Source organism: Symphalangus syndactylus, chromosome X (assembly GCF_028878055.3).
Source record: "Symphalangus syndactylus isolate Jambi chromosome X, NHGRI_mSymSyn1-v2.1_pri, whole genome shotgun sequence".
Classification (NCBI taxonomy): domain Eukaryota; kingdom Metazoa; phylum Chordata; class Mammalia; order Primates; family Hylobatidae; genus Symphalangus; species Symphalangus syndactylus.
In genome coordinates this window covers 78,973,298-79,032,396 of record NC_072447.2, presented here as the reverse complement: position 1 = coordinate 79,032,396, position 59,099 = coordinate 78,973,298, and the positions used below count along the sequence as shown (strand labels likewise).

General features: G+C 48.8%; 2 protein-coding genes and 1 long non-coding RNA gene across 8 annotated transcripts in view; 1 reads left to right on the top strand and 2 right to left on the bottom strand.

Moving 5' to 3' along the window:
* Positions 1-9,103: 9,103 nt before the first annotated feature.
* On the bottom strand, positions 9,104-28,825 carry LOC134736024 (uncharacterized). Its single transcript, XR_010119685.1, has 5 exons — positions 28,508-28,825; positions 16,757-16,983; positions 15,097-15,289; positions 11,031-11,250; positions 9,104-10,590 (listed from the first exon to the last, which is right to left on the bottom strand). It is a non-coding gene; the product is annotated as an uncharacterized lncRNA (long non-coding RNA).
* Positions 28,778-43,939, top strand: ZMYM3 (zinc finger MYM-type containing 3). Of its 6 annotated transcripts, none has more exons than XM_063634357.1 (25): positions 28,778-28,849; positions 30,241-30,926; positions 31,917-31,960; positions 32,275-32,341; positions 32,793-33,087; positions 33,316-33,493; positions 33,840-34,058; positions 34,350-34,500; positions 34,718-34,833; positions 34,995-35,081; positions 35,207-35,357; positions 35,613-35,785; positions 36,013-36,178; positions 36,832-36,893; positions 37,012-37,171; positions 37,426-37,538; positions 37,712-37,886; positions 38,071-38,217; positions 38,654-38,757; positions 39,077-39,245; positions 39,567-39,718; positions 40,462-40,576; positions 41,122-41,376; positions 42,213-42,330; positions 42,455-43,939. In XM_063634357.1, the coding sequence occupies exons 2-25, from the start codon at positions 30,260-30,262 to the stop codon at positions 42,645-42,647; spliced, it is 4,077 nt and encodes a 1,358-aa protein (XP_063490427.1). In that variant the 5' UTR covers positions 28,778-28,849; positions 30,241-30,259; the 3' UTR covers positions 42,648-43,939. The 6 variants fall into 6 exon arrangements, with proteins under 6 accessions (XP_063490427.1, XP_055124514.1, XP_055124515.1 ...); XM_055268539.2 differs by having other exon boundaries at positions 36,832-36,929; XM_055268540.1 differs by lacking the exon at positions 28,778-28,849 and adding an exon at positions 28,859-29,033 and having other exon boundaries at positions 36,832-36,929.
* A 14,504-nt stretch (positions 43,940-58,443) lies between these two features.
* The window catches only part of GJB1 (gap junction protein beta 1), a 1,994-nt gene continuing 1,338 nt past the window's right edge, over positions 58,444-59,099 (bottom strand). The window contains exon 2 of the mRNA XM_055268551.2: positions 58,444-59,099. This exon is cut by the window's right edge and continues 851 nt beyond it. Within this exon, the coding sequence (XP_055124526.1) occupies positions 59,083-59,099 (17 nt within the window). The 3' untranslated portion in view covers positions 58,444-59,082.

Below are 59,099 nucleotides of genomic sequence, written 5' to 3'. Positions count from 1 at the left end.
CCAGACTGGTCTTAAACTCCTGGGTGTAAGGAATCCTACCTCCGCTTGGCAAAGTGCCGGGATTACAGGCATGAGCCAGGGCACCCAGTGGAGGACCACTTTTTTTTTTGGCGGGGGGACGGAGTCTCGCTCTGTCGCCCAGACTGGAGTGCAGTGGTGTGATCTCGGCTCACTGCAGCCTCTGTCTCCCAGGTTCAAGCAATTCTCCTGCCTCAGCCTCCCGAGTAGCTGGGATTACAGGTGCCTGCCACCGTGCCTATGCCCAGCCAATTTTTTTTTTTTTTTGAGACAGAGTCTTGCTCTGTCGCCCAGGCTGGAGTGCAGTGGCGCGATCTCAGCTCACTGCAAGCTCCGCCTCCCGGGTTCACGCCATTCTCCTGCCTCAGCCTCCCGAGTAGCTGGGACTACAGGCACCTGCCACCACGCCCGGCTAACTTTTGTATTTTTAGTAGAGACAGGGTTTCACCATGTTGGCCAGGCTGGTCTCAAGCTCCTGACCTCAAGTGATCCGCCCACCTCGGCCTCCTAAAGTGCTAGGATTACAAGCGTGAGCCACTGTGCCTGGCCAGGACTACTTTTTAATATCAAACATTTTACAGATTGCCACATGATAGTTTTTAGTATCCGCTGAGTGAGAAAATACATAATTACAAAAAACCACTATGGATTCAATAAAATTTTAAAGAATTTCTACGTTGTTAATAAAATAAGTGGAAAGATGTTCATGTAAACCAATAATTGCAATACCTTACACAAATAAGATAATAGCATATTGGAGGTACAGTAGCAGTAAAGGGTAACATGGATCTGCTTGAGTAGATCAGGAATGGCTTCGCAGGGAAGAACACCCTTGAATTGGTTTATATATTTATTTATTTATTTTGACACAAGATCTGGCTGTCACCCAGGCTGGAGAGCAGTGGCATGAACACAATTCACTGCAGCCTTGACCTCCTGGGCTCAAGCAATCCTCCTACCTCAGCCTCCAAATGGCTGGGACTACAGACACTCACGACCACACTCAGCTAATTTGTTTGTTTATAGAAACGTGGTTTTGCCATGTTGCCCAGGCTGGTCTTAAACTCCTGAGCTCAAACCATCCTCCTGCCTCAGCCTCCCAAAGTGCTGGGATTACAGGCATGAGCCACCTTGCCTGATATGAATTGGTTCTTGACCAAGAGGATGAAGTCAAAAATGTCATTGTGCAAAGTGTCAGAGGCAGAACGATGTATGTTTTGGGTAGTTTTTCATGGCTGAAGAGAAGTGGGGAGGCTGAGTGATAGGAAATTAGGCTAGAGACATAGGCAAAGACCAAAAAATTAAGGCCCTATGCTATGCTTAGAAGTTTGTACTTTAATCTGTAAGTGATGGGGAGCCATTGAAGGGTTTTAAAAAAATAATTTATATTGCTTTTTCTAATTATAAAAGTAATATATGCTTTTTGAGGGAAAAGTTGGAAAATGCACAGAAGAATAAAATCATCATAATCCCACTGTCCAGAAATAATTTTTAACATTTTCGTATTTTTTTCTTCCAGGTATACACACACACAGATAGATACATACATACATATATAGATACATAAATACATAGATGGAATGATAGATATATAGAGACAGAGACACAGAGACAGAGAAAATCATTTTTTTCATCTGTGATAGGATTGAATTTTAGAAAATCACTGTATTAATTTCCTGAGGCTGTTGTAACAAATTACCACAAGTGTGGTGGCTTAAAACAAGAGAAATGTATTTTCTCACAGTTCTGGAGGACAGAAGTCTGAAATCATTATCACTGAGATGAAATCAAGGTGTTGGTAGGGGCATACTCCTTCTAGAGGCTCTAGGGGAGAATCTGTTTCTTATCTCTTCCAGCTTCTGGTGGCTGCTGGCATTCCTTGGCTTGTGGCCCTTTCACTCCAGTCTCTGCCTCCATCATCACATGGCCCTCTCCACGTCTCTGTGTGTCAAATTTCTCTCTCTTATCAGGACATTTGTCATTGCATTTAGGGCCCACCTGGGTAATCTCTCTATCTCAAGATCCTTAACTTAATCATATCTGCAAAGTCCTTCTTTTCTGCCATATAAATTAACACTGATAGGTTCCAGGGAAGAGGACATGGATATAACCCTGGGAACAGAGTGTAGAATAGATTGGAGGAGAGATGCTAGGAGATAGGGAGACCAATTAGGATACAGTGATGATAATTCAGGTAAGAGACCAGGAAGTACTGAACTACGGCAGTGGTTGTAGGGGTAAAGAAAAGGAAACCAAATTCAGATATTTAGAAGGTAGGATCAAGGGAACTTAATAACCAGTTAAATGTAGGGGGTAAGGAATGAAAGAAGACTAGAATGATTCCCAGGTTTCTGATTTGGGTGCCTGGAAGTCTGGTTGTGCCACTAACCAGGATAGTAAATAGAGGCAGAAGAGCAAGATTTGGTGAAAGTCAATCAGTGCAGTTTTGGTCATGTTGAGTTTAAGTGCATGCAGAATGTCCGGGTGGAGATAACATGTAATTGGCTATAAGCCAATTGAAATGTAGGTCTAAATGTCAAAATAGAGGTCTGGATTGTCGACATAAACAATGTGTGAGTTGTCAACCTAATGTTGGTAGTGGAAGCTGAGGGCATAAGGGAATGAGAAAACTAAAGTTAAAAAAAAAAAAGACAACCTAGGACAGAAGCCTGCAAAACATCTACAGTTAAGAGGCAGGTGATGGAGAGGAGCCAGCCAAAGCAACAGAGAGAGAAGGTCCAAGCAAGGCTTTGAGAGGCCATTTTTTTCTTTTCTTTAATTTTCCGCCGGAGTCAGAGTCTTGCTCTGTTGCCCGGGCTGGAGAGCAGTGGCGTAATCTCAGCTCACTGCAACCTCCACCTCCCTGCAACCTCCACCTCCCGGGTTCAAGCAGTTCTTCTGCCTCAGCCTCCCAAGTAGCTGGGATTACAGGCATGCACCACCACGCCCAGCTAATTTTTGTATTTTTAGTAGAGACAAGGTTTCACGATGTTGGCAGGCTGGTCTCGAACTCCTGACCTTGTGATCTGCCCCCTTGGCCTCCCAAAGTGCTGGGATTACAGGCGTGAGCCACTGCACCCGGTCTTTTTTTTTTTCTTCTTGAGACAGAGTCTCAAGAAACTGGCTCCGTCGCCCAGGCTGGAGTGCAATGGCACGATCTCGGCTCACTGCAACCTCCACCTCCTGGGTTGAAGCCATTCTCTTGTCTCAGCCTCCCATGTAGCTGGGATTACAGGCGTCTGCCAGCACACCTGACTAATTTTGTTTGTTTGTGTGTTTGTTTGTGTGTTTTGAGACAGAGTCTCCCTCTGTCGCACAGGCTGGAGTGCAGTGGCGTGATCTCAGCTCACTGCAACCTCCGCCTCCCGGGTTCAAGCGATTCTTCTGCCTCAGCCCCCGTAGTAGCTGGGACTACAGGCGCATGCCGTCATGCTCGGCTAATTTTTGTATTTTTAGTAGAGATGGGGTTTCACCATATTGGCCAGGCTGGTTTTGAACTCCTGACCTCGTGATCCACCCGCCTCAGCCTCCCAAAGTGCTGGGATTACAGGCATGAGCCACCACGCCCGGCCAAGAGGCCATTTTTTTCTAAGTATCATTATCAATTACATACTATTTGAATATTTTCGAGGTACTGAACATGATAATTGGGGTTTATCAATACTAAGGATTTCTGTCCTCAATAAATAATAAGTAACTAGATACATAAGAAATATAAATCAAGAAAAAGTGAATGGCCCAGTTTGCAACACTCTGCTTTAAGGACTATAAGTGAATGACACTTGTATTCAATATTGTACTTAGAGATTCTAGCCAGAGCAATTGGCAAGAAAAATAAAAGGTATCCAAAATGTAAAGGAAGTCAAACTGTATCTATTTGCAGATGACATGATGTTGTATATAGAAAATCCTAGGGAATCTACTTAAAAAAAACTTATTAGAACAAAGAAATGAATCAGCAAAGCTGCAGGATATACAAAAGTCAATATATGAAAATCAAGTATATTTCTGTACACTTGCAATGAACAATTTGAAAATGAAATTAAGGAAACACCACAGCCACAACATGTACTACAAAAAGAAAAAAAGAAAAAGAAGTAAGGAAACTATGCCATTTATAATAGCATCAGAAAGAATAAAATGCTTAGAAATAAATGTAACAGCAGAAGTACAAAACTTATACTCTGAATACTACAAAATATTGTTTTGTTTCGTTTAGTTGTTGAGACGGTCTCACTGTGTTACCCAGGCTAGAGTGCAGTGGCTTGATCTCGGCTCACTGCAACCTCCGCCTCCCAGGTTCAAGCGATTCTCCTGCCTCAGCCTCTGGAGTAGCTAGAATTATAGTCGCACGCCACCATGCCCGGCTAATTTTTTGTGTGTGTATTTTTAGTAGAGACAGGGTTGCACCATGTTGGCCAGGTTTTGCCAAGGCGGGTGGATCACCTGATGTCAGGAGTTTGAGACCAGCCTGGCCAACATGGTGAAACCCCATCTCTATTAAAAATACAAAAAATTAGCTGGGCGTGGTGGCACACACCTGTAATCCTAGCTGCTCAGGAGCCTGAGGCCGGAGAATTACTTGAACCCAGGAAATGGAGCTTGCAGTGAGTTGAGATCGCGCCATTGCACTCCAGCCTGTGTAGCAAAACTCCGTCTCAAAAAAAAAAAAAAAAAAAAAGGATCTAAATGGGAGAACACCTGATGATTGTGGATCAGAAGGCCTAATGTTGTTAAAATGACAATATTACCCAAGTTAACCAACAAATTCAATGCAATCCCTATCAGAATCCTAAGTTATTTGTAGAATTTGACAAGCTAATTCTAAAATTCATATGGAATTCCCAGGGACCCAGATTAGCCAACAACTTTGATAAAACGAGCAAAATTGGAGGACTCACACTTTCTTTTTTTTTCTCTTTCTCTCTCTCTCTCTCTTTTTTTTTTAACAAGCTCTTGTCAGGCCGAGGACTCACATTTTCTAATTTTTTTTTTTTTGAGATGGAGTCCTGAGTAGCTGGGATTACAGGCATGCACCGCAACACCCGGCTAATTTTTGTATTTTTAGTAGAGACGGGGTTTCACCATGTTGGCCAGGCTGGTCTCGAACTCTTGACCTCAAGTGATCCACCCACCTCTGCCTCCCAAAGTGCTGGGATTACAGGCATGAGCCACCGTGCCTGGACTATAAAACTATTAGAAGAAAACATAGAGATAAATCTTCATGACCTTGAATTTGGCAGTGAATTCTTAAATATAACACCCAAAGCAAAGACATCAAAAGAAAAAATAGATAACTTGGACCACATCAAAATGAAAACTTTTGAGGTGGTGTCCTAAAAAATTAAAACTTTTATGCTTCAAATTACATTATTAAGAAAATGAAAATTTCAACACTGAATGGGAAAAAATATTAGTAAATCATACATCTGATAAGGGGCTTGTATCTAGGATATACAAAGAACTCTTACAACTCAATAATAAAAAGACAAATAAGCTGGGCCTGGTGGCTCATGCCTGTAATCCCAGCACTTTGGGAGGCCGAGGCGGGCAGATCACCTGAGGTCAGGAGTTCGAGACTAGCCTGGCCAACATGGTGAAACCCCCGTCTCTACTAAAAACACAAAAATTAGCTGGGCATGGTGGCATGCACCTGTAGTCCCAGCTACTTGGGAGGCTGAGGCAGGAGAATTGCTCAAACCTGGGAGGTGGAGGTTGCAGTGAGCCGAGATTGTGCCATTGCACTCCAGCCTGGGTGACAAGAGTGAAACTCCGTCTCAAAAAAAAAAAAAAAGACAACTAGCCCAATTCGAAAATGGACAAAATTTTTTTTTTTTTTTTTTTTGAGACGGAGTCTTGCTGTCGCCCAGGCTGGAGTGCAGTGGCGCGATCTTGGCTCACTGCAAGCTCCGCCTCCCGGGTTCACGCCATTCTCCTGCCTCAGCCTCTCCGAGTAGCTGGGACTACAGGCGCCCGCCACCACGCCCGGCTAATTTTTTCTATTTTTAGTAGAGACGGGGTTTCACCGTGGTCTCGATCTCCTGACCTCGTGATCCACCCGCCTCGGCCTCCCAAAGTGCTGGGATTACAGGCGTGAGCCACTGCACCCGGCCCAAAATTTTAAATATACATTTCTCCAAGGAAGATATACAAAAGGTTCAAGGTACATGAAAAGATGCTCAACATTATTAGTCATCAGAGAAATGGAAATCAAACCTACAATGAGATACTACTTCACAACCACTAGGATGGCTAGAATCAAAGTCAGATAGTAACAAGTGTGGACGAGGATGTGAAGAAATTGAAACCTTCCTAGTGGGAATGTAAAATGGTACAGCTATTTTGGAAGACAGTCTGGCAGTTCCTCAAACAATTAAATATAGCGTGTGACCTAGCATTTCCACTCTCAGTTATCTACCCAAGAAAACTGAAAATATGTGTTCACACAAAAACTTGTACACAAATGTTTATAGCAGCATTTTTTTTTTTTTTTTTTTTTTTTTTTGAGACGGAGTCTTGCTCTGTCGCCCAGGCTGGAGTGCGGTGGCGCAATCTCGGCTCACTGCAAGCTCCGCCTCCCGGGTTCACGCCATTCTCCTGCCTCAGCCTCTCCAAGTAGCTGGGACTACAGGCGCCCGCCACCATGCCCAGCTAATTTTTTTTTTGTATTTTTAGTAGAGACGGGGTTTCACCGTGGTCTCGATCTCCTGACCTCGTGATCTGCCCGCCTCGGCCTCCCAAAGTGCTGGGATTACAAGCGTGAGCCACCGCGCCCGGCCTTGTAGCAGCATTATTAATAATAGCCAAAAGGTGGAAACAACCCAGATGTACAACTGATAAATGCATAAATAAAATATGGTCTATCCATACAATGGACTATAATTCAGCCACAAAAAGAATGAACTAGTGGTACATTCTACAATGTGGATGAACCTTGAAAATATTATAAGTGAACAAAGGCAACCACAAAAGACCACATATTATATGATTCTATTGATATGAAATGTCCCAAATAAGCAAATCTATGGAGATAGAAAGTTGCATGGTGGTTGTTTAAGGCTGGGAGGAAAATAAATAAATACATGAAATTTAAAAAATAAATAAAAATAAGTATCTGAGCCTACTCTGGTTCGAAAGACTTCCCAATTGGCAAAACAAACAAACAAACAAAAAACAAAAAAGAAAAGAAAAAGGCTGGGAGGATGGGAAATGCGGGTGATAGCTAAAGGGTACAGGGCTTCTTTCTGAGGTAATGAAAATGTAGCATTGACTGGTAATGGTTAAACATATCTGTGAATATACTAAAATCCACTGAATTGTATACACATATCTGTGAATATACTAAAATCCACTGAATTGTATACGTTATTATTTTTTAATTTCTTTTTTTTTTGAGCTGGAGTCTCGGTGTCGCCCAGGCTGGAGTGTAATGGCGCAAACTTGGCTCACTGCAACCTCTGGCTCCCGGGTTCAAGCAATTCTCCTGCCTCAGCCTCCTGAGTAGCTGGGATTACAGGCACAGGCCACTACGCCTGGCTAATTTTTGTATTTTTAGTAGAGATGGGGTTTCACGATGTTGGTCAGGCTGTTCTCGAACTCCTGACCTCGTGAGCCACCTGCCTTGGCCTCCCAACATGCTGGGATTACAGGTGTAAGCCACTGCGCCCGGCCTATTTTTAAATTTTTTTTCTAAAATAAATATTATCTTCTTCTCAGGTGATTTTTTTTTTCTTTTTTGAGATGGAGTCTCACTCTGTCACCTGGCTGGAGTGCAGTGGTGCCATCTTGGCTCACGGCAACCTCTGCCTCCCAGGTTCAAGTGACTCTCCTACCTCAGCCCTCCGAGAAGCTGGGACTACAGGCGCGAGCCACCATGCCCAGCTAATTTTTTTTTTTGTACTTTTAGTAGAGACGGGGTTTCACCATATTGGTCAGGATGGCCTCGATCTCTTGACCTCATGATTTGCCCGTCTTGGCACCTCAAAGTGCCGGCCAATTTTTATATTTTTGTAGACAGGTTTCACCATGTTAGCCAGGCTGGTCTTGAACTCCTGACCTCAGGTGATCCACCCGCCTCAGCCTCTCAAAGTCCTGGGATTACAGGCGTGAGCCACTGTGCCCAGCCCGGTTTTTTTTGAGGCAGAATGTTGCTCTGTCACCCAGGCTGGAGTGCAGTGGCACAATTGCTCACTGCAACCTCCGCCTACCAGGTTCAAGTGATTCTCTGCCCCAGCCTCCTGAGTAGCCGAGATTACAGGCGTGCGCGACCACACCTGGCTGATTTTTGTAATTTTTGTAGAGACAGGGTTACACCATGTTGGCCAGGCTGATTTCGAACTCCTGGTTTCAAGCCATCCACCCACCTCAGCCTCCCAAAGTGATGGGATTACAGGCGTGAGCCACCGTGCCCAGCTTTTTTTTTTTTTTTTTTTTTTTGAGAGGGAGTCTCACTCTGTCACCCAGGCTGCCCAGGCTGGAGTGCAGTGGCATGATCTCAACTCACTGCAACCTCCGCCTCCTGGGTTCAAGAGATTCTCCTGCCTCAGCCTCCAAAGTAGCTGGGAATACAGGCGTCTGCCACCACGCCCGGCTAATTTTCTGTATTTTTAGTAGAGATGGGGTTTCACCGTGTTAGCCAGGATGGTCTCAATCTATTGACCTCGTGATCCGCCCACTTCGGCCTCCCAAAGTGCTGGGATTACAGGCGTGAGCCACCGCGCCTGGCCTGAAAAGTTAATATGATCATGTTAGTACTATTACTGTCATCCCAAGAAAAATTATTTTTTCTCTCTCTCGTTTTTTTTTTTTGAGATGGAGTCTTGCTCTGTCTCTGAGGCTGGAGTCTTGCTCTGTCTCTGAGGCTGGAGTGCAGTGGCGCGATCCTGGCTCACTGCAGCCTCTGCCTCTCAGGTTCCAGTGATTCTCCTGCCTCAGCCTCCCAGGTAGCTGGGATTACAGGCACACGCCACCATGCCCGGCTAATTTTTGTATTTTAGTAGAGAGGGAGGTTTCACCATGTTGGCCAGGCTGGTCTCAAACTCGTGACTGTCACGTGCGTCCGTGTGAAGAGAGTCCACAAACAGGCTTTGTGTGAGCAACAAGGCTGTTTATTTCACCTGGGTGTAGGCAAGCTGAGTCCAAAAAAGCAGTCAGCAAAGGGTGGTGGGATTATCATGAGTTCTTATAGGTTTGGGATAGGCAGTGGAGTTAGGAGCAATTTTTTGCAGGCAGGGGGTGGATCTTACAAAGTACAAAGGGTAGGGAGAACCTTACAAAGTACCTTCTTAAGGGTGGGGGAGCATATTGCAAAGTACCTTCTCAAGGGTGGGGTGTATCATACAAAGTACATTTGCAAGGCTGGGGGAATATCACAAAGTACATTATCCCAAGGGTGGGGAGGGTGTATTGTCACAAAGTCAATTGATCAGTTAGGGTGGGGCAGGAATGGTGGAATGTCATCAGTTAAGGCAGGAATTGGCTATTTTCACTTCTTTTGTGGATCTTCAGTTGCTTCAGGCCATATGGATGTATAGTGCTGGTCACAGGGGATATGATGGCTTAGCTTGGGCTCAGAGGCCTGACATTCCTGTCTTCTTATATTAATAAGAAAAACAAAACAAAATGGTGGTGAAGTGTTGGGGTGGCGAATGTATTTTGGGGGTGGTATGGAGAGATAATGGGTAATGTTTCTCAGGGCTGCTTCGAATGGGATTAGGGGTGGCATGGGAACCTAGAGTGGGAGAGATTAAACTGAAGAAAGATTTTGGGGTAAGGGGTGATATTGTGGGGTTGTTGGAAGGAGCATTTGTCATAGAGAATGATTGGTGATGGCCTGGATGCAGTTTTGTATGAATTGAGAAACTAAACAGAAGACACAAAGTCCGAATAAGAGAAGGAGAAAAACAGGTATTAAAGGACTAAGAATTGGGAGGACCCAGGACATCCAATTAGAGAGTGCCCAAGGGGGTTCAGTGTAATTATTTGCTTGGTTGGTGAGTTTTTGGGCTCTATCCTTGAGTTTTTTTATGTTGTCATATACCAGGCCAGATTGATTTAGGTAAAAACAACACTCTTCATTTAAAAATATACATAGTCCCCTTTTTTTAGCAATGAGTAAGTCGAGGCCTCGGTAATTTTGGAGGAAAGAGAAAGGCAAAGCCAGCAATTGTTTGTTAAAGAAGGATTAGAAACGGCTAGGAGAGAGTGAGTGAGATTGATAGTGTGGTGGAGATAGCTGGGGAGAGTAGAGGGTGGTATAAGAACAGGAATGAGAATAAGTGAGTATAAAGGTAGGCCGGGCATGGTGGCTCATGCCTGTAATCCCAGCACTTTGGGAGGCCGAAGTGGGTGGATCACAAGGTCAGGAGATCAAGACCATCCTGACTAACGTGGTGAAACCCTGTATCTACTAAAAAAATACAAAAAATTAGCCGGGCATGGTGGCAGGCACCTGTAGTCCCAGCTACTCAGGAGCCTGAGGCAGGAGAATGGCGTGAACCTGGGAGATGGAGCTTGCAGTGAGCTGAGATCGCGCCACTGCACTCCAGCCTGGGCAACAGAGCGAGACTCCGTCTGAAAAAAAAAAAAAAAGAGTGAGTATAAAAGTAAAGAATAGGACTTCATCAAGGTGGAAGTATTGGAGTGTGCCCTGTCAGCAAAGATAATCCATCCACTCCAAGAGGGACTCAAGAGTGGAGGATTAGGGATAGTACCAGGAGAGATCCGCTACGATGGTTTAGAGGAAAAGTGTAAACTGGCAGTGTAAACAAGGGCAGGGCATTTACGAGTAGTTTAGAACGGTGAGTAGGAGTATGACGAGACAGAAGATAGTAGGGATGACGAGTTTTTGTGGTGCAGTCCAATTAGTGGGGGGTGACTGCGTAAAGCCCTATTGTAAAGAGTAGGGTAAGGAAGAAGAGACCTAATAAAAATGAAAGGATGTATTAGGCTCATCAGGGTTATTAGTGTTCTTCAGAAATATGAGTTTAAGGGAAGTAGAGGAGAGTACTTACAACTTCCAGGAGGAAGAGGAGAGATCAGGCTGGCTGTCCAACGGACACAGCTTTATTCTACAACAGTGAACCCAATGGGGAGGGTCCTGCAGGTGGACGGCAGTTGGGGTACTATAGATGACTGAGTAGGGTCCGGTCCATCAAGGTTGTAGAGTTTAAGGTGTCAGATTCTTAACAAGAACTGATCGTCCAGCTAGGGTGTCTTCATGTGGCTGGGAATCTGGAGTAGGCAAGAGAAGATTAGCAGCCTGGCGAATTTCCTGTCTAGTCTGCTGGAGGACTGGAAGATAATCAACTAGAGGGCTGGTGTCTGGAATGAGACTGGGGCCTAATAAAAAGGAGCATCCATACAGGAGCTCAAATGGGCTGCACCCTGTAGCATCCCGAGGACAGGCCCGAATTCTGAGAAGGGCAAGTAGTGAAAGTACTGTCCAGTCCTTTTTAAGTTGGAGGCTGAGTTTGGTGAGGTGTGTCTTTAGAAGACCATTAGTCTGTTCTACCTTTCCTGAAGATTGAGGACGGTAAGGGGTATGAAGCTTCCACTGAATACCAAGAGCCTGGCAAACTGCTTGGTTGATTTGACTAATAAAGGCCGGTCCGGGCTGCCCACCATCTGGGATATGAGAAGCGCCTCTGCCCAGCCACCGCCCTGTCTAGGATGTGAGAAGTGCCTCTGCCTGGCCACCCCACTGTCTGGGAAGTGAGGAGCACCTCTGCCCAGCTGCCGCCCATCTGGAAAGTGAGGAGCGCTTCTGCCCGGCTGCCGCCCTGTCTAGCAAATGAGGAGCGCCTCTGCCCAGGCTCCCCACCCCCACCGTCTGGGATGTGAGGAGCGCTTCTGCCTGGCCACCACGCCCTCTGGCAAGTGAGGAGCTCCTCTCTCTGGTCACTGCCCTGTCTGGGAAGAGAGGAGCACCTCTTCCTGGCCGCCCACCTTCTGGGAAGCTAGGAGCCCATCTGCCCGGCCACCCAACTGACTGGGAAGTGAGGAGCACCTCTGCCTGGCTGCCCACCATCCGGGAAGTGAGGAGCGCCTCTGCCTGGCCGCTGTGCAACCCTCCAAGTGTGAAGTGACAGCCTTGTGTGTGTGATCTTTCTGCCTTCCCCAAGTTTGCATTTTCAACATTAAATTTTACTTTTCAATTAAAGGTTTTAAATTGGAGGAAAAAAAAAAAAGCCGGTCTGTTATTGGACTGTATAGAGGTGAGAAGCCCAAACCAAGGAATTATGTCTGACAGAAGGGAAGAAATGACTGTGGTGGCCTTCTCAGACCCTGTGGGAAAGGCCTCTACCCATCCAGTGAAAGTGTCTACCCAGACAAAGAGGTATTTTAGTTTCCTGACTCAGGGCATGTGAGTAAAGTCAATTTGCCAGTCCTGGGCAGGGGCAAATCCCTGAGCTGGATGTGTAGGAAAGGGAGGGGGCCTGAGACATCCCTGAGGAGTAGTAGAATAGCAGATGGAATACTGAGAAGTGATTTCCTTGAGAATAGATTTGCAGGATGGAAAGGAAATGAGAGGTTCTAAGAGATGGGTTAGCGGCTTGTAACCTACATGGAAGAGGTTATGAAATGACGACAGAATAGAATGGGCCTGTGAGGCTGGAAGGAGATATTTTCCTTGGTCCAAGAACCATTTGCCTTGAGTGGGGAGGGATTGATAGGTGGAAACTTCAGTGGGAGAATAAGTAGGAGTGAGTGATGAGAAGGAGAAAACCTGGCAGTGAGGGACAGAAGCAGGTATACTGGCTGCTTCTTTAGCTGTCTTATCAGCATAATTGTTGCCTTGAGCAATAGGGTCTGAGGCCCTTTGATGGCCTTTGCAGTGAATGACTCTAGCTTCCTTTGGAAGTAAAGTGGCCTTGAGAAGAGTTTTTATTAAAGAGGCATTAATGATGGAGGACCCTTGCATAGCGAGGAAACCTCTTTCAGCCCATATAACAGCATGGTGGTGCAGGATATGGAAGACATATTTAGAGTCAGTATAAATATTGACATGTAGTCCCTTTGCAAGAGTGAGGGCCAGAGTTAAGGCAATGAGTTCGGCTTGCTGAGAGGTAGTGGAGGGGGGCAGAGCGGTAGTCTCAATGACAGATGTGGAAGACACTATAGCATAGCCTGCCTTCGATGGTGATTGGTGATTGGGCCTGGAAGAACTACCATCAATAAATCAAGTGTGATCAGGGTGAGGAACAGGAAAGAAGGAAATATGGGGAAATGGAGTGAATGCCAGGTGGATCAGAGAGATACAGTCATGGGGGTCAGGTGTGGTATCAAGAATAATGTGGGGGCCAGCCTAAAACAGTAAGGTCAAGTTGTTTGGACAGGAAGGCTACAGGGCGTGGTCCTGGCTCTTGTGTAGGAATTCCGACTGCACAACCCTGCACTTCGGCTGTGTGTAATGAAAAAGGGTTGGGATGAGTTAGGGAGAGCTAGTGTGCAAGCAGCTTCTTGGGCTGTTTTTAAGGAATGGAAAGAGGAGTGGGGAAAGGATTTAGGATCTATGGGGTGAGCTAGGTTTCCTTTTGTGAGTTTATATAATGGTTTAGTCAGGATGGCAAAACCAGGAATCCAAAGGTGAAAGTATCCAACCATGCCCAGGAAGGAAAGGAGTTGTTGTTTTGTAGAAGGGGTTGGGGTTTGAGAGATCAGCCGGACATGATTGGCAGGGAGAGCATGCATGTTTTCAGGAAGAATTATGACCAGGTAGGTAACAGATGGGGAAGAAATTTGAGCTTTGGAGGGGGATGTGCGATGTCCTTTTGAGAACAGATGTTGGAGGAGCAGGAGGGTGTCCTGTTGGGAAGATTTGTAGGAGGGGCTATAAAGTAGAAGGTCATCAAAATATTTAATAAGTTGAGAAGCAGATGGATAGAAAGAAAGTAAATTATGAGAAAGAGCTTGACGGAAGTAATGGGGACTGTCCATGAAGCCTTGTGGCCGTACACTCCAGGTAGGTTGCCGAGACTGATGGGTGTCAGGGTCAGTCCAAGTGAAAGTGAAGAGAGGCTGGGATGAAGGGTGCAAATTAATAGTAAATAAAGCGTGTTTGAGATCTAGAACAGAATAATGGGTTGTGGAGGGGTTGTGGAAGGAAGTACTAAGGATAGGAGAGTATATGGGTTTGGAACCACGGGTTGGACAGGCAAGACAATTTGGTTGATAAGATGCAGATCCTGAACTAACCTGTAAGACTTGTCTGGTTTTTGGACAGGTAAAATGGGGGAATTGTAAGGAGAGTTTATAGGCTTTAGAAGGCCATGCTGTAGCAGGTGAGTGATAGCAGGCTTTAATCCTTTTAAAGCATGCTGTGGGATGGGATATTGGCATTGAGTGGGGTAAGGGTGATTAGGTTTTAATGGGATGGTAAGGGGTGCATGATCGGTCACCAAGGAGGGAGTAGAGGTGTTCCATACTTGTGGATTAAGGTGAGGAGATACAAGGGAAGGATGTAAAGGAGGCTTTGAACTGGGGAAAAGGGTTGCAATGAGGTGTGGCTGTAGCCTAGGAATAGTCAGGGAAGCAGATAATTTAGTTAAAATGCCTTGACCTAATAAGGGAACTGGGAAGGTGGGGATAACTAAAAAGAGTGCAAAAAAGAATGTTGTTGGCTGGGCACGGTGGCTCACGCCTGTAATCCCAGCACTTTGGGAGGCCAAGGCGGGTGGATCACGAGGTCAGGAGATCGAGACCATCCTGGCTAACACAGTGAAACCCCGTCTCTACTAAAAATACAAAAAATTAGCCGGGCGTGGTGGCAGGTGCCTGTAGTAGTCCCAACTACATGGGAGGCTGAGGCAGGAGAATGGCGTGAACCCGGGAGGCAGAGCTTGCAGTGAGCTGAGATTGCGCCACTGCACTCCAGCCTGGGCAACAGAGCAAGACTCCATCTCAAAAAAAAAAAAGAATGTTGTCCAAGTTGGCACCAGAGTTGGGGAGTTTTAAGAGGTTTAGAGGCCTGGCCATCAGTACCCACAACAGTTATGGAGGCAAGGGAAACAGGCCCTTGAAAAGAAGGTAATGTGGAGTGGGTAGCCTCTGTATTGATTAAAAAGGGGATGAACTTACCCTCCACTGTAAGAGTTACCCAAAGCGTCCATGATGGTCCAGGAGGTTTTTGAGGCGATTGGGCAGCGTCAGTCTTCAGCCCCTAAGCCGAGAAGATCTGGAAAGGCGTCAGTCAGATAGCCTTGGGCCAGAGTTCTAGGGACTCTAGGAGTGGCTGCCAGGCGAGTTGGACAGTCCGATTTCCAGTGGGGTCCTGCACAGATGGGACATGGCTTAGGAGGAATCCCAGTCTGCGGGCATTCCTTGGCCCTGTGGCCAGGTTTTTGGCACGTGAAGCAAGATCCTTGGGGAGGAAGTCCTGGAGGAACTCCTGGCCACTGCGGTTTAGGCATTTTGAACTTCTTGTGTGCTGGAGATGTGGCTTGGGTTTTTCTCACAGTGGAGGCAAGTAATTGCAACTCTTTTCTATTATTGTACACCTTGAAGGCAAGGTTAATTAAGTCCTGTTGTGGGGTTTGAGTGCCAGAATCTAATTTTTGGAGCTTTTTCTAATGTTGGGAGCAGATTGGGTAATAAAATGCATATCAAGAATAATATGGTCTTCTGGCCCCTCTGGGTCTAGGGTGGTAAAGTGTCTAAGGGTTGTTGCCAAATGGGCCATGGACTGGGCTGGGTTTTTATATTTAATGAAAAAGAGCCTAAACGCTAACTGATTTGGGAGAGGTTGGATAAAGAAAAAGGAGCATTAACCTTGACTATGCCTTCAGCTGCAGCCACCTCTCTAAGAGGAGATTGTTGGGCAAATGGGGGAGGGCTAGTAGTGGAACAAAACTGTAAGCTGGACTGGGTGTGAGGAGGGGAGGTGACAGAAGGATTATAGGGTAGAGGAGTGGAGGCTGAGGGAGAATTGGGACCTGGCTCAGCCTGGCAAGGAGCAGCCTGGGGAGGAGGGGAGAGGTCAGATGGGTTCGTAGAAAAGGAGGATTCAAAGGACTCAGAGCTTGGGGTGGAGAATAAAGGAACACACAGGAGAGAAAAAAGAAAGATTTGGGATGAGTTGCACTGGGAGCAGAGACTAGGGAGGGACTGATGTGCAAAAGAATGCCTGGACATCAGACACCTCAGACCATTTGCCCATTTTATGACAAGCATTATCTAGATCTTGTAGGATGGAGAAATCAAAAGTGCTGTTTTCTGGCTATTTGGAACCGTTGTTGAGTTTGTATTGGGGTCAAGCAGTATTGTAGAATAAAATAAGGCATTTAGGTTTTAGGTCAGGTGTGAGTTGAAGAGGTTTTAAGTTTTTAAGAACACAGGCTAAGGGAGAAGAAGGAGGAATGGAGGGTGGAAGGTTGCCCATAGTGAAGGCAGCAAGCCCAGAGAAAAGAGAGGGTAGAGACACGGAGTGGGGGGCTGGTACTCGCCACCCAGGGAGGTGGTGCTTGCCACCAAGATGAAGGATCAAGGCAGGCATCCCCGCAGTGATCAGACACCTCTGAAATGTGGGTGAATAATCAGGCAGGCATCCCCACAGTGATTAAACACCAAGGGAAGACTGTCTTCCCGAGTCCGTGACCAGTGCCGGAGTTTTGAGTTCATGGATAAAATGCATTTCCTGTTTCTACCAGAAAGGGAAAGGAACCAAAATTAAGGAAGGGTGAGATTGAAGGGTGGAGGAATAGCAAGAGAGGTTGGAGAAGAGAGTGAAAAGACTGCTTACCTGATTTGAATTTGGTGAGATGTTCCTTGGGTTAGTTGGTCTGAGGACCTGAGGTCATACGTGGATCTCCTCACGGAGTGAGGATGAGGATGGGGGACTGGTCTCCCGAAGGAGTCCTCCTGTCCCAGGTTTCGGCACCAAATGTCACACACATCCATGTGAAGAGAGTCCACCAACACGCTTTGTGTGAGCAACAAGGCTGTTTATTTCACCTGGGTGCAGGCGGGCTGAGTCGGAAAAAGGAGTCAGCAAAGGGTGGTGGGATTATCATTAGTTCTTATAGGTTTGGGATAGGCAGTGGAGTTAGGAGCAATTTTTTGCAGGCAGGGGGTGGATCTTACAAAGTACATTCTCAAGGGTGGGAAGAATATTACAAAGTACCTTCCTAAGGGTGGGGGAGCATATTACAAAGTACCTTCTCAAGGGTGAGGAGGGTATATCATACAAAGTACATTCACAAGGGTGGGGGAATATCACAAAGAACATTAACACAAGGGCGGGGAGGGTGTATTGTCACAAAGTCAATTGATCAGTTAGGGTGGGGCAGGAATGGTGGAATGTCATCAGTTAAGGCAGGAACTGGCTATTTTCACTTCTTTTGTGGATCTTCAGTTGCTTCAGGCCATATGGATGTATAGTGCTGGTCACAGGGGATATGATGGCTTAGCTTGAGCCCAGAGGCCTGACACTGACCTCAAGTGATCTGCCCGCCTTGGCCTCCCAAAGTGCTGGGATTACACGTGTGAGCCACCAAGCCCGGCATTTTTTTTTTTTTTTAAAAAGAGATGAGGTCTCCCTTTGTTGGCCAGGATGGTCTCAAACGATCCTCCTGCCTTGGCCAAAGTGCTGGGATTACAGGCATGAGCCACTGTGCTGGCAGAATTGTATACTTTAAATGGGCAAGTTGCATGGTATATGAATTCTATCTCAATAAAGCTTTTATTTTAAATAAATAACCGTAAGTATGAATTGAAGAAATAATATTAACCTAACTTGATTTCCCAAGGGACAGTGCCATAGCAGAAAATCCTGTAGGGACATTGGGACCCACAAAATCCCCAGGAAAATCAGTAGACTTTCTGGGAATAAGCTAGGAAATGTTGCCTCCAAAGTTGGGAGAGATGTTTGAAACAGTATAGAGTAAACGTTAATGAGTGGAGTATAGTTAGAAGCACACCATGAAGTCTGACTACCACCATTGGACTTACTGATGATAAGGAGGATGAAGTATCTTTTCATTACATTTCATCATTTTATTTATCCTTTTTTTTTTTTTGAGACAGAGTCTTGCTCTGTTGCCCAGGCTGGAGTGCAGTGGTGTGATCTCGGCACACCGCAACCTCCACCTCTTGAGTTCAAGCAATTCTCCTGCCTCAGCCTCCCAAGTAGCTGGGACTACGGGCACGCGCCACCATGCCCAACTAATTTTTGTATTTTTTTTTTTTTTTTTGGAGACAGAGTCTTGCTCTGCTGCTCAGGCTGGAGTGCAGTGGTGCGATCTCGGCTCACTGCAAGCTCCACCTCCTGGGTTCACGCCATTCTCCTGCCTCAGCCTTCTGAGTAGCTGGGACTACAGGTGCCCGCCACCATGCCTGGGTAATTTTTTTGTATTTTTAGTAGAGACGGGGTTTCACATGTTAGCCAGGATGCTCTCCATCTCCTGACCTCATGATCTGCCTGCCTTCGCCTCCCAAAGTGCTGGGATTACAGGCATGAGCCACCACACCTGGACTAATTTTTGTATTTTTAGCAGAGACGGGGTTTCACCATGATGCCCAGGCTGGTCTCGAACTCCTGAGCTCAGGCGATCCGCCCGCCTCAGCCTCCCAAAGAGCAAGGATTACAGGTGTGAGCCACCATGCCCAGCCCCCGCTGGGTACTTTAGAATGCTACAAAACACTAACAATGAGAATAAGAGTGGCTGGGTGCGGTGGCTCACGCCTGTAATCCCAGCACTTTGGGAGGCCCAGGCAGGCAGATCATCTGAGGTCGGAAGATCGAGACCAACCTTACCAACATAGAGAGACCCCCATCTCTACTAAAAATACAAAATTAGCCAGGCATAGTGACACATGGCTGTAATCCCAACTACTAGGGAGGCTGAGGCAGGAGAATTGCTTAAACCTGGGAGGAACAGGTTGCAGTGAGCCAAGATCACGCCATTGCACTCCAGCCTGGGCAACAAGATTGAAACTCTGTCTCAAAAAAAAAAAAAATTAAAAAGTATAAGAGTAACAATACAGATGGGCATGGTGGCTCATGCTTATAATCCCAGCACTTTGGGAGGCCAAGGTGGGCAGATAACCTGAGGTCAGGAGTTCAAGACCAGCCTGGCCAACATAGTGAAACACTGTCTCTACAAAAAATACAAAAATTACCTGGGCATAGTTGTGCACGCCTGTAATCCAGGCACTCGGGAGGCTGAGGCTGGAGAATCGCTTGAACCTGGGAAGCTGAGGTTGCAGTGAGCCGAGATCGTGCCACTGCACTCCAGCCTGGATGACAGAGCAAGACTCCATCTCAAAAAAAAAAAAAAAAATCTATGGCCAGGAGCAGTGGCTCACACCTGTAATCCCAAATCCTTGGGAGGCTGAGGCAGGATATAGTGACTCTGTCTCTACAAAATAAAAAACAAAAATTAGCTTGGAATGGTAACATGTACCTGTCCTCCCAACTACTTAGGAGGCTGAGGTGAGAGGATGGCTTGAGCATGGGAGGTCAAGGCTGAAGTCAGACATGATCATGCCACTGCATTCCAGCCTGGGTGACAGAGTGAGAACCTGTCTCAAAAACAAACAGGGCTAGGTGCGGTGGCTCACTCCTGTAATCCCAGCACTCTGGGAAGCTGAGGCTGGTGGATCACTTGAGTCAGGTGTTTGAAACCAGCCTGACCAACATGGTGAAACACCATCTCTACTAAAAATGCAAAAATTTGCTTGGCATGGTGGCCTGTGCCTGTAATCCCAGCTACCTGGGAGGCTGAGGTAGGAGAATCGCTTGAACCCGGGAGGCGGAGGTTGCAGTGAGCTGAGATTGTGCCACTGCACTCCAGCCTGGGCAACAGAGGACGGAGGGAGACCCTGTCTCAAAACAAACAAACAACAACAACAAAAACAAATAAAAAACAAGCAAAGAAACAAAAAACACAACAGAATCCATGTGGTTCCATAGCTGGTTCTACAGAGTGAACTTCACCCTAATCAAATGACCACTAAAGAGTCTGCAGTGTAATGCTTCTTCAGAGTTAACCATTCCCATTCAGATGTTTACTTGGGGTTCTACAGAGTCCCTGTTGATGTCCATGGAAATCCTTGAATTCAGAAAATATTATACCTCCATTTGTTTGATCAAATTATATGTGAGTTTGCCTGTTGTGAAAAAATAAAGTTTGGGCCTGTCACGGTGCCTCATGCCTGTAATCCCAGCACTTTGGGAGGCCGAGGTGGGCAGATCACGAGGTCAGGAGTTCGAGACCAGCCTGGCCAACATAGTGAAACCCTTCTCTACTAAAAATACAAAAAGAAATTAGCCAGGCATGGTCGTGTGCACCTATAATTCCAGCTACCAGGGAGGCTGAGGCAGGAGAATCTAGTGAACCCGGGAGGCGGAGGTTGCAGTGAGCCGAGATTGCACCACTGCACTCCAGCCTGGGCAACAGTGCGAGACTCCTCAAAAATAATAATAATAGTAACAATAATAATAATAGTAATAAAGTTTGACATCCATCAGTAATTAGTTAAATAAAGCATGGTACATCCAAATAATGGAATAATACACAGCCATTACAATTATGTTGTAAAACATATGGTACAAAATTATTCCAATTTTGTAAAAATGTGTATGCATAGAAAAAAAGGACTGCAGTGATATACATCAAAAAGTACAGTGGTGGCTGGGCGAAGTGGCTCACACCTGTGATCCCAGCACTTTTGGAGGCTGAGGCCAAGGCAGGCAGATCACCTGAGGTCAGGAGTTCGAGACCAGCCTGGCTAACCTGGTGAAACGCTGTCTCTACTAAAAATATACAAATTAGCCAGGTGTGGTGGTGCTCGCCTGTAATCCCAGCTACTCAGGAGGCTGAGGCACGAGAGTCACTTGAACCCAGAAGTCAGGGATTGCAGTAAGCCGAGATCATGCCACTGCACTCCAGCCTGGGCAACAGAGTGAGACCCAGTCTCAAAAACAAACAAACAAACAAAAAAGACACAACTCCCTGTGGTAGAATATAAACAATTATTGCTTACTTTGTCAGACTTTCCAATTTTTTTTTTTTTTTTTTTTTTTTTTTTTTTTTTTTTTGAGACGGAGTCTCGCTCTGTCGCCCAGGCTGGAGTGCAGTGGCGCAATCTCGGCTCACTGCAAGCTCCGCCTCCCGGGTTCACGCCATTCTCCTGCCTCAGCCTCTCTGAGTAGCTAGGACTACAGGCGCCCGCCACCACGCCCGGCTAATTTTTTTGTATTTTTTTTTTAGTAGAGACGGGGTTTCACCGTGGTCTCGATCTCCTGATCTTGTGATCCGCCCGCCTCGGCCTCCCAAAGTGCTAGGATTACAAGCGTGAGCCACCGCGCCCGGCCCGCTTTCCAAAATTTTTACAGTAAACATTTATTTATATTTTTGTAATCAGAAACAAAATAATGCAGAGTCCTCATAAGCACAGGGACTGCATTTTTTTTTTTTTTTTTTTGAGACAGAGTTTCACTCTTTTTGCCCAGGATGGAGTGCAACGGCACTATCTCGGCTCACTACAACCTCCACCTCCCGGATTCAAGCGATTCTCCTGCCTCAGCCTCCTGAGTAGCTGGGATTACAGGTGCCCACCACTACACCTGGCTAATTTTTGGTATTTTTAGTAGAGACGGGGTTTCACAGTGTTGAGTGAAATGAAATGAAAGAGTCCTCATAAGCACAGGGACTGCATTTTTTTTTTTTTTGAGACAGAGTTTCACTCTTTTTGCCCAGGATGGAGTGCAACGGCACTATCTCGGCTCACTACAACCTCCACCTCCCGGATTCAAGCGATTCTCCTGCCTCGGCCTCCTGAGTAGCTGGGATTACAGGTGCCCACCACTACACCTGGCTAATTTTTGGTATTTTTAGTAGAGACGGGGTTTCACAGTGTTGAGTGAAATGAAATGAAAGAGTCCTCATAAGCACAGGGACTGCATTTTTTTTTTTTTTGAGACAGAGTTTCACTCTTTTTGCCCAGGATGGAGTGCAACGGCACTATCTCGGCTCACTACAACCTCCACCTCCCGGATTCAAGCGATTCTCCTGCCTCGGCCTCCTGAGTAGCTGGGATTACAGGTGCCCACCACTACACCTGGCTAATTTTTGGTATTTTTAGTAGAGATGGGGTTTCACTGTGTTGGCCAGGCTGATCTCAAACTCCCGGCCTCAAGTGATTTGCCCACCTCAGCTTCCCAAAGTGTTGGAATTACAGGCGTGAGCCACCACGCCTGGCCAGGACTGCATTTTTACATGTTTTATAGTGCTTACAGCACTTTAAGAGTGATTTATAAATGGTAAATAACAAGCAGTAGAATTGAGTAGGCTGGGCATGGTGGCTCACGCCTGTAATCCCAGCACCTTGGGAGGCCGAGGTGGGTGGATCACGAGGTCAGGAGATCAAGACCATCCTGGCCAACATGGTGAAACTCTGTCTCTACTAGAAATACAAAAATTAGCTGCGTGTGGTTGCGTGTGCCTGTAATCCCAGCTACTCGGGAGGCTGAGGCATGAGAATCGCTTGAACCCAGGAGGTGGAGATTGCAGTGAGCCAAGATCGCACCACTGCACTCCAGCCTGGCGACAGAGCAAGACTCCGTCTTTTTTTTTTTTTTTTTTTTTGAGACGGAGTCTTTCTCTGTCCCCTAGGCTGGAGTGCAGTGGCGCGATCTCGGCTCACTGCAAGCTCCGCCTCCCGGGTTCACGCCATTCTCCTGCCTCAGCCTCCCAAGTAGCTGGGACTACAGGCACCCGCCAACACGCCCGGCTAATTTTTTGTATTTTTAGTAGAGACGAGGTTTCACTGTGTTAGCCAGGATGGTCTCGATCTCCTGACCTCGTGATCTGCCCGCCTCGGCCTCCCAAAGTGCTGGGATTACAGGCGTGAGCCACCGCGCCCGGCCAAGACTCCGTCTTAAAAAAAAAAAAAAAAAGAAAAGAATTGAGTATAGTAGTATACTACCACTGAGTATAAAGTAGTATACAATAACTGTAACAAGGCTGAAAATGAGAGATGAATTGCAGGCTACCCTCTTCCCCCGAAATATTAGCCCATTCTATGTTAGAGCCTTTCATATGTGGCAGATACATACTCAAACTTACCAACTGTGGCCACTCTTGGCCTAGTCAAAGACAAAATATATATTCATTTTAAGGATACAAAAGCTCCAGTTTGGGAAATCCTAGACCTTCCATGGAACCAGATGTATTTCTCTTATAATAACAGTAACGAGGCTGGGTGCGGTGGCTCACACGTGTAATCCCAGCACTTTGGGAGGCCAAGTCAGGTGGATCATCCGAGGTCAGGAGTTCAAAACCAGCCTGGCCAACATGGCGAAATCCGATCTCTATTAAAAATACAAAAATTAGCTGGGCATGGTGGACCATGCCTGTAATCCCAGCTACTTGGGAGGCTGAGGCAGGCGAATCACTTGAACCTGGGTGGCGGAGGTTGCAGTGAGCCAAGATCACGCCATTGCACTCCAGACTGGGAGACAAAAGCGAAACTCCATCTCAAAATAATAATAATAAAATAAAATAATAACAATAACCAGTATCTATTGAGCACCTGTGGTCAGGCAGGTGTACATTTCACTTAATAGCATCTCTATGAGGTATTATCTCCATTTTACATTTGTGGACACTGAGGTTCAAAGTGGCCGTATAAATACTCAATGATAGAATCAGGATTTGGATCCTCATCTTTCTGACTGTAAAAGCCAGCCTCTTTCTATGCACATCGACTCCTTAAAAAACAAAATGTTGGCAGGGCATGGTGGCTCACGCCTGTAATCCCAGCACTTTGGGAGGCCAAGGCGGGTGGATCATGAGGTCAGGAGATCAAGACCATCCTGGCTAACACGGTGAAACCCTGTTCCTACTAAAAATACAAAAAATTAGCTGGGCATGGTGGCGGGCGCCTGTAGTCCCAGCTACTCAGGAGGCTGAGGCAGGATAATGGCGTGAACCCGGGAGGTGGAGCTTGCAGTGAGCCAAGATTGTGCCACTGCACTCTAGCCTGAGCAACAGAGCGAGACTCCGTCTCAAAAAAAAAACAAAAAAATTTAAGCCTGTCAGGAGAATCGCTTGAACCTGGGAGGTGGAGGTTGTAGTGAGCCAAGATCGCGCCACTGCACTCTAGCCTGGACAACAAGAGCGAGACTCCATCTCAAAAAAAAAAAAAAAAAAAAAGAAAATACAAAATGCAGAAAATTATTTTTATTTATATAGATACATATATTTTGAGACAGCGTCTTGCTCTATCGCCCAGGCTGGAGGGCAGTGGCACAATCTTGGCTCACTGCAACCTCCAGCCTTACCCTCCCGAGTAGCTGGGACCACAGGCATGCACCACTGCCCTCAGATAATTTTTTGTATTTTTGGTAGAGACAGGGTTTCACCATGTTGCCCAGGCTTGTCTCGAACTCCTGAGCTGCCACCACGCCAGCTAATTTTTGTATTTTTTAGTAGAGACGGGTTTCACCATGTTGGTCAAGCTGGTCTTGAACTCCTGACCTCAAATGATCCATCCACCTCGGCCTCCCAAAGTGCGGGGATTTCAGGTGTGAGCCACCATGCCTGGCCAGCCCTTATTTTTAGGTGCTAATATTTTTTCATGATTATAAAAACAATATGTGCTCAGTAGAATAGTTTAGAAAATACAAGGCTGGGAGTGGTGGCTCACGCCTTTAGCAATCCCAGCACTTTGGGAGGCCGAGGTGGGTGGATCACTTGAGGTCAGGAGTTCGAGACCAACCATAGCCAACATGGTGGAACCCATCTGTACTAAAAAAATACAAAAATTAGCCAACTGTGGCACACGCCTGTAGTTCCAGCTACTTGGGAGGCTGAGGCACAAGGATCACTTGAACCTGAGAATCAGAGGTTGCAGTGAGCCGAGACCATGACACTGCGCTCCAGCCTGGGAGACAGAGTGAGATTCTGTCTCAAAAAAAAAAAAAAAAAAAGTTTAGTAAATACAAAATGCAGAAAATTATTTTTATTTATATATTTATTTATTTTTTTGAGACAGAGTCTTGCTCTATCGCCCAGGCTGGGGGGCAGTGGCACAATCTCGGCTTACTGAAACCTCCAGCCTTACCCTCCTGAGTAGCTGGGACCACAGGCGTGCACCACTACGCCAGGATAATTTTTTGTGTTTTTGGTAGAGATGGGGTTTCGCCGTGTTGCCCAGTCTGGTCTCCAACTCCTGAGCTCAAGCAATCCACCCACCTCGACCTCCCAAAGTGCTGGGATCACAGGCATGAGCCTCTGTGCTCGGCCTAAATTTTTTCAAATAAAAATTTTATTTAAGGTCAGGCGCGGTGGCTCACGCCTGTAATCCCAGCACTTTGGGAGGCCAAGGCGGGTGGATCACGAGGTCAGGAGATCGAGACCATCCTGGCTAACACGGTGAAACCCCATCTCTACTAAAAATACAAAAAATTAGCTGGGCGTGGTGGCGGGCACCTGTAGACTCGGGAGCCTGAGGCAGGAGAATAACGTGAACCCGGGAGGTGGAGCTTGTGGTGAGCTGAGATTGGGCCACTGCACTCCAGCCTGGGCGACAGAGCAAGACTCCGTCTCAAAAAAAAAAAATATATATTATATATATATATATATTTGAGAGATGAAGTCTCGCTCTGTGGCCCAGGCTGGAGTGCAGTGGCTCAGTCTCAGCTCACCACAACCTCCGCCTCTCGGGTTCAAGCGATTCTCCTGACTCCCAAAGTGCTGGGATTACAGGAATTACTGCGCCGGGCCCACTTTACTTTTTAGAGCAGTTTTGGCATCACTGCAAAATTGAGCTGAAAGTATCAAGAGTCCTTTGTACCCCTCTCCACACACAGACACAGCCTCCCTATCAACATCCTGTCCAGAGTGGTAAATTTGTTGCAGTGATGAATATACAGTGATACATTATTAACCAAAGGCCATAGTTTACATAAGGGCTTCCTTTTGGTGTTGTACATTCTATGGGTTTTAATTTTTTTTGTTTGTTTGTTTGTTTTTTTGTTTTTTTTTTTTGAGATGGAGTCTCGCTCTGTCACCCAGGCTGGAGTGCAGTGGCGCGATCTCGGCTCACTGCAAGCTCCGCCTCCTGGGTTCACGCCATTCTCCTGCCTCAGCCTCTCCAAGTAGCTGGGACTACAGGCGCCCGCCACCACGCCCGGCTAATTTTTTGTATTTTTAGTAGAGACGGGGTTTCACCGTGGTCTCGATCTCCTGACCTCGTTATCCGCCCACCTCGGCCTCCCAAAGTGCTAGGATTACAAGCGTGAGCCACCGCGCCCGGCCTTGGGTTTTAATTTTTTTAATAAAGATTTTATGGGGCCGGGCGTGGTGGCTCACGCCTGTAATCCCAGCACTTTTGGAGGCTGAGGCAGGCGGATCACGAGGTTAGGAGATCAAGGCCATCCTGGCTAACACAGTGAAACCCCGTCTCTACTAAAAATACAAAAAATTAGCCGGGCATAGTGGCGTGCGCCTGTAGTCCCAGCTACTCGGGAGTCTGAGGCAGGAGAATGGCGTGAACCTGGGAGGCGGAGTTTGCAATGAGCCGAGATTGCGCCACTGCACTCCAGCCTGGGTGACAGAGCCAGACTCCGTCTCAAAAAAAAAAAAAAAAAAAAAAAATTTTATTTTTTAAGAGCAATTTTAGTTTCACAGCAAAACTGACAGGTAGGTCCGGAGAGTCCCATATACTTCCTTCCCCCATGCAGTCATGGCTTCCCTGACTACCAACATCGGTATCAGAGTGGTAAATTTGTTACAATCGATAAACCTACATTGACACATCATTACTAACCAAAGCCTGCGGTTTACGTTAGAATTAGTTCCCCTTGGTGTTTACATTGTGTATCTTTGAACAAATGTATACTTACAAGTATCCACTATTACAGTATCATGAGAGTATTTTCGCTTCCGTAAAAATCCTCTGTGCTGTCTGCCATTAGATTTTTTTCATTTTTATTTATTTTTAATTTTTTTTATGTGAGGTTTTGTTTGGTTTGGTTTGAGACAGAGCCCTCGTCTGTCGCCCCAGGCTAGAGTGCAGTGGCGCCATCTGAGCTCTCTGCAATTTCTGCCTCCCAGCTCAAGTGATCCTCACACCTCTGCCTCCTGAGTAGCTGGGACTACAGGTGCGCACCACCACACTTTGCTAATTTTTTGTATTTTTTGTAGAGAAGGGGTTTCACCATGTTGCTCAGGCTGGTTTGGAACTCCTGGGCTCAAAGGATCCAACCGCCTCGGCATCCCAAAGTGCGGGGATTACAGCGTGAGTCACTGCGCCAGACTTAAAATGTGGTTGTTAATGACTACGCCTGTTGTATAACCAAACTCCCCTATTACTGGGCATTTAGATTGTTTCCTTATCTGTTTTAAAGAGGAGAAAACTAAGGCCCTTCACTTGACAAATCACTTGTCCAAAGTCACCTGGCTAAAAAGTAGGCAGAACTGAGATTAGAAATCTGATCTGACTCCAGAACCCATTCTTAGGCCACCACACTGCGTCTAGAATTAATAATACACCGCTTAACCCCGTTAGATAAGCTCCCCTCAACTTGAAAGATAGTGACCAGGCACCTCCACAAGCAGAGCAGCCAAGGATTCAAGTATATGTTGAGGAAGGCAGGCAATACAGAAAAAACTAGGTGGCTCAACTGAGATGGAACAAGCAGAAAATGCAAAGGGGAGGTCCAGGAATAGAAATAAACAGGAGGTAGGAGATGGGTACACAGAATGCTGGTTAAGATAAAGAGAAAGCTGGATTTGGGAAACCTAAAAGTAAGAAACTCTGGCTTTTATCTCTGTATGTAGGAGGGAGCAAAGATAACCTCAAGGCCATGTGGGGAGCTAGGAAGGATAAGGTTTCTGGGAAAAGGAATGAGAAAAGGGAGGGTCAACTCCCGAGGACTACAAGACCAGGAGAGGCTTTGTGTGGCCAGGAGGAGAGGCCAGAAGTCAACGAGGCAGGCTAGAATAGGCACTGGATACCAAACCTTCCTGTTCCTAAGGAGACTTCCTTCCAGCCTGAGCCTCCTCTAGTAGTTCGGCTGCTAAATACTCTCAGCCCTTAGGGGCTGGGGTGGGAAGTGGGGAGCGGGGATTGTAAAGTGCTCTAACTATTAATATAATGCGGACTGAGAATGGATGCTGGCACACATTTTTTAAAGGCAGTAGGCTTAACGCTAGTGCCACCTACCCCTACTCCACTTCTCTAGCCTAACCTCAGCCACACCCACATGCTAAGGACCATCCAGGAGGGGGGAGCGTGTAGCGCGCCTGCGTGCTCGTGCGCACGAGAAGCAGAGAGACAGAGACGGAGACAAAAAGAGATAGGGGGAGAGAGAGAAAGAGAGAGAGAGACAGACAAGGACAGAAAGGGGGCGGGAGGAGAAAGAGAGAAAGAGAGAGAGAGAGAGAGAGACAGAGAGAGATCAGCCCTGGTGAGGGAGGAAAACTCCATAGATAATACAGGGAGCTCCTGCAGGAAGACTCAGGGAGAAGATCCCAGAACTTACCCTAAGACTGTTGAGAGAGTAGGGGGTGGCTTTGCAGGACCCGGTTTGGGGGTCATCAAGCAGTAATGGTTACTGCACAGGCGTTGCCACTGAGCCAGAGCCATTTAACCCGACCTGTGTGGCTGGGGATCAAGCTTCAGATACCCCATAACTCTGACTCTCTGACTGTTTTGGGGGTCCCGTGGCTGCAGACAAGGGAAGGAGGGGCACGTGAGGGCTGGGTCCCTGCCTTCCCCCATCCTCCGCTGTCACTCACTACCCCAACAGTCGCCCAGGGGGCGGGCCCCGGAGAGGTGGGGATGGGGGAGGGTAATCTTGGCAGGCGCCTGCTGCATGGCGTAGGTAGGGACTATTGAGGGGGGCGGACGCCGGGGGGGTGAACACGAGTGGGAAGCGAAGAGAGACACGGGGAGGGGGAGGGGGAGGGGACCGGGAACCATTTGAATGAGAGGAGGGGATCACGGGTAGAGTGGGCTCCAGGAGGTAGGGCGGGCAGGGTGTGACGGGGGCCAGACTCTTGAGCCAGGTAAGGGGAGCAGGTGCGTAGATCTGTGTTTTTTGTGGGTGAGCGCACTCGGCCCTTGGGTGGAAAGGGGACGCCGCCTTTCCCGGGGGGCCGGCTTCAAAGCTCCAGAGGCTATCTTTTCCTTCTCAACTAACGGGGCCCCGGGCGGGGGCTCAGGCGCCGTCTCTAGTGGCTGTACTCCACTCCGCAATTTCCAGGCGGCCACTGGACTGGGAGTCTCGCGCCGGGGGCCGGCGCTGTCTCGCGAGCCCCCTCCTCGAGCCAGCCAATGGGGTTGGTTGCTGGCACCGCCCGCCCGCCTGGTGCAGAGCGCTGGGCGCTGCGAGCGGCGCTGCCATTTAAAGGGGCCGCGACCCCTGTCCCGGCTGCTAGGGAGGGAGGTGGAGAAGGAGCGCGGGGCCGTCGCTGTCTGCAGTTCTAGGCTTGTAGCCTTTGCACTAACCCTGCCGCAGGTAGGGGTCGGGCCTGCTCAAGCCGAACCGAACCTGCAAGCGGGATCTTGCAGTAGCCGGGAGGCAGTGGTGGGGGGGGGTCTAAGGAGAGATCGTAGCTCCAAAATGTCTTCCTGTAAATGCCTGAGGTTGGGGGTGGGCAACAGGAGAAGGGAGGACTGGAGGAGCAATGGGAAAGGGGGACGGGGCTGAGGAAGTGGGCGACCTGAAAGGTAACTGGGGGGAAGGGGTTGCGAAGGGCAGTTTGTGGGGGCGGGGGAAGGGCCGAGGGAGGACCTAGCGACGCGGGGGGGGGGGTGGGGCCAGACAGGGTGGGTAAAGACTGGGGAGCTGGGGGGCTCCTGCAGAGTGGGGAGGGAATAGAAACTGAGATCGCGGGGGCGGGAAAGGCTCCTGGTGGCGACGGCCTTAGGAGACTGTAAGGGGGCGTTCAGCCTGAGTTGCGGGGGGTGAAAGGTAAGGGGGGAAGGGAATGGGAGTTGCAGTCGAGTAGGGGGGTGGGCGGGTGGAACGACCGACTGCCTGGCCAGTGTGGGCACGGGGCCAGGGCGGGGAACGCCTCTCCCCACTGGGGGCGCTGTATTGGGGGGAGTGGTCATTAGGACTAAAGCCTTCGGAAATGCTTGTAGATTGTGGTGGTGGGGGCTGCTCACGAGAAATCCAAGTGGATGATGGGGTGTGTCTCAGAGCCTATATAAGAAGGAATTCTGGCTAAGACCACCTCTACTGCCCCCTCTTCTACTCCTAATCTGCAGTACATATCCAGCCATACTCATGGACCCCAGTGATTTCCCCAGTCCATTTGACCCATTGACCCTGCCAGAGAAGCCCCTGGCTGGAGACCTACCAGTAGATATGGAATTTGGAGAGGATCTGCTGGAATCCCAGACTGCCCCAACTCGAGGATGGGCACCCCCTGGCCCTTCTCCATCCTCGGGAGCCCTGGACCTGCTTGATACCCCTGCTGGCCTGGAAAAAGACCCTGGAGTCCTGGATGGAGCCACTGAGTTGCTGGGGCTGGGGGGGCTGCTCTATAAAGCCCCCTCTCCCCCGGAGGTGGACCACGGTCCTGAGGGAACCCTGGCATGGGATGCGGGGGATCAGACCCTAGAGCCTGGACCAGGGGGCCAGACCCCTGAGGTGGCACCACCTGATCCGGGGGCTGGGGCAAATTCCTGTTCACCCGAGGGGCTACTAGAGCCTTTGGCTCCAGATTCTCCAATAACACTGCAGTCCCCACATATTGAAGAGGAGGAGACCACCTCCATAGCTACTGCGAGAAGGGGCTCCCCTGGGCAGGAGGAGGAGCTTCCCCAAGGGCAGCCACAGAGCCCAAATGCCCCCCCTAGCCCTTCAGTGGGAGAGACTCTGGGGGATGGAATCAACAGTTCTCAGACCAAACCTGGGGGCTCTAGCCCCCCTGCACATCCTTCCTTGCCAGGTAGGTTGCCTAATTATCTGGAGAATCAGGGCTGGGAGAGGGTGGTGGTAAGCAGGGGTGGCTATGTGCTTTGGGAAGTAGTGGGGAGGAGGAGGGTGGAGAGATAAGTGTAGGGATGTGTGTGGGGAAGGACTTGGGGTTTACAAGGGAGGAGTGGGATGGTGTGTAGAGGAAGATTAAGGAAAATAGGGGTGGGCATAGGCTGTGGGGGAGGAATGGGGTAAGGTTTCAGGGAGCGTAGGTTGGGAGGAGTGAATTTGGTGGGAAGGGTTGCCTTTTTCCTACCCCAGTGGGCTTTTGGTGCCAGAGTCCTTCCTTCAGGATTTGGGGGAGTACACCAGGCTTCTTGGTTCTAAGACCTTCACAGCTTTTTGGTTCTAGATGGGAGTGGGATTTCTGGGTTTGATGAATGGTAACTGGGTTCTGGAGCCCCTAACAGCATAAGGATTTCAGCAGAGCGATAGAAATGCAGGGTCTAGGATAGCGTCTCTGATAGGGGAGGGACAACCTTGACTTGAGAGGCTCTAGTTTCTCCCCTCTTCTGCCTAGTGATGTGCCTCTATCAGGCTGTGACGAGGGTCTTAGGGCTTATATAACCACCTGAATCCAGGGGAAGCTACCCATACACTGATGCTTCCTTTTCCTTTTACTACCTTTGGGTGGTTGTGTGTGTTTTTCATTGGTAAAATATAAATTCTTAATGAAAGGTATATTACCTGTGTTTCCTTAACCCCCAAGGATTGGGACGGAAAGCTGGTGGGAAGGATAGATTTTTTTTTTTTTTTCATGGAATAGCTGCACGTGCACCCCCCCACCCTTAGTACAGAGCCTGAGGTAACCCTGAGAGGGGCCCCAAGAAGCCACAGGCACTCGAGTTTTCCCTTTCAGTTTTGAGTAAGTTCTTCCCCAGGAATGGAGGCGGGGGTTGGGCCAGGGAGAGGGTGGTGAGGGCAGGCTCAACATTTAGGCTGCCTTCTGCTTCCTTTGCAGGAGATGGCCTGACTGCGAAGGCGAGTGAGAAGCCGCCTGAACGGGTGAGGGGGAGGGGATTGGAAGGAGTCTGGTTCCCCCTTAGCTCTGGGAAGGACAGACCCTTCATTTTCCCTCCCAGATGTTGTTCTGTAGAGAGTGTGTGTAAGGAGAGTTAGGAGGAGGGAGGGAGCACTAGTGTCTACTGCTTGTTGGGGAGAAAGTCCAGCCTCCTTTTCTTCCCTCCTCCTAAGGGCTGGGCCAAGGGTCCCCACTCTCCCTTCCCCCTCCCATCTTCTATCCCCCCCCCAAACCCTGTACTAGTGTTAGCCTGGCCAGGGTGTCAGTTTTCCTCCCCTCCCATCTTTCCGAGGTACAGAAGAGAAGCGAGCGCGTTAGGAGAGCAGAACCTCCAAAACCTGAGGTTGTAGATTCCACTGAGAGCAGTAAGTAGGATTTGAGGAAGTGTGACCTGGGAGTTCTGGGTGTGGAAGAGGTCCGAAAGTGGCATGCGGCAGGGCATGGATCTTCTAGCTCCTGCAGTCCTGCTCCGTGCAGCACATAAAGTGCCTGTCTCCGCTATGGGTTGGCATGGGAACCAGGGGCAGTGGGGGAAATTGAAAACAAGAGCAGTGAGAATGGCGAGTTTCCTGTTTCAGCTATGCCATCTCTGTCTCCGAATCTTCTCATTTAGAGCCTCTTCCTTTCCCTCCCTGGGAGGTTACAGAGTAACCAAGGGAGAGAGACACCAAGGTCTTAAGATACTCATGTAACAAGGGCCAGGGTGTAAAGGCCGAAACAACAGGGATCCCAGGAGAGGGACTGAACTGTTGGTCAGGGGATGGTTGGAGACCTGGTTTGGTGGCCTTTCTCATGTCCATCCCCCCACTTTCTCAGTTCCAGTGTCAGATGAGGATTCTGATGCCATGGTAGATGACCCCAATGATGAGGACTTTGTGCCATTCCGGCCCCGGCGCTCTCCTCGCATGTCCCTACGCTCAAGTGTGTCACAAAGGGCCGGGCGCTCTGCAGTGGGCACCAAGATGACTTGTGCACATTGCCGGACACCACTGCAGAAGGGGCAGACTGCCTATCAGCGCAAGGGGCTGCCTCAGCTCTTCTGCTCGTCATCCTGCCTCACCACTTTCTCCAAGAAGCCCTCGGGCAAAAAGACCTGTACCTTCTGCAAGAAGTGCGTGAGGGTCTTGGGGGCTGTGCAGAGGGCAGGGATCTGGGCAGGAGTATGAGTAAGACAGAGACTGTTGGTAAGAACCTTACAGGATGGAGCTGGGCGAGAGAGTGATGTAGGGAGGGAGTCAGAGTATTTGGCTCTATGGTCATTGATCCTGGAGGAGGGGCGGAAGCTGAGGAAATGAGAGGGTGGTTTTGAGTGAATATTCAAACCTGTTCCCACCTCTAGGGAGATCTGGAACACCAAGGACTCGGTTGTGGCGCAGACTGGTTCTGGAGGCTCCTTCCATGAGTTCTGCACGTCCGTCTGTCTCTCCCTGTATGAGGCCCAGCAGCAGCGCCCGATCCCCCAGTCTGGGGATCCCGCCGATGCTACTCGCTGCAGCATATGCCAGAAGACTGGAGAGGTGAGGACACTCAGTGGGGGCTGATTTACAGAGCCTGGCCAGCCCTGATCTGCCCCTCCCATCCTGGGGCTGCAGGGTCCAGGCCCTGTGGAAAGGGGAGTGGGGAGGAAAGGCGGCCATCATGAGGGAGCGTATTCAAGGACAGAGCTTCTCCAGGATGTGCACAGCTGGCCTTCCTTACTTCCCAGGACCTCACCATCAAGTCGGCAGCCTGCGGCGCAGGTTGGGGGGTCCCTGGGCCCACTGTCTGCTGTGAAGGTCTAGGGTGAGGTGGGGGGCTGACCTTGCATTGGGGTGGGCGGTGGTGGCCAGGCCCTAGCTCAGGGTGCGTATGTGTGTGTGGCAGGTCCTGCACGAGGTCAGCAATGGCAGCGTGGTGCACCGGCTCTGCAGCGATTCTTGCTTCTCCAAATTCCGGGCCAACAAGGGACTGAAAACCAACTGTTGTGACCAGTGTGGGGCTTACATCTACACCAAGACCGGGAGCCCTGGCCCTGAGCTCCTCTTCCACGAGGGCCAACAAAAGCGGTTCTGCAACACAACCTGCTTGGGGGCATACAAGAAGGTGGGGCCGAGGGAGTAGTGCATTAGAGGGCTGTAGAAGGGGGTGTGGTTCTTGGGTTATAAATAAAGGTGGCTGACGGGTCAAGGGCTGGGTGAAATAAAACAAATAAAGGGGGTTTCAATTGTATCTGTTATGTTTTATTTTTGAAGCTGGCTGGTGGATACACAGGTCTTTGTTACATCATCATCTATACTTTTTTTGTATGCCTGAAATATTTCATGTTTAAAACATTTAAAAAATAAAAGTGAAGGGACAAATCCAGCCTCAGCCTCTCCTTCCCCATCCTCACAGAAAAACACACGTGTGTACCCATGTGTCTGGTGCAAGACCCTGTGTAAGAACTTTGAGATGCTATCACATGTGGATCGTAATGGCAAGACCAGCTTGTTCTGTTCCCTGTGCTGTACCACTTCTTACAAAGTGAAGCAGGCAGGGCTCACTGGTAGGTGCAAAGCCCTCTTCTCTGAGTCCCCTGCTGGCCTTCTCTCTACCTCCCATACTCCCCTCTTCCAGAGTAATCCTTGCTGCCCAACCTCAGCCCCAACCACATCTCCCCGTGGATTTTCTGTTCGTCTCTTACACTGCCTTACACCTTCTGTGTGCTCTCTCTCTCCCTCTCTCTTTCTCTTTTCCTCTCTCTCTTTCTCTCTATGCCCCAGGCCCTCCCCGACCCTGCAGCTTCTGCCGCCGCAGCCTCTCTGACCCCTGTTACTACAACAAGGTTGACCGCACAGTCTACCAGTTCTGCAGCCCCAGCTGCTGGACCAAGTTCCAGGTACTCCAGACCCTGGACCAGGGATAGAAGGGTTTGGCAACATAAAGAGGGTTGGAGAATTGGGGTAGGCAGGCCTGGGCAGAGCAAAGAACAAGCCTGACTCCCCTTCCCCACCGCTGCACACATCTTGCCCCTCCCTTACTTGTCTTCCTTCCCTCCAGCGCACAAGCCCCGAGGGGGGCATTCACCTGAGCTGTCACTACTGTCACAGCCTCTTCAGTGGCAAGCCTGAGGTCTTGGACTGGCAGGTAAGAGCCCCACCCCCACCTACATCTTGCCACATGACCAGACTGTCTGAAGGGGTCCTTCCACTTGGCCCCTGCTGGGGCCAGATGTTACAGCTTGTCCTCCCTGCCCTGTTCCCCCACCTCAGGACCAGGTGTTCCAGTTCTGCTGCCGTGATTGCTGTGAGGACTTCAAGCGGCTTCGGGGTGTGGTGTCCCAGTGTGAGCACTGTCGGCAGGAGAAACTCTTGCATGAGAAACTCCGATTCAGCGGAGTGGAGAAAAGCTTCTGCAGCGAAGGTAAGGAGATGGGGAAGGGCAGAAGACACTATAACTCCCAGCCAGGGAGAATGGAGGAGAAGGGAGGGAGGCCGGGAAAGTGGTCCATGAGGCAGGGCCTTCTGCCCGGGATGTTCTACCCCTATCTCCCCTAAAGCTTTGGGCACAAGGGGTTGCTTAGAGAGAGGTTTCAGGTATAGCACCTTGAAAAGGTTGAGTCTCTTGCCCTTGGGTATCTGTGTCTCTGTACTCTCTTTCCTCTTCTCCTCTTTCCAGGCTGTGTGCTGCTGTACAAACAGGACTTCACTAAGAAGCTGGGCTTGTGCTGTATCACTTGTACTTACTGCTCCCAGACCTGCCAGCGTGGAGTCACCGAGCAACTGGATGGCAGCACCTGGGACTTCTGCAGTGAGGACTGTAAGAGCAAGTACCTGCTGTGGTACTGCAAGGTAAGGAGGGTCAGCATGCGAGCGAGGCGGGAAAGAGGGCGGTGCGGAGCACGGGCTGTGGTACTGAGCTCGGGGTGTGGACAGATCTCCAGGGAGGGCAGCCAGCCTTCCATCTCTAAGCCGGCCCGATCTCCAAGGGGAGGGAGGAGCATGGCTTATCCCAGGGGAAAGAAAGGGCCCAACGCATTTTAGGGAGGCAGGTCTGATCATCCTTTTGACATCCTCAGGCTGCCCGGTGCCATGCCTGTAAGCGCCAGGGGAAGCTGCTGGAGACCATCCACTGGCGTGGGCAGATCCGTCATTTCTGCAACCAGCAGTGTCTTCTGCGCTTCTACAGCCAGCAGAACCAACCCAACCTGGATACCCAGAGTGGGCCCGAGAGCCTCCTGAACAGTGAGTCCCGAGCAGGGGATACACTCTGTTAGAGGGGACCTGGACTCTACTAAGCCTAAGCCTAGCCCCTTTCTCCTTCCTCTTGTGTTCACCTCATCCCTGGCCAGATAGGGTGCTAGTACTGTGAACTGTATTCTCTTTTAGCTTCTGAACCCTGCAGGTACCAGGGGGAGTCTTATTTAAAGCTTCTTGGAGTTAGTGTCTACTGATTGTCTATGAAATGTATATTGTTAGGGAGTGGGTGCCTTTCCTGGTAGGATGGGGCATATAGGGGTTATGGTTACATTTCTGAGATAAGGAAATCTCAGCATAAACTCTACGTTTCGTGAGACTGAAGACTGCTATTTCTAGAATGTTACCCCTGCCCCTTCACAACTCCAGGGATAACAGACTCTTCAGGCTATCTAAATGGAAGGTCTCAAATGTGGGTTTTGGGGGAAAATGTAATGTTTCATTCTCCAGGAGCAAAGAATCTTTTAGGCTGCTATTGCTAGGGCATAGAGGAGACTAGATCTGGGAAGGCAAGGGGGGCAAATCCTAGAAGTTCCCATCTGTATTTGGTGTACCAGTTAATGAAGCTCTCCTGGAACACAGGTAAGGAAAATGGAGAGCTAGTCCCTTGGATGAGAGCATTCATTTGTTTTGATCTACAGGTCAGTCTCCTGAGTCAAAACCCCAGACACCCTCTCAAACCAAAGTGGAGAACAGCAACACAGTGAGGACCCCAGAGGAAAATGGGAATTTGGGCAAGGTCGGGACAAAAGCCAAGGGGGAGGATAATCTCAGAGGAGGGTACGGCGGTTGGCGGCACAAATGTTCCTTTGTCTTTGCAGATCCCTGTGAAGACCCGATCAGCTCCCACTGCTCCCACCCCTCCACCCCCACCGCCCCCAGCAACACCCCGCAAAAACAAGGCTGCCATGTGTAAGCCACTGATGCAGAATCGGGGCGTCTCCTGCAAAGTGGAGATGAAGTCCAAAGGAAGTCAGACAGGTGAGCCAGGGTACCTCGATGCCACAGGCTGTATTCCAGAGTCCTAGGCCTGCCAGCCCTATGTCCGTGAGCTGGACAAGGGGATTTCTTAGGTAGCTGAAGCCTCATTCATATGGTTGTCCTAGAATCATAGAGGTGTCTTTCAGCCTTTGATTCAAGGGCAGTTTTGTGACACTGAGCACGTTAGAACTTTTGGTGGGTCAGATGTGACCAGTCCAGCAGGGTCTCTGAGAAGACCCCTTTCTTATCCACAGAAGAGTGGAAGCCACAGGTGATCGTGCTGCCCATCCCAGTGCCCATCTTCGTGCCAGTGCCTATGCATCTGTACTGCCAGAAAGTCCCGGTGCCTTTCTCGATGCCTATCCCCGTAAGTTTCCCTGCCCTTCCTGGCTGGGTCCTCCTTTCACCTTCCAGGTTTGAGATCCACCCTTTCCCCTTACCCTCATCAACTGTTCCCCTTCACTCTCATCATCTGTCCCCCCCACTTCCCCCCAACTGCTGGTGTGGTTCTTGGCATTTAGTTGGGATTTGTGCCTCCAGGTGCCTGTGCCCATGTTCTTGCCCACTACCTTGGAGAGCACAGACAAGATTGTAGAGACCATTGAGGAGCTGAAGGTGAAGATCCCTTCCAACCCCTTGGAGGCCGACATCCTGGCTATGGCAGAAATGATTGCAGAGGCTGAGGAGTTAGACAAGGCCTCATCTGACCTTTGTGGTATGCCATAGATGGTGGCGACGAGGGAGACAGGGTGCTACCAGCGTGTGTCTCTGCCCGAGGGGGTGGTATTGGTGATCTTGGTGCCTAGTAGAATGGGAGGATAGTTGGGATCAGTCCCTGAAAGCTTGTGAGGGTGCTAGCAGGAGTTTGTAACCACTGAGCCAACTTCTCTGCTTCCCAGATCTTGTGAGCAACCAGAGTGCAGAGGGACTCCTGGAAGACTGTGACCTGTTTGGGCCTGCTCGAGATGATGTCCTGGCCATGGCAGTCAAGATGGCCAATGTCTTGGATGAACCTGGGCAAGACTTGGAGGCAGACTTCCCTAAGAGTGAGTAAGATTGGAGCCGTGCCCACTGAGTATGGTAGCATTTGTGCTATCAGGAAGGGAGTGTCCCTTGTGTCCCTGAGCATGACCCTGAAAAGTGTTCATTGTGATTCTAAGACGGAAGGTTCTCACAGGGAGCAGTGCCAGAGACACCAGGACAGGTGCACTCTTTTAGACTTCTGAGTCATGCTTTTTTTTTTTTTTTAATTTTTGAGCTGTAAAAAAACATAAAATTTCACCATGTTCAACATGTTTACAGTTCAGTAGTTCACATTGCTGTGTTTTGCGTTTCTGTGCCTCTGAGCATGCTTTTTGGTATAGCTTTACTGGTTCCTTTGGCTCATCTAGTGTCAAGTGGGCAAGTAGCAGGGGTGGGGCAGGAGGGCTGCAGGGTTGAGATCTTAAGAAATTGATTTCTTCTTTCTTTCCTTTTCATTAGATCCTCTGGACATTAATCCCAGTGTAGACTTCCTCTTTGATTGTGGCCTGGTAGGGCCTGAGGATGTGTCTACTGAACAAGACCTTCCCCGAACCATGAGGAAGGTAGGGCTGGGGCTACTGTATGTACAAAAGAAGAATGGAGGCCCAAAGGGGAGAGGATGCGAGAGCCAAGCCAGCAACCATAGTTTGACCTTCCCTAACCTCCTTTCTCCAACACTAGAAGTACTGAGATAAAGCCAAACTTTGCTCTCCCCCCATCTCACAGGGTCATCAAAGCTATTCCTGGGGCTCTGTGCTATGGAAGCTTGCTGTGGGCTTACATCAGCCCCTACCCCGGCCAGCAGTAAATACGGTGCTGACTAGCTTTCACCTTGCCTCTGGCCTTACCTCTACCACGCCCCTGCTTTCTCTTCCTCTCCAGGGTCAAAAGCGGCTGGTGCTTTCCGAAAGCTGCTCCCGGGACTCCATGAGCAGTCAGCCTAGTTGTACCGGGCTCAACTATTCATATGGTGTCAATGCTTGGAAGTGCTGGGTGCAGTCAAAATATGCCAACGGAGAAACCAGCAAGGGTGATGAGCTGCGCTTTGGCCGTGAGTACTTGGGGATGGGGGGTGTGGGGAGGCAGGGACAGGGAGGAGGAGGGGAAAGGGGAGAAGGGGCTGGGCCTGTGATTCAGCTGAAGATGTCTAGAAGTGATAAGGGTGTGATCACTTAAGGATGCCCTGTGAAGATGGGGAGGAGTTGTAGATTAAAGGGAAATGCTGTCTAGGTTCAAGGTTAGGGGCTCTTTCTGTAATTGTTCAGGAGCTAGGCATGACTAAGGGATGAAGGGGTTAATGGTGATGGAGCTAAGTGAAATTCTCCATGTAGAGTTTTTCTTAATCCTGTCCCTGCACAACTTATCACTGCAGCCAAACCCATGCGTATCAAAGAGGATATTCTCGCCTGCTCAGCTGCTGAGCTCAACTATGGTCTGGCCCAGTTTGTGAGAGAAATCACTCGGCCCAATGGTGAACGATATGAACCTGACAGTATCTACTATTTGTGTCTTGGCATCCAGCAGGTACCTCTTGTGCACCACCTCGCTTCCTGTCACTCTTAACACAGCAGGCAGGGTCTAACCAGAAATGATTCTGGATTAGGCACAGTGGCTCACGCCTGTAATCCCAACCCTTTGGGAGGCTGAGGCAGGAGGATCGCTTCAAGCCAGGAGTTTGAGACCAGCCTGGGCAACAAAGTGATACCCATCTACCCAAAAAATATTTTTTTAATGAAAAAAAAAGCACTTACTCTGTTGCACTGCCTGTTCCTCATCTGGTGCCCTACCTGAAGCAGGCAGCTTGCCTTTAATCTCCTACTCCAAATAGAACATGAGATGTCAATACTCTTCTAAAATCCAAACTGCATTCCAGGACTGTTGGCTAAGGAGCAGTCTTCATTGCTATCCAGGTCCCCTTTGTAATCTTTAAGCCCATTCTAGGAGGGGAGGGATGAGTGGAGCTGGGATCCTTGAGTGCTGAGGTAATGTTTAGTTCTCCCTGGGAGAAGTCAATCACGTAGTACCTGAGAAGGAGGTGTGGGCTTCTAAAGAACATCTCCTCCAAGCCTCCTTCTCTTCCAGCAAAGCCTGAGTAGCGCAGAGCTGTGAGTATACCTGGGGGAACGCACTCGAGGCCACCTAATCAAGCAACTGTTTCCCATCGTCTCCTAATGATCAAGGACACCATACCTGGGGGCTTCGGCATCATTATCTTTCTTCTAGGACCTATAGTCTAGCCTTAGGTGTGTCTGTTTTTCTTTCCCCAGTACTTGCTGGAAAATAACCGGATGGTGAACATTTTCACGGACCTTTACTACCTGACTTTTGTTCAAGAACTCAACAAGTCGCTGAGTACCTGGCAGCCCACACTCCTCCCCAACAGTAAGGGACAGGGACGTAGCAACCCCTACCCCCTTTCTCCATTCTTCCAATCCACCATCCCGAGAGTCCTGTACTGTTTGGTCTGCCACTCTTCACGAAGGGCCCGAGGGCAGGAGCGTGTAGCTGGACGCCTCAGGGTTTAGAGTTAAAGGAGCACAGGAGCGCCTGTTCTTGAACATGAGGAGGGGATCAAGACTTAGGTCTGAAGAGCTATCTCTAGGACCAGAAAAAGATGGCCTGGGTTTGGGTGGTAAGTAAAGAAAGAAAGCAAGAAATCGTGGGACCCCTCAAGGTTTACATTTACCTGTCTACAACTTGAGGGTGGTGAGAGGCATTCCAAATGCAGGTGTGGAAAGTATATATTTTTTAAAGCCCAGTCCCACTGTGTAGTGTAGCAAGTGTAGCGAAGTGACAGTGTTTTATATACAAAGGTTACTCACCAAATGAGAGTCGTGTGGGAAATGAGCAGGGCACATGGGATGGGAAGTGGTTGGGTTTGGGTAGCCACTCCCTCCTGACCGGCCTCTCCCCCTTGACCATTGTAGATACGGTGTTCTCTCGAGTGGAGGAGGAGCACCTCTGGGAGTGTAAGCAACTGGGGGTCTACTCGCCCTTTGTCCTCCTCAACACCCTCATGTTCTTCAACACTAAGTTTTTTGGGCTGCAGACAGCTGAGGAACACATGCAACTCTCCTTCACCAATGTGGTGCGGCAGTCCCGCAAGTGTACCACCCCTCGGGGCACCACCAAGGTGGTGAGCATCCGCTACTATGCCCCAGTCCGCCAGAGGAAAGGGCGAGGTACGAGGCTGCCCCCTCCCCTGTGCTTTTGCCCCTTCTCTGCCTTCCCCTTCCACGCCCTGCCGTAACCCACCATACCTGCCAGGTCGGCCCTCTCCTTGGCCCCTAGCTTCCCTCTCCTTCCGTTCCTGTGTGCAGAAAGGGTAGAAATAGCCAGTCCTCCTACCTGATAGGCAGTAGCTGTCACATAAATAAGAGGTCACCCTGTGGCCTGTTTCCCCCCTTTCCTCATTTAAGACAGTTTACTTGCTTGCCTGCTTTTTCTGGGTGGTGGACAGGTAGGAAACTGTTGGATGTGTTTGGCTGTGGGGGAGGGTAGACTGAATGAATGACAGGCTTTCTGTGATTCTTTGCTCTCGGGCCTAACAACAACTGCACCTTGGTTTCCATTTTTTCTGTCCCTGGACTTCTGTCCTGTCTGAGTGAAGTTTCCAAGGTCCTTTCTGTGGACCCATGCTTCTACCCGGACTAATGCACAAGGGGTTGGGGTCATTGCTGTTTCTCTATCCCAGAAGGCAAGCCCACCCTTGCAGTAGGGTCTGTTTTATCAGGTTTTTTGAATAACTTCTGAGATCACCTCTTCAAGATAGCAACTTGGGGGAGATTTTAAAGAGAGTCTTTGGCAGTGGGAACTGGGGAGGGTTGCATAACAACAGCCCGACAGGATGTTGGGTTGGCGTGGGAGAGGGAAACTGACCTCTTCTTCCACCTCTCCATCTTGATGAGACTGTAATTTGTGTCGTGACGCCTTCTCCCTGTGCCCTGGACTGTGCTCTTGGATGTGGCTCATGGAGCCTGTGCTCTTAATGAGTCTGAGTCATTTCCCTCCCCTACAGACACGGGTCCTGGAAAACGGAAGAGAGAAGATGAAGCCCCTATCTTAGAGCAGCGTGAGAACCGCATGAATCCCCTCCGCTGCCCTGTCAAGTTCTATGAATTCTATCTCTCAAAATGGTGAGTTAGTGGGTTGGCAGGAAAAGCATTAGCATGGGAACCCGAGGGATCTATTTTGCCTTGGTACTGATCTTCTGTCCTGCCACCCCCACTCCCACCCCCACCCCCACCCCCGATGTTGCAGTCCTGAAAGCCTCCGGACTCGCAACGATGTGTTCTACCTGCAACCTGAACGGTCCTGCATCGCCGAGTCACCTCTCTGGTATTCTGTGATCCCCATGGACCGCAGCATGTTGGAGAGCATGCTCAATCGCATCCTGGCTGTGCGCGAGATTTATGAGGAACTGGGTCGTCCTGGGGAGGAAGACCTGGACTGAGCTCGTGTGCCATCCATATCCATCTTTCACATCAATGTCTGTCCTGTGGCCATGTCCCTCAGGGTGACAGGCCCAGGAACCAATGCTACTCATTCTGAAGGGCCCTGACTGCTCCTTTCCGCTCACCCATTCCCTGCCTTCTCTAGGAACCCTGGCTTTTATCTTCTTCCGTACCACTTGACAACCATGGGGCCCTGGTCTTCTGTACTCAGGGGCTGGTCTCCCAGTGATGGGCAAAAGCCAGCTTGCCCATTTTCTTTATGCTTCAGAGTAAACCCCTCCTTCTGGGTCCAGACTCTGGGTGGAGTGTTAATAGCTCTGGTGATCCTGTTGGCTTTGGGTTTCCTGACCCATCCCGCATAGGTAGAGCCTCTTGTTCCTAGGCATGACCTAGGGAAAAACCCAGCTGCCTTCTCTGCCCTGTGCCCACTCCCTTCTCTACTCTTCCCCAGCACCACGCAAAAAGGTCTTATCTGAAAGGTATGAAATAAACAATGAAAGCGATGAGGGGACCATTTACATAAAACACAGAGCTTAGACACTCTTCCCCTCTTATGAAATAATTGGTTGTTGGCACCATCTCACCATCGCGTATCCCTCACCCCCTCGGCAAGCACCAATCCTTGGTGCTACCGTTTTTAAAATCTTCCAAATGCCTTTTTTTTCCTCAGAGGCAGAGAATGACTAAGTACGGGGAGCAGACTCCTGTTGTGCAGACTCCTGTCCCCTTGGTTTCTGTGTTTGTCTCTCTGCCATCTTAGGTTGCCATGAGCCATGGTGTCAACATGCTTAGCCCCCTCTGTAACTGCCTCCCTTTAGTTCAATGGACAGACCTCCCAAGGCAAAAACTACCTTCTGACTTGGGTTGAGGCTGGGTTCCCCTCTATTGTTGCCCCATCATAAGAGCTAGGCCAAGCCTGTGGGAGCTTGAGTCATGCAGGGTGGGATCTGTGGTCAAAGGACAGGCGAGAAGCTGTGGGCGCAGGGCCTGCCCCCACTGCCTACATCTTCTCTCTTCCCCATCTTGCGTTGGAGGTCCCAGAAAACAATTAGCTTCTGGCAAAGGGGGTACCCAGTTCTTTCCCTGTTGACTTTGCTGTTTCCAGGCTCCTTTTTGTGTTTTTATAACTGTCACCAGTTAGCCACTGTTTAAATTGTATATATTGTTCTGAGGCGCCTGGCCTGTCCCTTCAGTGAGCCATGCCCACCCTTGTGTTGTAGTGAGAAGCTGTTGTCACGACTAACCTTCTGTCTCTGAAATTGTTTGTTTCAAATAAAGAGTTAAAATTGTCTTTTGTCTTTTCTGGGTGATGGATATAGAGGAGCAACACTGGATAACTTCAAATCTCTCCAAGTGTAAACAAGTCAGGTGCTTGAGAATCGTTCTTACTTTACTGTCTTACTTTGAATCTACTGGGAATGTGGTCTTTTTTTTTTATAACAAGTTTCCAAACACTTACTTAAGGAAAAAAAATACTCACTAGCCATGTATTAAGGACCTATTATGTTTAAAGACCTAGATTACGTGCTTCAAAAAAGACAAAGACTGGTTAGACCAGGATCCAATCCCCAGCAGGCTCCCAGGCTATAGGGGAGACCAAATAGTACACAATTAGTCATAATACAGGCAGAATAAAATGAATAGTGCTATGAGAGGACAGAGGAATAAATAACTCACTTCAGGTTTACGGGGAGGCTGGGTGCAGTGGCTTGCGTCTGTAATCCCAGTACTTTGGGAGGCCAAGGTGGGAGGATTCCTTGAGCCCAGGAGTTCAAGACTAGCCTGGGCAACATGGCAAAACCCCATCTCTAACAAAAATATAAGAATTAACTGGGCGTGGTGGCGCACACCAGTAGTCACAGCTATTGAGGCAGCTGAGGCTGGGGGGGATCGTTTGAGCCTGGGAGGCGAAGTTGCAATGAGCCGAGATCACCCCACTGCACCCATTCTGGGTGACAGTGAAACTTTGTCTCAAAAACAGACAACACACGTGTATAGGGAGGCTATGTGACGGTTTACCAAGGGAGGTGGCATTAGACCTGGGCCTCAAACACAAAGTGGAAAGGGTTGGGAGGCCACAGATGTAGGGGTGGGAAGTGCAAGGCTGAGATTTTTCCAACCAAGGGGTGGTAGGCTCAGATCTATTTCTTTAGGGAGAAAATCCCCAGAACAATATGAAGAATAGCGAGTGGGAGTAGGCCTGAAAGCCTGGAGATTGGTGGAAGGAGTATGGCTAAGAGGTTCTGTGGACCTCAATGGGGACTGTGGGGATAGGGAAGGGAAAAAAAGATTCAAAGTAAATTTCAGGCATTTTGAAGGTCGAGTCCGCAGGATCTGATGAATCATTAGAAGTAAAGGTTCTGGGGGGGTGGCTCATTCCTGTAATCCCAGCACTTTGAGAGGCAGAGCTTGGTGAATCATTTGAGGTCAGGAGTTCGAGACCAGCCTGGCCAACATGGCGAAACTCCATCTCTACCAAAACCACAAAAATTAGCCAGGCATGGTGGCAGGTGTCTGTAATCCCAGCTACTCAGGAGGCTGAGGCAGAATTGCTTGAACCTGGGAGGCGGAGGTTGTAGTGAGCCAAGACCATACCACTGCACTCCATCCTGGGTGACAGAGTGAGTGAGATTCCGTCTCAAAAATAATAATAATAAGAGGTAAAGGTTATAAAGATTAGGGGAAAAGGAAGAATTGAGCATGAATCCCAGGCTTCTAGCCTTGATGACTGGGAGAGTGAGATGCCTTTAACCAAGATGGATGGCACAGGGACAAGTTTTTTTGTTTGTTTGTTTTGTTTTTTTTCAGATGGAGTCTCGCTCTGTTGCCAGGCTGGAGTGCAGTGGCGCGATCTCGGCTCACTGCAACCTCCGCCTCCCAGGTTCAAGCGATTCTCCTGCCTCAGCCTCCTGAGTAGCTGCGACTACAGGCACGCACCACCATGCCCAGCTAATTTTTGTATTTTTAGTAGAGACGGGGTTTCACCATGTTGGCCAGGATGGTCTTGATCTCTTGACCTCGTGATCTGCCCACCTCGGCCTCCCAAAGTGGTGGGATTACAGGCATGAGCCACCATACCCAGCCAAGTTTTTTTTTTTTTTTTTTTAGGGGTGTGTGTGTGTGTGTGTGTGTGTGTGTGTGTGTGTTCCGTCAGGGATAGGAGAAGGTTGCTAATAAGTTGAGATTTTTATCACATTGGTTTCGAGACTCCATTGAAACACCCTTGTGGTGCACCATGCAACATGGCACAGCAGAGAGAACACCCAGACTTGAGTTTTTCTAATCATAGGTCTGCCATAAAATCTTGGGCAAGACAAGCTTTTCGAGCCTCACCTAAAAAATGAGTTCATATTCTGCCCTGACTTTCTCACAGAAGTGTTGAGAAGGTCAGATGAGACAACAGACCCAAAAGAGCAAATATTGATGCTACATGTTACCGTATGTACTAGGCAGTTGGAAATTCAAGTCTGAGGCTTAGGAGAGAGATGAGGTGTTAATTTAGAAGTTATCTGCAGAGCTTCTCGCTGAAGCTCTGGGAGTACACAAGGTCACTTGGGAACATAGAGTGAAGACAGAAGAGGACAAAAAACCCAAACACAGTACTTTGGAGAATGTCTCCAGTTAACCAGAGAAAGGCACTGAGAGGGAGAGACCAGAGAAGCAGGAGGAGCCCCAAATCTGACAGACGCCAAAGACATAACCACCTGATAAAAAACTGTCCTTACAGTCCAGGCCAGGATGAAGTCTTAAATTGACCTTCTCCTTCTCCCATTCACAATGGGAGAAGGGTGCCAAACTATCCACTTCCTCTTACCTTCTTCCCTTGTTGAAACAGAGAAGGGCCTGATGTCATTTGTTCAACTAGATATCTACTCTGTTCTGAGCCTCATGTTACTACGAATACAAACATGAATAAGAACCTGGGGTTGGCTGGCGCAGTGGCTCATGCCTGTAATCCCAGCACTTTGGGAGGCCAAGGTGGGTGGATCATTTGAGGTCAGGAGTTCGAGACCAGCCTGGTCAACATGGTGAAACCCCAACTCTACTAAAAATACAAAAATTAGCTGGGCATGGTGGCTGGCCCCTGTAGTCCCAGCTACTCCGGAGGCTGAGGCAGGGGAATCGCTTGAACTCGTGAGGCAGAGGTTACAGTGAGTTGAGATCGCACCACTGCACTCCAGCCTGGGTGACAGAGTGAGACTCTGTCTCCAAAACAAACAAACAAAAACAACAACAACAACAAAAAAAACCTGGGTTCTACTCTTCAGAAGTTCCTAGTCTGATAGGGAAGACCAGGGCTGGGACGGGGTGAGGCAACTGAGGCACCTAGGGTGAAAAATGTAAGGGCACTTGTTCTCGGGGTTACATACGTACAGGGTTGGCATTTGTATGACCCCGAGAGGGAGTGCCTCCTTACATTTGCATTCTAGGTACCTCGACTGCCTTACTCCAGTCCTGACCCTGGGAAAGACTCTCGTGTCAATAAAATAGCCAAGGTAGAATGTAATTGTTTCTCACTCTCTCCCAGGAAATCAAGAAAGGTTAGAGGTGGCCGGGTGCAGTGGCTCATGCCTGTAATTGAGACCAGCCTGGCCAACAAGGTGAAACTCTTCTCTACTAAAAATACAAAAATTAGCTGGACGTGGTGGGCATCTGTAATCTCAGCTACTTGGGAGGCTGAGGCAGGAGAATCACTTGAACCTGGGAGGTGGAGGTTGCCACTCACTCCAGCCTGGGCGACAGAATGTGACTCCATTGAAAAAAAAAAAGAGGCTGGGCACAGTGGCTCATGCCTGTAATCCCGACACTTTGGGAGGCTGAGGCAGGCAGATACGAGATCAGGAGTTCGAGACCAGCCTGGCCAAAATAGTGAAACCCCGTCTCTACTAAAAATACAAAAAATTAGCCAGGCGTGCTGGTGGGCACCTGTAATTCCAGCTACTTGGGAGGCTGAGGCAGGAGAATCACTTGAGCCTGTGAGGCAGAGGTGTCAGTGAGCCTAGATCGCGCCATTGCACTCCAGCCTGGGTGACAGTGTGAAACTCTGTTTCAAAAAGAAAGAAAGAAAAGAAGGAAGGAAGGAAGGAAGAAAAGAAAGAAAAGAAAAGAAAAGAGAGAGAAAGAAAGAAAGAAGGAAAGAAAGAAAGAAAGAAACGAAGGAAAAGAGAAGAGAAAGAAGGGAGAGAGGCAGGGAGGAAGGGAGAGAGAGAGAGAAAAGGAAGGAAGGAAGGATGGAAGGAAGAAAAGAAAGAAAAAGATAGATTACAGAGGTGACATGGGAGCTGGGGTTTCATGAAGAGTGGGCAATAGCTTGTCAGGCAGAGTAGAGGTGCAGGGATCAGTGTGAACAAAGGCATGGAGGCATAACACAGCATCGGGTGTCTGCAGGAAAGGGTGGCTGGGCTGCAAAGAAGGTGGAGAGGATGTAGTGGAAAGGCTGAGGGTGGTGGGAGGTGTTGCTGGGAAAATAAATAGAGGTCAGGTTGTGAAAGGCATTGAATGCTATGCCATGCCACACCCTGCTAGAGTGACCAACCATCTCAGTTTGCCCGGGACTTCCCCAGTTTCAGCAATGAAAGTTCAGCATCCTGGCCGGGCGTGGTGGCTCACACCTGTGATCCCAGCACTTTGGGAGGCCGAGGTGGGCGGATCACAAGGTCAGGAGATTGAGACCATCCTGGCTAACACGGTGAAACCCCGTCTCTATTAAAAAAAAAAATAGAAAAATTAGCCGGGCGTGGTGGCAGGCGCCTGTAGTCCCAGCTACTCAGGAGGCTGAGGCAGGAGAATGGCGTGAACCCGGGAGGTGGAGATTGCAGTTATCCGAGATCGTGCCACTGCACCCCAGCCTGGGCGACAGAGCCAGATTCCATCTCAAAGAAGAAGAAAGAAAGAAGAAAGAAAGAAAGAAAGAAAGAAAGAAAGAAAGAAAGAAAGAAAGAAAGAGAAGGAAGGAAGGAAGGAAGGAAGGAAGGAAGGAAGGAAGGAAGGAAGGAAAAGAAAGAAAGAAAGGAAAGAAAGAAAGAAAAAAGAAAGAAAGAAGGAAAGGAAGGGAAAGAAAGAAAGAAAGGAAAGAAAGAAAGAAGGAAAGGAAGGGAAAGAAAGAAAGGAAAGAAAGAAAGAAAGAAAGAAAGAAAAGAAAGAAAGAAAGAAAGAGAAAGAAAAAGAAAGAAAGTTCAGCATCCTGAGAATCCCTCAGTCCTGGCAAGCTGGGATGGCCATACTTTATCCTAGTCTGTCTTCCTGTTATACTTTCTCCTAGAAGCAGTGGAAAGCCATGAAAGGACTTTCACTAAGAATTGGTGGGGTATGCTTCATGTTTTAAGGTGACTCTAGTGTGTCTGGGGGAAATGTAGAACTGGGTGCTGAAGAAACTCGAGGGGCCAGTTACAGGGAGGAAGTATGGTATAGAAATGGTTAGTGCTGGCGGGGTGCGGTGGCTGGCACCTGTAATCCCAGAACTTTGGGAGGCTGAGGCGGGTGGATCACCTGAGGTCAGGAGTTCAAGACCAGCCTGGCCAACATGGTGAAACCCTGTCTCTACTAAAAAATAAAAATAAAAAAAATTAATCGGGTGTGGTGGCAAGCACCTGTAATCCCAGCTCCTTGGGAGGCTGAGGCAGGAGAATCGCTTGAACCTGGGAGGTGGAGGTTGCAGTGAACAGAGATCACGCCAATGCACTCCAGCCTGAGCGACAGAGTGAGACTCCATGTCAAAAGAAAGAAAGAAAGAAAGAAAGAAAGAAAGAAAGAAAGAAAGAAAGAAAGAAAGAAAGAAAGAGAGAAATGGTTAGTGCTTTGCCTTTGGCATCCACCAGATGTGAATTCCAGTTCCCCAGCTCAGCCCTTTCTTTCCTGTGTGACCAAGGCAAGTTACTTAATCTACTTGAGCCTTGGTTTCCTCATCTGTAAAATGGGAACAACACGGAGCTTGCCTCAGTGATAGTGAGGATTAAAGGAGGTAATGTTTAGCACAGTGCCTGTCATGGAGCAAGTGTTTTAATCCAAGTTCACTCTCGTCCACATTATCAGTTAGATTCTGGCAAGGCCTGAAGGAAAGCAGCAGTGACCATGGGGATGCTGAGGAGAAAAGGGATTTGAGAAAGATTTGAGAAGCAGAATCACCAGAACTTGTTTGTCTGTTAATTGATTATATTTTAGTGTGAATGAGTTCTCCCAGGTATCTGCATTTCAAGACAATTATCTCTAACTGAGGAATGAAAGGCTTTGTCCTTTGAAGAAAGCTGGAGCAGAAACAGAAAGGGGTTAGGGGAGACTGTGGGAAAATAAAGTGTGTTTGGGACCCCTAAGGTGAAGGGAGAGAAAGGGTGACAGTTTCAACAGCTTATCTTGACTTAGGCCAAAGGAGGTTAAGGAGTTCTGAGTAACAGTCTCTCCACATCTTCCCTGCACTCCCCAAGTTGCCTCCCTTCCCAGGGATGGACAATATCTGGATCCTGCTCCAGGTAGACATCCTGGGAAGGGCCCTCTCCCCACAAAACTGCCCTTCCCTGCCTGAGTGCAGGGCAGCCCCTTCCTCAACTTTCACCATTTCTCTCTCTTAACCTTAGGGATCCTGTACAAACATGTTGTTTTCCAGCACATTAGTACTTAGGGATATTTTCATATCATACTGAGCTCCCCACCCCCACCCCACCCCACATATCCTGAAACACTTCCTAAAGCAGCATAGAGTGGTTACTTTGGCTTTTCGTTTGTTTGTTTTTGTGTTTGCTTTTTTTTGAGAGGGAGTCTCTGTCACCCAGGCTGGAGTGCAGTGGCGCGATCTCGGCTCACTGCAACCTCCGCCTCCCAGGTTCAAGTGATTCTTCTGTCTCAGCCTCCCGAGTAGCTGGGATTACAGGCGTGTGCCATCACACCTGGCTAATTGTTATATTTTTCATAGGGATGGGGTTTTGCCATGTTGGCCAGGCTGGTCTGGAACTCCTGCCCTCAAGCGATCCACCCCCCTCGGCCTCCCAAAGTGTGGGGATAACAGGCGTGAGCCCCTGTGCCCAGCCAGAGTGGTTACTTTGGAATAGAGGAAACAGCACAGGTTTTGGATTAGAATGGGACTAGGTTTTAATTCTAGCTCTGCAGTGCAACCTTTGGACATATTACTTAACTTCTCTGAGTCTCCATTTCCTCATCTACAAGTATGGGGATAATAATAGCTACCTTGCCAGTACTGAAATTATACATGTCAGTGCTTAATTTAGCACCAAATCTGGCACATATTAGGTGCTCCATAGTATGGTGCGCCTGGCCCACCTAAGTCATTTCTAAGTCTGGTAATAAAGTTTCAGACCATATTATGATTGGGACACATCCTTTTCATTAAAACTACATTAAGAGCTAAGGCACTTGGCAGAGCGCGGTGGCTCACGCCTGTAATCCCAGCACTTTGGGAGGCCAAGGCAGGCGGATTACCTGAGGTCAGGAGTTGGAGACCAGCCTGGCCAACGTGGTGAAACCCCATCTCTACAAAAAAATACAAAAATTAGCCAGGTGTGGTGGGACACGCCTGTAATCCCAGCTATTCAGGAGGTTGAGGCGGGAGAATCACTTGAAACCGGGAGGTGGAGGTTGCAGTGAGCCAAGATCACTTCATTGCATTCCAGCCTGAGCGACAGAGCAAGACTCCATCTCAAAAAAAAAAAAAAAAAGGCACTCCCCTCACAGCCATCCTCCCACATACCTGTGAATGTGGTCATATGTATCAATACAATGATACATCATATGCATGCAAACATACAGACTTGCTTGCTTAAGCACACGCACATGACAATGGACAGTTAGACAGTCAAGAAAACATGTTAGGCCAGGCACAGTGGCTCACGCCTATAATCCCAGCACTTTGGGAGGCTGATGAGGGAGGATCACTGGAGCTAGGAGTTTGGGGTTGCAGTGAGCTATGATGGCACCACTGCACTACAGCCTGGGCAACAGAATGAGACCCTGTTCAAAAAAAAAAAAAAAAAAAAAGCAAGCATGTTAATTAGGTGAGACAGAGTTTAACTCAGTGTTTGAGAGAATTGGTGAATAGCTGGAGAAACAGCAAAGATGGCGAGATGAAATAATAACAGCACACCCTTGTGTAGGGCTGACTATCGACCATATATAAAGCACTTGTTTGAAGTGCTTTATATATAATGGACACATTTAATCCTCACTACAGCCCTGTGACACAAGTACTCATGCTTTACAGATGAGGAAACTAAGGCCTAGAGTGGCCAAGTAACATAGTCAAACTCACACAGGTAGGAAGTAAACAATGCTTTTTTTTTTTTTTTTGAGACAGAGTTTCACTCTTGTTACCCAGGCTGGAATGCAATGGTGCGATCTGGGCTCACAGCAACCTCTGCCTCCCGGGCTCAAGCTATTCTCCTGCCTCAGCCTTCCTGAGTAGCTGGGATTACAGGCATGCGCCACCATGCCTGGCTGATTTTGTATTTTTAGTAGAGACAGGGTTTCTCCATGTTGGTCAGGCTGGTCTCGAACTCCCGACCTCAGGCGATCTGACCACCTCAGCCTCCCAAAGTGCTGGGATTACAGGCGTGAGCCACTGCACCTGGCCAACAATGCTCTTAATCACTATGTGACACTGACTTTTCATAGGGGCTTCAGTTGTAGTGAAAAAAATGGAGAACAGTTGGTCACCATCCTGTGTAAATTACCCTTTCTCCTTGAAGTCCACTTTCAAATAATTCTGGTCTTTCTTCCATAGTTCACTGTCAACTTTAACACATCTGTTTGTACAAAGGTCTGCCCTGATCTGGATCTCCTGAAGACCCCTACAGTATGTCCATGATCATGAGTACAGAATTGCCTGTTAGTCTAGTAGGGGCTTAACTTTTATGTCAGAAGGGCTTCTACACGTGATACTGGAGTCCAGACTCCTGTGCAAACCTGCATGCATTTCTATGAGACTTTTAACTGACCAGCCCCGACCTGCTTTGCCAGTCTCACCTCCTACTGCAACCACCCCCCTCCCCATCCCATGCGTTTTCTGCTGTAGTCACAGTGAACACACTCTACTCTCTCACGACTCTGAACCTTTGCACATGCATATGTCTTCTTCCCTGCTGCCCTGAATCCCACAGGCTACTAAGCACCTACTATGTGTTAAGCTTATGCAAGTGATTACCACACAATAGTTTCTTTCTTTTCCTCCCTCCCTTCCCCATTCCCACTTCCCCTTCCCCTTCCCTTTCCCCTTCCCCTTCCCCTTTTCCTTCCTTCCTTTCCTTCCTTCCTTCCTTCCTTCCTTCCTTCCTTCCTTCCTTCCTTCCTTCCTTCCTTCCTTCCTTCCTTCTTTCTTTCTTTCTTTCTTTCTTTCTTTCTTTCTTTCTTTCTTTCTTTCTTTCTTTCTTTCTTTCTTTCTTTCTTCCTGATGCAGTCTTGCTCTGTCAGCCAGGCTGGAGCACAATAGCATGATCTCAGCTCACTGCAACCTCTGCCTCCTGGGTTCAAGCAATTCTCCTGCTTCAGCCTCCCAAGTAGCTGGGATGACAGGCGCGTGCCACCAGGCCAAGCTGATTTTTCTATTTTTAGTAGAGACAGGGTTTCGCCATGTTGGCCAGGCTGGTCTCCAATTCCTGGCCTCAAGAGATCCACCTGCCTAGGCCTCCCAAAGTGCTGGGATTACAGAAGTGAGCCACCACGCCTGGCCTCTTTCTTTTTTTAAGACACAGATTTTATGAGCTAATCTTTCTTTCTTTCCTTCCTTCCTTCCTTCCTTCCTTCCTTCCTTCCTTCCTTCCTTCCTTCCTCCCTCCCTCCCTCCCTCCTTCCTTCCTTCCTTTTTTTTCAGAGTCTCACTCTGTTACCCAGGCTGGAGTACAGTGGCACAATCTCGGCTTACTGCAGCCTCCGCCTCCCAGGTTCAACTGATTCTCCTGCCTAAGCCTCCTGAGTAGCTGGGACTACAGGCGCCCACCACCACGCCTGCCTAATTTTTGTATTTTTAATAGAGACAGGGTTTTGCCATATTGACCAGGCTGGTCTTGAACTCCTGGCCTCAACAGATCCGCCTGCCTCAGCCTCCCAAAGTGCTGGGATTACAGGCGTGAGCCACTGTGCCTGGCCTGTGTGCTTTTCTTTTGTGTGTGTGTGTGGTGGTGGTGGTATTTTTTAGAGATGGGGTCTCACTGTGTAGTCCAGGCTGGTCTCCAAGCAATCCTCCCACATCATCTTCTCAAGCAGCTAGGATTACAGGTGCGAGTCACCGCACCTGGCACCATATAATGTGATAAGCGCTCTTATCACATACACCACAGTCATATTGTGGGAATTCAGAGTGGAGGGGAAGACTCGTTCTCTCCGAGGGACTTGATCAGCGGGGAGAGAAGAGTTGATGGCTTCACAGAGGAAACGACGTTTGAGGTGAGTTTTGAATGATTAGGAGTTTTCCAGTCAAAGGAGGGAAAGGAAACCTCAAATTACCTTTGGCTCGTCCACACCCCACAACTCAGACATGAAGTCCTGTTGTAGGTTCTACATCCAAAATGTCTCTCACACCTGTCTCCTCTTCATATTCCTCTGCCACTGTCCCAGTCCTACAGGCGCTACTTGGGCTATTGCAACAGCTCCATAACTGGTCTTTTCTTTTAGAGACAGGGTCTCACTATGTTGACCAGACTGGTCTCAAAGTCTTGGGTTCAAGGAATCCTTCCACCTCAGCCTCCCAAGTAGGTGGGACCACAGGTGTGCCACTGCACCTGGCAGTACCTGGTCAATCTGTCTCAGTCTTCAATCCCCAATCCAGTCTCCATGCAGCTGCTGGCTGACCTTCCAAACACACAAGTTTGAAGGTGTCACCCCATCATACCTTTTTTTTTTTTTTGAGACAGAGTCACTCTGTCACCCAGGCTGGAGTGCAGTGGCATGATCTCGGCTCACTGCAACCTCTGCCTTCCAGGTTCAAGTGATTCTCGTGCTTCAGCCTCCCAAGTAGCTGAGATTACAGGTGCCCGCCACCACACGGGGCTAATTTTTGTATTTTTGGTAGAGACGGGGTTTCACCATGTTGGCCAGGCAGGTCTCCAACTCCGGACCTCAAGTGATCCACCTGCCTTGGCCTCCCAAAGTGCTGGGATTACAGGCGTGAGCCACCGTGCCCGGCTTTTTTTTTTTTTTTTTTTTTTTTGTGATAGAGTCTCACTCACTCTGTCACCCAGGCTGGAGTGCAGTGGCGCGATCTCGGCTCACTGCAACCTCCACCTCCCAGATTCAAGCAATTCTCCCACCTCAGCCTCCTGAGTAGCTGGGACTATGGGCATGTGCCACCATGCCTGGCTAATTTTTGTATTTTTAGCAGAGACAGGGTTTCACCATGTTGGCCAGGATGGTCTCAAACTCCTGGCTTCAAGTGATCTGCCTGCTTTGGCTTCCCAAATTGCTGGGATTATGGGCATGAGCCACTGTGCCCAGCCAACTCCTGTCATATCTGTAGGGTATTTTTTGTCTGTTTTATTTGCCCCTTGCTGGAATGTCCCAATCCATTTTCCATTTGACCGTGTACATTTTCCCTGGCGTACTCCAGGAATCAACAGGAGCTTAGCTTGGTATGATCGCGTAGCCCCTTCTGCACCATAGGCCAGGTCTGGCATTTAAGTACTGTGGAATCAGTAAATGGAGCAAGCATTCCCCTCTAGCCCCCACTGTGTGCACCCAGGCTATCTGATTGAACATCTGAACCAGTTTGTGGTTGCCATGCCAATTCTCTATGGATACCGCAGCTTGCTTTCAAATCCCAACTCAGCTGGCTGGAGGCCTTGATTACTCTCCTAGTTCATCTGCCTCTGTTCCTTTGCCCCCCAGCTCCTGGCATCTCTGTGCGTAGACACCTCTGAAAGATCATAGACATTCCTAAAAGGACCAGTTCCATGAGATACAGCATGCAAGAGCTTCCTGTTACTAGGTCTTTTCTGCCCCCTGATCAGACCCCTTGAATATTGACCCTTAAATGAATCATGCTCAGGTTTGCAACCTCTCTTGGACTTTGGTGTTTGGACTGGTGTCCACTCCCTGGGGGAGCCAACACTATTATTGCCAAATTGTTTTAACTAGCTTCAGCCTACCTGAACCAGCCTCACTCCTTTCTGGCTCATTTAGAATTCGAGCATGTCGTAAGGCCGTGGTCTCAGTGCTTGTGATACTATCTTACCTTGCTTTACCGTTAGCTCATAACCAGCTTTTGAACACATGTTGTCTGATTCTCACAAAAGTTCTGTGAAAGAGGTAGAGAGGTTATTATTAACTCTCTATTGGAGATGAGGAAACAGACCTGGAGAGGGTAAATATCACGTGTCCAAGGGGACAGAGCTCATCAGTGGAGAACGAGGTCTCCTAGTTCCAATGTCCTCTTCATAACCCAGGTCACTCAGCACATTGAATTTCTACTGCGTGGCGGAGAGCATGCCTCATTTGCCTCTGTGTCTCTCTCTTATACTCTTGTGACAGAGCCTGATTTGAAAAGTCAGTCTTGGAGTCAGTCTAACTCTGCCTCCTACCTCCCTGAGACATTGTGTCCACCAGCTCCCCTCAAGGTTCCTTGGGCCTGTTCCTACCTGGTTCATGGGACCCAGGAATCCTGTGTCCCCCACTTGGGCTGTAACACCCAGCCTGATAGCTTTCTTGTCCCACCACTGCCCCCTGGAAAGGAAAGCCTTGATCTAGAGTTAGAGCCTCTTTCCAAGGGGGATTGGTAGAATCTTTGAAGAGAAACTACATTTCTGATGTGATGGTGGGGGTTAGTATTTCTCAATGTGGAGAGGGCATGAGGTTCCCTGCTTCCGACCAGGACCAGGATGGAATTTTAAAAAGAAAATCTTTCTCCTGATGGCATGTTGTATGGAGAGGGGATGTGTTTGTTGTATTGTTGTGAGTGAAAAGGAAGGATTTCGATAAGAAAAGGAATCTCTCTCACTGTGAGGGGGTGGGGACCTCTCCTCTGACGGAACATAATGTCAGTTTTTAAGGGGAAAGGAAATTTCTTGTAGGAGAGGAATGTTCCTCTTTTAAGGGAGAGGAAGCTCTCTCTCAGGGATTACTAAGTGTGGTGGGAAGGAATACTTACTCTCTCCTTTCTTTCTTCCAATTTTTTAAAAATAGAGATAGGGTCTTGCTATGCTGTCCAGGCTAGTCTTGAACTCCTGGCCTCATGCAATCCTCTTGCTTCGGCCTCTAAAGGTCTCCTCTCCTTCCCTCCTTCCCTCCTTCCCTCCCTCTTTCCCTCCCTCCCTCCCTCCCTTCCTTCCTTCCTTCCTTCCTTCCTTCCTTCCTTCCTTCCTTCCTTCCTTCCTTCCCTCCCTCCCTCCTTCCTTTCTTTCTTTCTTCTTTCTTGACAAGGTCTCACTCTCTGACCCGGGCTGGAGTGCAGTGGCATGATCACGGCTGACTGCAGCCTCAACCTCCTCCTGGGCTCAAGTTATCCTCCCACATCAGCCTCCGAAATAGCTTGGGACTACAGGCACGTGCCACCACACCTGACTAATTTTTTTATTTTTATTTTTTTTTGTAGAGATGGGGTCTCTCTGTGTTGCTCAGACTGGTTTCAAACTCATGGGCTCAAGTGATTCTCTCCCCTTGGCCTTCCAAAGTGCTGGGACTACAGGCATGAGCCACCACATCCAGCCTTCCTTTTTTTTTTTCTAAAGGAGAAATCTCAAATAAAGAAAACTTCCATGCTTTCTCTCCAAAGAGGAAAACCTGTTTCAAGGGAGAACAATTCATATGAGATTGTGTCTGATTTTCTCTCCCTTTCTGATATCCAGCACTTCCTTCATGGAGTCCACGTACTCTGAGACGGAGTGGCAAATAATTTGTCCTGTTCGGAGGTAAGGAAGCTGAGGAGGCAAACTTGCCATGGGGGAAACTTTTACTCTGAGAGGCTATTTGTGGGGGCAGTGACTCTGAGGAAACCCCTGTGAGGCTGGGGGAAGATAATGCACTGTTACTTGGGGAAGTCTTTCAGGAATCCCAGAAGCACAGAGTGTTGAAGGGAGCTGAGAGATGTGCTGGGCCAGTTCTCGTTTGCTAATAAGGAAGCTGAGGCTCGGGGAAGGGAATGCCCTGCTGCTAAGTGACAGCACCAGGACTCCAGCGCAGCTTTTCCAAGTCTCAGCCTGGGGCTTTTCCTACCACAGCTGACAGGGGAGGGTGGTGCTGGTGAAGAAACTGCTGCTGTGAAATGTTTGACCTGTGTGGAGGCATCTCTGGAGTGGGAAGCATTGATTCCTGAGAGAAGGAAACTGGGAAAGAGGACGGAATTAGGGGCTATATCCCGCGGAAAGGGGTCAGGGTCATCGTGCAACCCAACAGGTGGACTGTGGGACATCAGCTTGTAGGGGCTGCTGAGTTTGGAGGGAGTAAGGAGATAGGTCTCCAGATGTGTGGGGGAGGGGCTTTCACCGAGGTACCCAGGGAATTGTGCCACTCTCTGGGGCATGAGAAATTTCCCAATCATTTCTTGTCTCTTCAGAGGGAGTTGTCATTTTTAATCTTTTCAAAATCAGAGGAAGGAGGTATGTAAATTAAACCCCAATAAAGCTGTTATTAGACAATGAAAAAGACAAGAACCACAACAACAAAAACAACAGGGCGGAATGGCTCGGGGCTGGCTCTGTGGCCCAGAAGTGCAGTGGTTCCTCATTTGCAGCTTCAGCTACTCAAGTAACTACTTCTTTTGCCCTGTTCCTTTCTTAATCGGTAAAAAACCAAGGCCAGCTCATCCTGGGGGAGGTCAGAGGTTGCAGGAGAAAGAACTTGACAAACACACAAGCCACCTCTTCATTTACTGTAAAATCCTGTTTAATGTGTAACATTTCAGGCAGAGAGAGGCCTTGGGGACTAGAGGCAGAGGTGGCCTTGACCAACCCCTGCTTCAACTTATCTGCCTGCTTCTCTCTCCCTAACTCCCTCACCCCAGACACCTCCTCCTTTTCCTTGTGGCCAGCAAGCACTATTCCTCCTTTACTAGTGCTTGCCACCCTCCCTTCTCCACCCACATGTCCACAGCACCCCTGCCCTCTGCTCCTCTTACCCACATCCCTCCCCACTGATGTGACTCCAGAAACAGGGTATCTGACAGCACAGGGTTAAGATTAGTTTCATAATTGGAGACGCTGTCAGAGCATCCCATCTCTTGTCCCCAGTGGTCCCAGAGAGAGGGAGAGGCAAGAGGGAAGGGTGCAGGCAACAAGGGCAGCCCACACTCCCAGTAACCTTGAGCACTGGCATAGGTGGCCTCTAGCTCCCCACCCCTCCAGCTCCTCAAAAGGAAGGCCCCGGGAGGAAGGGAAGTAGCCAGGGAAGGAAGGTTTTGATCGAGTAATCCCCAGCAGGCAGAGGCCTGTGCACCGGCAGGGGAGAAGGAGGGGCTCGCCCAGGGCAGGGTCGGGGGCAGGATGGGAGGTTGCCTGGTATGTGGCATCAGCAGGCCGAGCAGC

Bases quoted from the DNA above. Each gene is read 5' to 3' on its own strand.
- ZMYM3 (XM_063634356.1), top strand. From the start codon at position 30,260: ATGGACCCCAGTGATTTCCCCAGTCCATTTGACCCATTGACCCTGCCA. The intron at 35,082-35,206 runs GTAAGAGCCCCA...CCCCCACCTCAG, and splicing joins CTGAGGTCTTGGACTGGCAG to GACCAGGTGTTCCAGTTCTG. The intron at 35,358-35,612 runs GTAAGGAGATGG...TCCTCTTTCCAG, and splicing joins GAAAAGCTTCTGCAGCGAAG to GCTGTGTGCTGCTGTACAAA.